General features: G+C 48.9%; 1 long non-coding RNA gene across 1 annotated transcript; it reads left to right on the top strand.

Moving 5' to 3' along the window:
• The first annotated feature begins 12469 nt into the window (after positions 1-12469).
• LOC138304454 (uncharacterized) lies at positions 12470-57935 on the top strand. Its single transcript, XR_011205575.1, has 3 exons — positions 12470-12688; positions 43287-43351; positions 56577-57935. It is a non-coding gene; the product is annotated as an uncharacterized lncRNA (long non-coding RNA).
• Positions 57936-72089: the final 14154 nt, after the last annotated feature.

Raw genomic sequence — 72089 nt, forward strand, 5'->3', positions numbered from 1 at the left:
GGAGCTCTGTGCAATCCAACTAACATTGAAAGCATTTCTTCCCTCTCTCAAGGGGAAGGTAGTATAGGTGTTCACAGACTGCACCATGGCCATGTGGTGCTACAACAAACAGGGTGGGATGGGGTTGTGGACCCTTTGTCAAGATGTCCTGCATCTCTGGATGTGGCTGAGACAGCTGGCATTTTCCTGGTGGTTCAACACCTGGCAGGTTCTCTAAACACCAGGGCAGACAAACTCAGTTGTCGATGCCTAGTGGATCACGGGTGTCCCCTCCATTTGGAGGTGGTGTAACGCTGCGCTCAGACGCAGCGTCTCTTTCTGTCCTCGCGGATGGAATGCGCTACCGATACTCAGAGCGCCGTTCCCTGCGTTTTTTGACTACACATTCTGGGAAGCATATATTTTGCTACAGGTCGCGCTACACTTACCTGTAGCCCTTTTTTCTTCTTTTTGTTGTTGGTGGTGGGTTTGTTTGGTCTTTTTTCCTGTCTCTATCCATGTTGTGTCCATCTTGTCTTCTTCGTGTTTGTGTCCCAGCGTGCTCTGTTTTTCTTTTATACTACTGTCTTTTTCCTGTACTGGTCTATGGGCTCCTCCCAATTCAAGATGGTGTTCTTTCCTTTTCCTGTGATGTCACTTCCCTTTTCTCAGTATATAAGTCAGTCAGTCTTGTTCCACCTTGCGTTGCGAACACTTCCTTCTGGTTGTGCTGTTCGCTCCTGTTCTATGTTCCTGCTTTTTGCCTGGGGAGATTTTTGCCTGTTCTTTGTTCCTGCTTTTTGCCTTGGGAGATTTTTGCCTGTTCTTTGTTTCCTGTTGTCAAGTCCTGTTTTTTCTTGTTTTTCTTCAAGAGTTCCTGTTTGAGGTTTTTTCCTCAGAGTTGGGTTTTTTTCCCTCTGGGACTCCTTCTGGAAGGTACGGTCTGCTTTGGCGTAGCCTGTCAAGCGACACCGTGGCTCCTAGAAGGGGTCGCCCTTTTCTGGGAGTATCCAGAACCTGTAGAAGACTTGGTGTATTTGCCAACCTGGTATCCAGAGGTGAGAAGTCCAGCGCAGTACGTAACAGGTGGTGCAAGGACTCTTTCAACAATGGGGAGAGCATTGGTTAGATCTGTTTGCCTCTAAAGAGAACACACAATGTCAGCTATTTTGCGTGTTGGAGTTTTGAAGGTGGCTATCACTCAGAGACGCTTTTCATCTCAAGTGGAGTTCAGGCCTCCAGTACACCTTTTTGCCCATACCACGCCTGCCCAGAGTTCTCAAGAAGATCAGGAATGACCGGGCCAAACTCATTCTTGTGGCTCTGGACTGCGCACTGAACTGAGAGTCTGGTATCCCAAGCTTCTGAAAATGAGTATAGATCTTCCAATCAGGCTGCCCCTTCAGGAGGATCTTCTGTCACAGAACCAGGGGAGGGTCCTCCACCCGAACGGCGTCTTGCATGGCGATTGAGTGGCAACAGTTGATAGCTTTTGACCTTCCTCCTGAAGTCTCTGATGTTATTCTGGCAGCAAGGCGTCCCTCTACCAATATGGTATATGCCTGCTGATTGCAGAATTTGTAAAATATTGTATAGAATTGTTTATTGACCCTCTTTCTGATATTCTTCTCTTCATTCTTAGCCCTACCCAGCAGGGCTCTGCTCTGGGCACTCCTAAGGGTTATCTGTCTGCTCTGTCCGCCTTTCTGCGGCTGCCTGACCAACCCTCTTTATTTAAGTCCCCTATTGTAAATAGGTTTCTCAAAGAGTTTGTAGATATGTTTCCTCTTATTCCCTTTATCATGCCTTAGTGAGATCTTAATTTAGTTCTCACATACCTTATGAGTGCTCCCTTTGAGCCACTGCACAACTGTCCTCTCTGGATGCTTACTATCAAGACAGCCTTTCTAGTGGCAATAACATATGTGAGCTGCTGGCTTTGTCATCCAAGTCTCCCTATTTGACTGTATTTGTAAAGCTGTGCTTTCCACTAGGGCCTCTTTTCTTCTGAAAGTGGTGACCCCATTCCATTTGAGGCAATCTGTCACAATGCCCACCTTTTACTCTTCTCCACATCCCTCTAAAGAAGAGGAGCGACTCCACCATCTGGACCTAAAAATAGCATTGTCGTTCTACCTTGACCGTATAAAAGCGTTGCGGGTGGACGACCAACTGTTCATGGGCTACATCAGAGCTAAGAAGGGTCGGGCAGTACAGAAGGAACCATTTCACACTGGGTCCTTTTCTGTATAAAGATCTGCTACCCAAGCGACCATTCCACCAGAGGAAAGGCTGTGACCACTGCATTGGAATGTGGAGTCCCATTTCTGGACATCTGCCCATCAGCAACGTGGGCAACCTTGCACACATTTGCTAAACACTACTGCCTGGACAGTCAGGTCTGCAGAGACGGGCATTTTGCCTGTTTGGTACTACAGGACTTTTTAGTCTTGGTAAATGTACCCGCAGCCTACCGCTGGGATGGTATTGCTCGGGTATCGTTTCAAAGGTAAGGAATCTGCGGCTAGAGATCTCTGTCATATGAACAAGTTGCTTGCCTTTGGTAAAGCTTTATACAGTAGAGACAATATCTTGCTGCAGATTCTTTACAGACCCACCCATGCCTCCCTGTTATGCGAACAGATTTCTAAGGTTAGCAATGATTTTCAGGGCCCAGTTTCGACACACAAATTTCAGTGCACTTCATGGCTCTGCACTCCTGTTCGGAAAGTCGGGAAAAGGGACTGACATTTGTGTGCCTGGGTGCCACCTATATAAGTGACCGTGACATCACTTTCGGCACCAGTGATGCCACGTGGAACCAAACAAAGCCACCCAATGGCATGCAGGGGTACTGCACACGCAAAAATCTTCCTGATCCAGTCTCACGCCTGGGAAATTCAAAGGTAGGGAATCTGCAGCTAGAGATTGTCTCTACCAGATAATACGTTACCTGAGGTAAGTAACTTGCTCTTTTAGTAGGTCTCAAACTCTCTTTCATCATAAATAGACATACTCAAGATTATGCACTTTGAATAGACCTTTAAAATTTACATTGAAGATAACAAGATCAAAACCCATTCCCACTGCCTGAAAACTATAAAAACAAACAGTATAGTGGCAATAACGGTGACAATCAGACTAAATAAAAGGAGAAACTACAACATTATTATGGTAATTCACTATACCTGTCCTCCAGCACCTCCCTTCCTATCTCTAGCTAAACTACTTCAGCACCTAAAGGAGTGGGAATTACTGGATGGCCTCACACATGCACACCTTAATGGAACAATAAAATGTTGTTTTCCACAGAAGGGAGCTATTATCTCTCCCCCTGTTCCTAGCTGTTATGGTGGTCAAGCAAAAGGTGATAAGGGGACAGCCAGTGTCTTTGGGGGTGAATCTAACTTCGGCGGGCGGCAGAGGCCGTCCGCCGATGTTCCCCCACCAAAATACCGCTCCGCGGTCGAAAGACCGCTGAGGGTATTTTGGGATTTGCCCTGGGCTGGCGGGCGGCCGCCAAAAGGCCGCCCGCCAGCCCAGGGCAAATCAGCCTTCCCACGAGGACGCCGGCTCAGAATTGAGCCGGTGTAGTGGGAAGGTGCGACGGGTGCAGTGGACCCGTCGCGTATTTCAGTGTCTGCATAGCAGACACTGAAATACTTTGTGGGGCCCTCTTACGGGGGCCCCAGCAGTGCCCATGCCATTGGCATGGGCACTGCTGGGGCCCCCAGGGGCCCCGCGGCACCCCCTACCGCCATCCTGTTCCTGGCGGGAGTCCCGCCAGGAACAGGATGGCGGTAGGGGGTGTCAGAATCCCCATGGCGGCGGAGCGCGCTCCGCCGCCATGGAGGATTCTGCAGGGCAGCGGGAAACCGGCGGGAGACCGCCGGTTTCCCGAATCTGACCGCGGCCGAACCGCCGCGGTCAGAATGCCCTGCGGGGCACCGCCGGTCTGTCGGCGGTGCTCCCGCCGACCCTGGCCCCGGCGGTCTCTGACCGCCGGGGTCAGAATGACCCCCTTTGTCTTCAAAAAAGATGTTTGCAGCTTCTGTGCCAAACCACGATCTTTCAGCCACGAAGTATGTCTCTAGCCCTTTCTCTCATTTTCACCAGGTTTATATTACTTTCAGGGGTCTTCTATTCAATGTTATTAAGAATAATAATCAACATGTTACCTCTTATTAAATGGTACTGAGCGCAACAATCAATATAGCCTTTTACCGACTTCCTGGCTCATCATTAATTATTGAATTACAGTTATGAACAATTGCATGAATCAACATTAAACGACAGGTAGCATTGATGAACACTTCAGCTGCATGAATAGCAATGAATTGCTCAGTTATCAACTCATACTAGAGCATAAATAAAACAAATAATTATTCAAACCAGACAAAGTTAAATGCATTATGTGTTGATAATTGTGAAATATGCAATAAAAATAAATCAAACTTTAAAATGAAATGGGTTGTTTCAAAGCAGAAAAAAGGAAAGATCTCATCAGTAGAAATTAAGGAAGCACTGACTTCTACTTCAGCTTTCGACTTCCTGATTGTGCTATACTGTTTACTTTTTATTGCCATGAACTTAATGGGTTTGCCAATGGGGGGCTGGTCCAGGACCATTGGGATCAGAAAAAGCCTGTAGCCTGTTATTTTGCAGCCTTGGACCAAGTCGTGCCTGAGCTTCTACCATGTCTCCGCTGTGTCTGTCGCTGCCCATCTTGTTGAAGCCTCTAAAAACATTGTAATGAGTTCCTTGTTGAATTTTGCTGCGCCCCGTGCTGTTGTTGCCTTTCTTCTCACCACCAAAACCCAGCAACTCTGGACATCTAGATTGACAAGCTTGTGAAGGGGTGGAAGGTGTGTAATAATAAAAATGGTCCGATGCGAAGAATCTGTTGTAGATGATTTATTCAGGAACAAGGACCCACGCCAGCATAATCCACAACCATCCGAGTCGAAAGCCTGTCGCAAACTGCCCAAGACTCGAACACTCGAGCTCGGAGTGTTTGACTACGCTGACATGGCACGAGAACAAACCAAGGTTGAATGAAAACAAATAACGAAAAGACATAAAGAGAAATGATAGAAGACTAAACAATAAGGCTTGTTACATCACCTCCCCTCCTAACAAAATGAAAGAAGAATCAATTCATCAGGTAATCACTAAATCTAGTAGGTGGTTTAATAGCATGATTGGATCTAGTGCGTACTTCCTTGCCTTCAATTCTACCAGACATAGTGACCAGATTAGACTTGTCAAATGAGATGGTTCCAGGATCTTCTGAAGTTGACGGCGTAGCATCTGAATTTGGAAACGTAGCATCTCATTCAGCGGGCACATTACTGTCACCAATGGAAAAATCAGTGGAATCTGAATTAGCTGGAAATGAAAAACTACCTCGCTCAGAATATACCTTTCCAAAAATCTCAGCTTGTTCATTAGATATCGGAACAACGCCGTTCCTATTCCACCATCCCTTTCAATCTAACATAAGATAATTTTTATTAGCTTTAATAACTTTAACTGGTAAAGAAAACTTGGAATCTCCTTTCATGACCTTATGTGTTTTTTTGATTAAGACATAGCCCTGAATATTGACATTGATCTCTTTGACTCTATTTCTGAGGTCATAGTTCTTCTTTTGTATCAATTGTTTTCTTTCCACTGTGCATCTTAACTTGTTCAAGTGTATCAAACCTTTCTCCTCCTTCTTAAACTTCCTTTTCTGTAGAAGCCACAAGGGAGTCAAATTGGTGACAGCTTCCCTTCCTCTAAGAAGTAAGAAAGGAGTTAATTCCGTGTAGAATGGGGTGTGGTATTGTAAGGAAATGGCTCCTTGTTGCAGTTACCCCCCACTTTTTGCCTGATACTGATGCTGACTTGATTGAGAAGTGTGCTGGGACCCTGCTAACCAGGCCCCAGCACCAGTGTTCTTTCACCTAAAATGTACCATTGTTTCCACAATTGGAACACCCCTGGCACACAGATAAGTCCCTTGTAAAAGGTACCAGTGGTACCAAGGGCCCTGTGACCATGGAAGGTCCCTAAGGGCTGCAGCATATGTTGTGCCACCCTAAGAGACTCCTCACCTAACACATGCACACTGCCATTGCAGATTGTGTGTGCTGGTGGGGAGAAAAAGGCAAAGTCAACATGGCATCCCCCTCAGGATGCCATGCACACAAAATACTGCCTGTGACATAGGTAAGTCACCCCTCTAGCAGGCCTTACAGCCCTAAGGCAGGGTGCACTATACCACAGGTGAGGGCATAGCTGCCTGAGCAATATGCCCCTACAGTGTCTAAGTCTATTCTTAGACATTTTAAGTACAGTTGTGGCCATATTAAGTATATGGTCTGGGAGTTTGTCAAAAACGAACTCCACAGCTCCATAATGGCTACACTGAATATTGGGAAATTTGGTATCAAACTTCTCAGAATAATAAACCCACACTGATGCCAGTGTTGGATTTATTAAAACATGCACACAGAGGGCATCTTAGAGATGCCCCCTGTATTTTACCCAATTGTTCAGTGCAGGACTGACTGGTCTCTGCCAGCCTGCTGCTGAGAGACGAGTTTCTGACCCCACGTGGTGAGGGCCTTTGTGCTCTCTGAGGACAGAAACAAAAGCCTGTTCTGGGTGGAGGTGCTTCACACCTCCCCCCTGCAGGAACTGTAACACCTAGCAGTGAGCCTCAAAGGCTCAGGCTTCGTGTTACAATGCCCCAGGGCACTCCAGATAGTGGAGATGCCCGCCCCCTGGACACAGCCCCCACTTTTGGCGGCAAGTCCAGGGGAGATAATGAGAAAAACAAGGAGTCACCCACCCGTCAGGACAGCCCCTAAGGTGTCCTGAGCTGAGGTGACCCCTGCCTTTAGAAATCCTCCATCTTTGTTTTGGAGGAGTCCCCCAATAGGAATAGGGATGATGCCCCCCTCCCCTCAGGTAGGAGGCACAAAGAGGGTGTAGCCACCCTCAAGGACAGTAGCCATTGGCTACTGCCCTCCCAGACCTAAACACCCCCCTAAATTCAGTATTTAGGGCCCCCCAGAACATAGGAAACGAAGAAGGACTGCTGACCTGAAGCCCTGCAGAGAAGACGGAGACACCAACTGCTTTGGCCCCAGCCCTACCGGCCTGTCTCCCCACTTCAAGAAAAACTGCAACATCGACGCGTCCCCAAGGGTCCAGCGACCTCTGAAGCCTCAGAGGACTACCCTGCATCTAAAAGGACCAAGAACCCCTGAGGACAGCGGCCCTGTTCCAAAGAAACTGCAACTTTGCAACAAAGAAGCAACTTTTAAAGACCACACGTTTCCCGCCGGAAGCGTGAGACTTTCCACTCTGCACCCAACGCCCCCGGCTCGACCTGCGGAAAACCAACACTACAGGGAGGATTCCCGGCGACTGCGAGCCCGTGAGTAGCCAGAGTTGACTCCCCTGATCCCCCACAGCGACGCCTGCAGAGGGAACCCAGAGGCTCCCCCTGACCGCGACTGCCTGCTTCAAAGAACCCGACGCCTCGTAAACAGACTGCACCAGCAGCCCCCAGGACCTGAAGGATCTGACATCCAGTGCAGGACCAACCTCCAGGTGGCCCTCTTCCTAGCCCAGGTGGTGGCTACCCAGAGGAGCCCCCCCTTGCCTGCCTGCATCGCTGAAGAGACCCCTGGGTCTCCCATTGAAACCTATTACGAACCCGACGCCTGTTTGCACTCTGCACCCGGCCGCCCCTATGCCGCTGAGGGTGTACTTTCTGTGCTGCCTTGTGTCCCCCCCGGTGCCCTACAAAACCCCCCTGGTCTGCCCTCCGAAGTCACGGGTACTTACCTGCTGGCAGACTAGAACTGGGGCACCCCTATCTCCATTGGAGCCTATGTGTTTTGGGCACCACTTTGATCTCTGCACCTGACCGGCCCTGAGCTGCTGGTGTGGTAACTTTGGGGTTGCCCTGAACCCCCAACGGTGGGCTACCTTGGACCTAACTTTGAACCCTGTAAGTGCTTTACTTACCTGTGAAACTAACCAATACTTACCTCCCCCAGGAACTGTTAAATTTTGCAGTGTCCAATTTTAAAATAGCTTATTGCCATTTTTGCCAAAACTGTACTTGCTATTGTGTTGATTCAAAGTTCCTAAGATACCTGAGTGAAATACCTTTCATTTAAAGTATTGTTTGTAAATCTTGAACCTGTGGTTCTTAAAATAAACTAATAAACTAAAAAAAAATATTTTTCTATATAAAAACCTATTGGCCTGAAATTGTCTTTGAGTGTGTGTTCCTCATTTATTGCCTGTGTGTGTACAACAAATGCTTAACACTTACCCTCTGATAAGCCTACTGCTCGACCACACTACCACAAAATAGAGCATTAGAATTATCTCTTTTTGCCACTATCATTCCTCTAAGAGGAACCCTTGGACTCTGTGCATGCTATTTCTTACTTTGAAATAGTATATACAGAGCCAACTTCCTACAGGTATGGTACGCCCACATTTTTTCTTGAACAAGATGTGCAACATTTACATTCATGGCAACAGCAGCCTGTATACCCTCTTTTAAAATACGGTTGGCCCTTTCCACCAAGCCATTAGATGAGGGGCTGTACAGTGCTACTTGTGAGTGCTTAATACCATATTTCTCAAGAAATGCTTCCATCTTATGGAACGTAAAATGTACCCCATTGTCAGTTATTACAGAGGTTGGTGAACCCTCTAGATGGAAGAGTCTCTCCAAAAAAACTATAACAGACTCAGAATCAGCAGATTCGACAAATGAATAATAGATCCATTTTGAGTAATAGTCAACAAGTACAATTAAGAACCTCATTTCTCGAGGTAAAATGTAGAAGTGTCCTGAAAAATCAATGGCTAAGCTGTCCCATGCTTTAGTGAGAAAGGGGACAGGATGTAAAGGTTTGGTGTTATTCTTCCAGTGTTTATCAGATACAACACAATGTTTGCAATTTTCAATAAAGTGTGTAACTTGCTCATATAAACCACGTCACCAATATGACGCTTTCAGCTTCTTCACTGTAGCTGAGATCCCTAAATGCCCAAGATGAACAATTTTCACAATTTTATGTCGAAGATTGTTAGGAGAAATGAACAAGTCACCTCTCATGCAAACATCATTAACACATGATAATTCTCCTGACACTTGTTTGAATGCTCTCAATACACTGTCTGAAGGCTTCTCAGGGGGCCAACCACTATTAATAAAATGGTTCACGCGAGATAAAACTTTGTCTGCAGACATGGCTGTTTTCCATTCATCAACAGTAATTCTGCCAACACAAGCTGAGACAGCTTCCACCAAGCCAACCACATACTCATCCTCATGACTCTTTGTTTCCCCACTTGAAAATTGTAGCGGCATACGGGACAAACAATCAGCACAAATATTCCTTCCTCCTTGTATGTATTTGACATTCAAATTGTATTCCTGTAATTTAGATAAAATCCGCACCAAACGAGCAGAAGCTTTCCCTAAGCCATTGCCGCAAAGAAGATACACTAACGGCTTGTGGTCGGTAAACACATCACATTTTCTACCCCATATGTAAGTCTTGAACTATTCCACAGCCCACTCACAAGCTAGAGCCTCTCTTTCTATAGTGCTATAATTACTCTCTGCTTCCGAAAGAGACCTAGAAGCAAACGCCACCGTGTTTTCCCTTCCATCAACCAGCTGCCCAAAGACGGCACCTAAACCTTTTAGACTAGCATCTACGGCTATGAACGACTCTCCCGAAGGTATAAAAGGTTTAATTGAAGGTGCAGATAACACAAAATCGTTCACTTTCTGGAAAGTTCCATCAATTTGTTTGTCCCACATAAACTTTTGACCCTTTTTGAGCATGGATTTCAAAGGTTGGACTATTAATGCATACCCGGGGACGAAACGTCTATAGTATTTGCACAGTCCCATAAACGAACGCAGAGCATCCTTATCTGAAGGTGCAGGAGCATTTTTGATGGCTTCCAGATAGCAATGCTTTGGTTTTATTCCGTCAGCTGAAATTGTGTGACCAAGATACTCTACCTGTTCAACCAAAACTTTGCACTTCTCTGCTTTTACCGTCATGCCATATGATTGTAATATACTAAAGACTTTGCCCAAAAGAGTAACATGCTCCTCTGGTGTAACTGTGTGACCCAAAATGTCATCTTGGAAGGCTACGACATTGTCCAAACCACTAAACAAAGTGTCCATCATTTTTTGAAATACACTGGCTGCAGAAGCCAACCTGAATGGAAGCCTGCAATACTTATATGCAACAAAAGGGGTTACAAAGGTGGTAAGCGTTTGAGACTCTTCGCTTAAAGGTATCTGATGGTATGCCGAGTGTAGGTCAATGGTAGAAAAGTACCTAGAGTTACCTATACTAGTAATTAACTCCTGTATGTGAGGAAGAGGATGGCAGTTAATTTGTATGTTTTTGTTAAGAGACCTTAAGTCCACGCATAACCTCACATCTCCTGATCTCTTCTTAGTAAGAACAATGGGTGAGACCCACTCAGAAGAGTCAGTAGGGGCGATTATACCTTCAGCAATCAATTTATCTAACAGCTCCCTCAAGTTTTGCCTGATGCTCAGGGGTACCGGTCTAACCTTGGGAACTACAGGTAATGCCCCCTTTTTTAGCTTAATACAGTGTTCAAAACCTTTAACATTACCGACATTATCCTGGAATACTTTAGGAAATTGAAGTTTTAGGTCGTGAATGACTGACTTGGAAGACAACACTGACATAACAGGGCTGCAACTTTCTGGTACATCTACGAGAACAATGGGTGCATCATGGCCGGGACATAAAATAATTACTAGTTTGGCCAAATCTCTCCAACCAATGATAGTTCTCCCATTAACAGCTACATATACTTTAGTGTGAACACGTCTCCCTAAAATTGTCAATTCTGACCAGAAAAATCCCAACAAGTCTATATCTTGATCACCAAAAGCTTTGGGATTGATGTCGGGACACTCTAACTCAGTTGATTGCGGCCATAATGTAAAATACGTTTTATCTGCTATTATGGTCACAGGACCTCCAGAATCTGCCATGACCCCTAACAGCTTCCCATCAATGCTTGCCTCACATAAGGGTCCTTTAATGCACCCCCCATTGGTGTCCGATTCGTTACGTATACCCACAGTCAGTACTACATTAGATAATCTTCCCACAGACTCTGAGACATCATCATCAGAGTCCTTAGTATATACGTTACTGATTCGCACTTTGGATACATTGTTGCTCAAACGAGGCTGAAATGTGCCCATTCTGCACATTTTTGGGAAATAACTTACTTTGCAACACTTCAAGCATTTTTTGTTCAAAGCAGGACAAGATGGGCAATTCCCAACGTGATTGTAAGACCCACATCTGTAGCAAACAGCCATGCCAATACTCTGACCAGGATTCCGCCTGCTTCTTTGGGATTTGTCACTGATAGTACAAACGGAATCCTCTTCTGACACACAGCTGACCGCCAAATGTGGATTATGGTTGGAAAGAACTTTGGAAGAGACTATAGACCTTTCAATACTCTTAGCGGTATCAATAGTCTCAACCAAAGTCGGGTTGCGGCAAGCTAAAAGGCGCTCCTGAGTTTTCTTTGAAAAGCAATAAAAGACAAATTGATCTCTGATCTCTTATATATACATTAACATTGGCACCAAAATCACATTTAGCTGCTAGTACTCGTAACATAGCAACATATTCTTCCACAGACTCATCAGCAAACTGCTTACACATGGCAAAATTGAATCTCTCTAGTAACACACTAGACTCATCCGCATACTGTCTCATCATTCTCGCTTTTCCCTCCTCAAATGCATTCCACACTACATCGTCAGAGGAGGGTGCAGGTACGAGCGGTAAATTGTCAAAACCTCGTTGACCCGCTACCCCCAAATGGTTAAACAACAATGCCATCTTCCTTGCCGGCGAGAACTCATTGGCATCAATAGCTGTGAGATCATTCTCAAAACTTCTCAGCCACTCAGACCATTTCAACTCAGGCTTCCCACTTTTCTGTAGAAAGGGCTGAGGCTGGACTACACCTTGGGGAGAAGCCATGGTGTAGGAGTAACTAACTGCACATAAAACTCAAGAATGGCAAGAATATGGGACAGGCAGTTTGCACGAGGATGACAGTTAAATGCACACTACGATAAAAATGGTCCTGAACTGTTCCGAATAAAAGTCTTACAAAATGATGAACTTGTATGAGGTACGCTATAAGATTGTAGATTGAAAGAAATCTTGGTGGTAGTATGGATAATTAACAGTTTACAAAGTCAGCTCCTAGTGCGCTCCTCTTCGTGGTGTCCCATGCAAACGATGTGAACAGTTCTTAAATTAAATATCAAAAATAGCAAGTAGTGCGCTCACCGCGATTTTTATTTATTTTTTCCTTGGAAACGTCTCTCGTAAAAATCGCCGAGAACAGTGCTGAGACGGCTTCCCTAGTTACAACTTCGACGCAGAGGAGTAACTAGGCAACAGGAACGTCAGAGGAAAGCGTCACCAGGTGCCGTGACGCTAAAGATCTCTCAGAACTGCACGCAGCACCACGGCAACAGTTATCACTTCCTGCATCGTTCCGTGACGTGTGAATCCGTTCCTGTGCGTAAGAGCGTTGTACTATAGGGCTGAAGAGAATGAAGTCTCGTGCGGATCTCCTGCAAAAGGTGAGTTACGGCGAGAGCGCGAACTCAACGGTTTACATCCAATCGACAAGTCCCTTCGCGTGAAGCGGACTTTTAGAAGGCAACAGAAAACTGTTTTTACTCAGACGGTTTTCTTGTTTTTCTCTTTCTTTTTTCCTTGAGCTGAAATTTCTGCTCCCTTACTGCTTGAAAGACGGGTTGCCGATAGTCGAGTCGGTGGGTACTTCGCCAAAAACAACACACTTGGAGAGTACACCACCGTACCCCACTTCTGGTACCATAAGATGTGAAGGGGTAGAAGGTGTGCAATAATAAAAATGGTCCGATGCGAAGAATCTGTTGTAGATGATTTATTCAGGAACAAGGACCCACTACAGCGTAATCCTCAACCATCCGAATCGAGAGCCTGTCGCAAACTGCCCCAGACTCGAACACTCAAACTCGGAGTGTTTGACTACGCTGACATGGCACGAGAACAAACCAAGGTTAAATGAAAACAAATAACGAAAAGACGTAAAGAGAAATAATAGAAAACTAAACACTAAGGCATGTTACAAAGCTATCTCAATTTTACTGCTGTGTGTTTCTAGACCACTGTCCAAACTTGACCTCGCGCGTCTCTAATACCCACCCTTGGTGGGGAAGAGCCATATGACTACTTAATCGCCATTGCCCATATTAGTAAGCCCAGTACTGAAGTAACTGACATTCCCATTCCCAAATGTGAACCAATGTGCTTTGTTGATGGATCATATCTCAGAAATGATGATTTCCTGGTTGCAGATTATGCTGTATGTATTGTATATCAAATTGTAGAAAGTTGCTGATTGTGTAATTTCAAATCTGTCTGAAGTAGCTGAACTAGTGGACACTTACTCTGATCTTTATACTGGCAAACAGAAATATTGTAACCATATACACAAACCCAGTATTTGCATGTGGTGCATAATTTTGTCCTTCTCTGAATGCAACAGGAGTTCCTGTCAATGTGTACAAAATGTACTGAATGCTCAAATGTTACAGAAACACATTACCTTAGTCCAGTGTGCTACCCACCAATACCTTCATGACAAAAGGGCAGATTTAAATCCCTCCAGTCTGGCCTTCTCCACAGGGTCCACTGCTGCCACAGGGGCATATCCAGGCTCCTCCTCCTGCAGAAAGGTACTTGGCGTCTGAGGGCCAGGTTGTACAACATGCAGCATGCCATGACTATCTGGCAGACCTTCTTAGGTGAGTAGCACAGGGATCCACCTGTCAGATGGAGGCACCGGAACCTGGCCTTCAGGAGGCCAAAGGTCCTTTCAATTAACCTTCTGGTTTGCCCATGTGCCTCATTATAACGTTCCTCTGCCCTTGTCCTGGCATTCCTCACAGGGGTCAGCAGCCATGATAGGTTTGGGTAACCAGAGTCACCTGCAAATACTGAGGGACAACATTTAGCCACACACTATCCTATATGGCCCACACCATAGGCATACACCAACACATACTGGGTGGGAACCAGGGCTCACCTATTAGCCACACCCTGTGCCTCTGTAGTTGCGCCATCATATTTGGGATGCTGCTATTCCTCAGGATAAGGGCATCATGCACCGGCCCTGGATACTTAGCATTGATGTTGGAGATGTACTGATCTGCCAAGCACACCATCTGCACATTCATGGAGTGGAAACTGTTACGATTCCTGAACACCTGTTCATTCTGGCGGGGTGGACAAATTGTCAACATCAGGGCAGTGCGCGCTCTACAGGCGACTAGAATGCAAAAACCCAGCACTCTCAAGATAACGTAATTTATGCATTGTGTTGATATACTGTTGTTTAACCTTTTGCATTGCAGAGTTTAATCCTGAAGACTTATGTTCAAGGTGCATATAAATACTGTTAATTTGCAATGTACTGCTGCAGGCTTTCAGAGTGTGTCAGGGTGTGGTCCCTTTCCAGGGCCTTCTAGAAGCTTTCCCTGTAGCATGCCTGGCTATGGTTTGTGGGCTGGGCCAAGTCTCTATATAAGGGAGCCAGACCAGCTCCACATGCTCACTATTCAGAGGTCCCGGTGCAGAGCAGCAGCAACTTCCTGAGCTCCTGTTCCAGAGGCCTACTTTGATCTTCCAGGCCTTGCCCTTTCACTTTGTCGGTGATTCTTGATCCGGGCGGTAAGACGGAGGGCGGGCTGGGCCCCCGGTCCCGTTCCCGTTCTCGAAGGTTTTCGAGTTCTGGGGCCTAATTAGCATGATAAAACAATTTTGCTCTTGTGCGTGTGAATGTGCGCTTGATGCTTTATGGCATTTACATGCTGACACTGGAATCGGCAATACGCGCAATTCTTTACTTGTGTACAAATCTTGATATTCAGTGTGCGCTACCGTTTCTTGACATTCACATGGTGGCCTTCGAATTGGCAAGACGCGCTATTCATCTCTTGTGCGTAGTTCATGATATTCAGTGTGCGCTACCATTCCTTGGCATTCACATGGTGGCCTTCGAATCGACAAGACGCGCAATTCTTTTCTTGTGTTTAATTAATGATATTCATTGTGTGTTACCATTTCATGGCATTTACATGGTGACATTCGAATTAGCAAGGCGCGCGATTAATTTCTTGTGCTTAAATCACGATGTTCATTGTGCGCTACCACTTCATGGCATTTACTTGGTGGCCTTCGAATCGGCAAGATGCGCGATTCATTTCTCGTGTCTAACTCATGTTATTCCTTGTGCACAATCATTTCATGGCATTTACAAACTTTTGTGGAAATCTGCAATGTGTGCAATTCATGTTCCGGCATTTTAAGAAAACTAAAGTGTTAGAATTCTAGATGTTATATTGTATGTGTATAATAAGTCCCTCAAGTACAGTTCATATGGTGTTATAGAAATCATTCAGATTATTTCCTGGTCCTCATGCAAAAGACTGTGCTTGAATTTGAAAGCGTAATTCTAGATGGTTCTGATGTTTCTAATCCATGTGTAACATTTCAATGAGTGGTTCATTGGAAAGTTGTATTAATCTTTCTTGATTCCCTCACAGGTATCCAGACATCTTGAGGTCTAGTTATTTAAGTCCATGCTTAAGTTATCCATGTTTCCAGTATGACAATGCTTAGAGTCATAGCCTAGTAATGATTAATATGATATAATCTTGATATTGTGTGTCTTAACCTCTTTGCTTCCTACAGGTCTCCTTCCCAGCTGTTCCCTACCTAATCCCCTTTTCCCCACTTGGACCCTCTTAGACTCTATGACATTCTAATCAGAGTATTGGAGCTGTCTTGTGGTGGACGTGTTGGGAACGTACACAGACCCGAGGATCTGGTGACTCTGACACAAATGCAATATGTGTTCCGTCAATCGGCCCAATTATATTGGGGATGTGTCCCATTGCATAAAAACCAGCCTTCACAGTGGCCAAATCCTCAACCTGGGGGAATGCAATGTAGCTGCACATGTGTTTTATCAGGGCATATTACACTCTTGTCAGCACTATTGAGAACATTGGCTGTGACATTCCTGCTGCCAAGCCCACCGTCACTTGGAATTAACCAGTTGCCACGAAATGGAGAACTGATAACACTTGCACAAGAGGGGGATTCCAGTGGGGTGAAGGATAGCAGATATCAGGTCGCGCTCCCATTGGGCACACATCTCTGTGATTGTGGCCCTGTCTAGTCTATAGGTGAGGATAATGTGCCTGTCCTCCAGTGTAGCCAAGTCCACCAGGGGTCTTTACACGGGGTATGTCTCCATCTCCTATTCATCTGCAGCGGTAGGTATCTAAGGGACAAAAGAGTGAGGAGGCTTTCACAAACTGAACAATGGAGCCACACAGTAGTCCGCAATTAGTAAACATGTAATGGGACAGTGCAATTTGTCTAGTATGTGCCTATTTATCCTGTGATGCAGCATTATTCCATAGGCCTGCCCCCCCCGAAATGGCGTCCGCCTGTCGTGTGTGTGGAGAGACAGGTGGAAGTGAGGTAATGCTGCTGACGTTGTGTGCAGTGGCAGTAGCAGGTCTGGAACCGCTGTGCAACTCCTCATTGGTTATTATTGGGCCCGATGGGGTACAGTGGCCAATGGTGATCTACACCGGCAGTGACGGTATGCACCGCCGCGGACGTGACTGCCATTTTCTATCATGTTCCTCACTTGTTTCCTGACCTTCCGTAGGAGAGGACCTACACTGCATGTGCTGCTGTGACCTGTGTCTGGAACCTACCATGGCCCGCGACTGGGGAAGGGGCCCCAGCCTTCACTTCGGAGGAGTTGGAGAAACTGGTGGATGGGGTCCCACCCTAGTATGGACTGCTGTATGGGCCACCAGACCAACAGGTGAGTACACTGTAGGCACGATGCATGTGGCATGAATGCTTGGAGTTGTGTGGGAAGGCATCGTGTCAGGGGGAGGCATGTCCTCTTGGCTGGGTACACATTGTGTGCTGGGCAATGTGTGTGCCAATGGTGATGGAAACGGGTATGGTGGCCATTTGTGTTACTGGCTAGCCTGTTTGTCTAGTGGTGTTCTCCTGTCTGTATTGCCTCTGCAGGGCAGTGCCCATCAAAAGAAGGGAATATGGCGTGCCATCGCCAAGGAGGTGCAGACCTTGGGGTCTATGGCAGGTGGAACATCCACTGTCAGAAACCGTGGGAGGACCTGAGACACTGGGCACGGAAGACCGCGGAGGCCCAACTGGGGATGGCGTCCCAATGAGGAAGGGGTGTCCGTTGGACCCTGACACCCCTGATGGCCCGCATACTAGCGGTGGCCTAACCAGAGCTGGATGGGTGCTTCAGGGCATAACAGCAGCCACAAGGGGGTGAGTACAGTGGTCATCATTGTAGCTCACTGCTGGAAGGGTGGTATCCGGGTGGTGGTTGTGTGTCAGTGGGTGCCCCTAGGCCAGGCCAGGCCAGACATAGCAGTGTAGGTTCTCTGGTGGCTTAGGGTCTGAAGGGGAAATACTGCCTACCTAGCTTGTTAGCATCCACTACTGGTCAGGGCTGCGTGGGTCCCAGGTGTGCTGCAGTTGGCGGTGTGTGCTCCTCCTCATGCCTTGGTGGCTAGCAGTATCACTGGTATTGCAATGCATAGTGCGTAGGCCTGTACCCTGTGAGTGAGGGTGCTGTGTACGCCAACTATGGTTTTGGTGCAGTCATTGACCCAGTGTATCCTTTGTTTCTCTCCCCCCTTTCTTGTTTTGTCATCCTGTCCTTCTGTGCATTAGCATCATCTGGCGGAGGAGCAGAGGCACGAGCAACAGAGGGAGCTGCATCCCACAGGACCCTGGAGGCAGAGTCCACCGATGAGTGGGACGGAGGGCGAGGGGAGCACCACGGTGGAGACTGGAGGGGCTAACACAGACTCTGATACCTCCTCCGATGGGAGCTCCCTGGTGGTGGCAGACACTTCTGTGACCACCCCAGCTAAAGGTACAGCCGCCACCCATGTTCCAGCACTGTCCTCCCAGCAGCCCCTCAGTGAGTTGCCCATGCCCGCTCACCCAGGAGGGTGGGCATCTCCTTCGCCCCAGGCACCTCAGGCCCTGCCCCAGTGAGCCCTGCTGCCCTGAGTGAGGAAGCGATTGACCTCTGAGATCAATCTCTGTAGGCCAAACAACCATTGTGAATGTCATCCAGGGGCTGTCAGCCCAGATGCAGCAATCTAATGCATTCCTGGAGGGCATTCACTGTGGATTGGCAGCCCAACAAAGATTGATCCAAGCTCTGGCCTCCTCTCTGATGGCAGCCATTGTCCCTGTTTCTACTGTCCCCCCTCCAACTTCCACTTCCCAGTCCCATTCTCCTCAACCCCAACCCATCCCAAGCACACAGGCAGACGAGCATGCACACAAGACAACACCTAAGAGTGTCACAGGCAAACACAAGACCCACACTTCATCCCACAGGCACTCACACAAACACCATCCAGTTGCAGACACAACAACATCCACTATTTCCACTGTCTCCCCCTCCTCCACCTCCACCTCCTCAACCTCCCACCCAGTTACGTCCACAATCACACTGGCATGCACTACATCATCATCCACTACCAGCATCATCACCACACCAAGCAGAACACACACCTCACTGGCAGACACCTCCACAACATCCATGCACACGTCCCCTGTGTCCTCTCCCACCATGGCTGCCCCCCCCCCTAAAGTACACAAACTCAAGCACTCAGACACCCAACAGCCATCCACCTCACAACAGCATACAACCCACGCACCTGCGCCCAAATCCAGCAGACAAACACCTCCAAAAACCACTTCCTCATCCTCCACTCCCATTAATTCTCCCTCTTCCCGTCCCAAACCCTCCTCCCCTGTCCTGCACGTATGGCCAGGGTATCAAGGACCCAGCCAAGCACCCCAGCCAAACAGTCCTCGGGTCCAGTTTCAGCAGCTCCTACTTGTGGTGGAAAGGATTCCAGGCAACAAATACTGAAGGGGAAGGAGCCTGCACCAGCCACAAAGAAGGGGAAGGAGCCTGCACCAGCCACCAAGAAGGGGCAGGAGCCTGCACCAGCCACCAAGAGGGGGAAGGAGCCTGTACCAGCCACCAAGAAGGGGAAGGAACCTGCACGAGTAGCTGTCACAGAGCCCCCACCACCAGCTGTGGTTGTGCAGCCATCAGAGACTGCAGGGGCTGAGCATGAGCCTCCCACAACCACTACCACAGTGCAGCCATCGGAGGGTGCAGGGGCTGAGCCGGAGCCTCCCACAACCACCACAGTGCAGCAATCGGACGGTGCAGGAGCTGAGTAGGAGCCTCCCACAACCATCACCACAGTGCAGCCATTGGAGGGTGCAAGGGCTAAGCAGGAGCCTCCCACAACCACCATCACAGTGCAACCATCACTGCCGGCGGACGCCATATAGTTCAGCCTTCATGGGCTGCTGTGCAGCTTGCCCCCACCAGAACCAGTGGGTATTCACCCACCTGAGAGACTGTGGCCTTGCACTCCCCAGGACAAAGCACAGGGCATGTTGCCCCCTCCAGAACCAGTGGGGAAGTAACCCACCTGAGAGACCGTGGCCTTGCACTCCCCAAGACTAAGCACAGGGCATGTTGCCCCCTCCAGAAGCAGTGGGCATGTCACCTACCTGAGAGACTGTGGCCTTGCACTCCCCAGGGCAAAGCACATGGCAAGTTGCCCCCTCCAGAACCAGTGGTCTTGTTTCCACATCTAGCTGAGGTGCCACCCCCAAGGTGCCTGCCTATTTGCCAGCTGATGCCCTCACAGTGTTCTCTCTGTATTGGTGCAGGAATCGAGTGTGGCCTTGCACTTTTCCATGTGGCCCCTGTGAGCTATTGACTGGGCAGTGTCCTATTTTTTTACATCTGTACATATCTGTAGCATTGCCACATCCACTTATGATTTTTGATGTTGATCTTATTACAATCACAGTAGTCAATTCCTGTTGTCCTTGCATTATTTGCCCGATTATCATGGACAAATTGTTTTTCTTGTGCAGCTGGTTGTGTGTATGGTGTGTGTGGGGCGTGATTTGTGCGTGTGTGTGTCACTCTCGTTTCCCCCCCCCCCCCCCTTGTGTGCTAGGTGGCTGTACTCACCGTCGTCGTCTTCGCTGGCGTTGGTGTTCGTGGTGGAGCATGACATAGAAAATCATCGGGAAAACATGCAGTTCGGGTTCCGTGGCGGCGCGGTTCTTTCCTGTGTCTCCAATGGTGAGACCTTTCACTTTTGTGATGTGTTTCCTCCAGGCTTTTACCACCCCAGAAAAGGGGGCGGATTGAAGGGCCAAAATATGGTGGGCGGTACTTTGTCTTCCGCCTGGCTGTAGGCGGCTACCGCCGTGGTGCCTGTTGTTTCCGCCCTGGTGGTCGGTGTGGTACATGTGCTGTCTTTCGGAGATATCACCACTATGATCATAATTTGGCGTTAGTTACCACCAACCTGTTGGCGGTATTACCGCCACTTTATCACCCACCGCCTGGGTCATAATGAGGACCATATTTTCTTGAAAATCATAGCAAATATAATATTAAGTGCCACCGGAGCTCACTCTTTCTAAACTGTAATTTTGCTACATCAGAAGCGCTATTTGAAATATCCAGTTGGAGGAAAGATTCACTTCCACACACACGTTTGTGTTTTAAGATCCTCTTATTAAATCCATAGTATTTGCAGAGTGGCCTCCATTTTATTCATGTTAGGTAGCAGCTGTAGGAAAGTGGCCCTTTTTGGCATGGTTACCCCCACCTTTTGTCTGATATTGATGCTGACTTGACTGAGCGTGTGCTGGGATCCTGCTAACCAGGTCCCAGCACCAGTGTTCTTTCCCTAAAACTATACCATTGTTTCTACAATTGGCACACCCCTGGCAAACAGATAAGACCCTTGTAAAAGGTACTAGTACCAAGGGCCCTGTGATCAGGGAGGGTCCCTAAGCGCTGCAGCATGTATTGTGCCACCCTAAGGGACTCCTCACCAAAAACATGCACACTGCCATTGCAGCTTGTGTGTGCTGGTGGGGAGAAAAAGTTAAAGTCAACGTGGCATCCCTCCCAGGGTGCCATGCCCATCAACCACTCCCTCTGGCATAGGTATGTCACCCCTATAGCAGGCCTTACAGTCCTAAGGCAGGGTGCACTATATCAAGGGTAAGGGCATGGCTGCATGAGCAATATCCCCTACAGTGTCTAAGTCCATTCTTAGACATTGTAAGTGCAGTGTGGCCATATTATGTACATGGGCTGGGAGTTTGTCATCACAAACTCCACAGCTCCATGAGGGCTTCACTGAAGTTTGGGAAGTTTGGTATCAGACATCTCAGCACAATAAACCCACACTGATTCTAGTATTGGATTTATTGTACAATGCACCCAGAGAGCAGAAACAAAGTCTACTCTGGGTGGAGGTGCTTCTCACCTCCCCCTGCACTAACTGTAACACCTGGCGGTGAGCCTCAAAGGCTCAGGTCTCCTGTTACAGTGCCCCAGGGCACTCCATATGGTGGAGATGCCCACCCCCTGGACAAAGCCCCACTTTTGGAAGCAAGTCCAGTGGGAAAATTAGTTAAAACAGGGAGGAGTCACCACTCTAGCTAGGACCTCCTCTAAAGTGTCCAGAGCTGAAGTGAGCCCCTCCCTGCACAGTCCTCCATCTTGGTTTGGAGGACAGGGCCCAATAGGGTTAGGAGTGTGCCCCCTCTCCCCCAACAGAGTTGGCACAGGAAGGGTGTAGCCACTTCAGGGGCAATAGCCGTTGGCTACTGTCCTCTGACCCCTGTAATGCCCCTAAATCTAGGATTTAAGGGCTCCGCTGAACATAGCTCACCAGATTCCTGGCAACCTCAGCAAGAAGAAAGAAGAAGAAAGAAGAAGGACTGCTGAACTGAGTTGGAAGAATGAAATCGCAAGCAGAAAGTGATGCAGACTGTATTATAACTGTTAGATTAATTGTGTTTTTTGTGTGTTTATAGAATGGTCAGAGGGGGAAGTTTGTGCATTTTATATTTTTGTGTATTATTAACAATGTGCAGAACATCAATCCCCTTCAAATTTACATATACACACTAACATGATGCTATTGCACTTGAAACAATTTTACTTTAATGTTTTAAAGTGTACATTTTTGGCTTATGTTAATGCTATCTTGTTTAAAATAGATGTCTTCTGCATTTTCACTGTTCATTATTTCTGCAGTACACGGTCAAGCAGAGTCATGTTTGTTTATTTCCATTTACGTTCTTGCTATCCTCGAAGAATACTTTACCGTGATGCTGCACTTTCCCAAGGCCCTAGTGCCTTTGCTTTTGTTCTTGTAATTAGTTTGTCCTGCTGTCTCCACATGACATTAGCGTAGAGTGGGCAGAATCAATATTCATGTAGTGGGACAATGCTTAGATGATAAGGCAATATGACATTTTATAAAATTGCGCTCTGATTTGCCAGAGGTATAATTCTTTTTCTCACACCATGATGAATTTGCAGAAATTGATAATTTCCTATGCAAGAAAACTGTGAAAAAAACACTTGATTCTGGGAGTGAGCCAGAGCTTTCTTGCATGTTACTAGGGATACTGCCCATTTTGTTATTGATTTTGCCACTCATTTGGGACTTAGAACATTTTTGATTTTGCACATTATTCTGTATTGCTTAACTTACTGAGAGCCTTCATGGCAATGGCTCTTTGCATTTGCATTCACAATTTCTGTACTGCTCCTTTTGAATTTTTGTAATAAATCACTTTAAACTTTACATTTCTATTCCTGCCCAAGGACTCAATTATTGAGTGCCCTTACTTAATTAACTGTCTTTTTTAATATTAATGCTATAAGGTGCATCAAAGCAAGTACAGAGTAGTTGCTTCCCCCCGGTTGTCCAAAAATGCTGGGTAACTGTTTGGAGAGGAAGCAGGAAAAATGTCTTGTTCGGGCTGACTATGAAAACTCTAGGAATAATTTGGGGAAATTTCCACTTGCCTAGCTGGCCACAGTTGAAATCTGAGGAATTACCAGGTGGAGCGAATTCTTTGCTTGCCTGACCCCTTTCCACTCTTCCGTCTCGCTGTCCACTCTGCTCATGTGTCTCTTTCTGTCTCAGCATTCCTTCCCAGCCCTTCTGTCTGACCTTTGCTTAAAAGATTGCATTTGCAATGACATCTGTTTGAATTTAGTGGATTCTTTCTTGCACTCTTGAACAGCCACAGCGTGATTCACTATAGAAACCAATTCACACAGATGTTGCTTTGCCAAACATTTAATCCAGTACCCTGGGCAACAGTCTCTGAAAGAAAGCAGCTCCTACCATTTCTTGAGCTGTGTTAGCAGCTTTATAAAACCATATTGACTTTCACGTGCATTTTTTAAATTATCAAGGATATCAGCAGTAGCTTCCACATTCTTCTTGTTGGAATAGGGCATTTTGGTCCAAACAATTTTAGTAGAACAGAGTTCATAAACAGAATTCATTAAAGCATCTCTCTCAGCAATTAAAGCAGCATTATCTTTAACTGATTGACATGAGCAGCTGGCTTCCATTACTAATGCTAGCATGGCTATATACAACAATTGCTGAACATCAGCTGATTTTGGATTGTTATATTCAAAAACAGTTTTGTAGTTCTTACCTACATTTATGTAGGTTCTCTCTTATTTTGGGGAAATGATTGGTGATGTTTATTGATGAGATGGGGACCAAGGAATATAAATGGTGACCCAGCACATTTTCTAATGGTCAGGGTGTTGTAGTAAAGTTAGAAAAACATTGGACTGAACATATTAGAGGTTACTGTGATAATCACTAACATCGTCACTTGGCTTGAAGAAGGTGCCCTTATGTAGGGTCGGGGCAAATGTTTAGAGTCTGTAGACTTTGGTCCAGCCATCAATCTCAGACTATCTCAGGTAGTAGTCAGTCTACATGCCCAAGCACCCTAAACATTAATTGTGATCAGTGGGGTAACAATTGAGGTGCACTGAAGGTGGCAAATGCAAAGTTGTTCTTACCAGTCTCTCATCTCACCCTTATCATACCACTGTCAGTCGGGCGTGGCCAGGACTCGGATCATGGTGGGCGCATGTTGATTCGGTTCCAGAGGGGCCAGCCGGAGAACTCCGGCCCAGCGCGCCAGCCCGGACCGCCCGCGCACAGGGCCAGTCTGTTGCGTGGTCGGAAAGGCAAGCGGTGCAGCAGGACCCCCGCGTCGAACCCGGGGAACGCTGCAGCCCGAGCGGGGCCGTCCGGATCGTGCAGAGGCCTGCGGCCCCTCCTCCCCTTCAAAGCCACGGCCTCGTGTTGGAAGCAGGCCGCGGCGGGAGCGGCGGGCCCGGAGGGAGCGGCCAGCGGGACACAGAGGAGACGGCCGAGCCCCGAGTTCGGACTGCGGGACCCGGCGATCCTGTGGGGGCACCGGTGGATCCGCTGAGGCCCTCCCTGAAGGGGGGCCTCACTCAAAATTGGAGAAACGGGTGCGGCCCTGCTCCCAATGGGGCCGCCCCGGGAGTGCAGACACATGCTCCGCACGAACACCCTGAGCAGCAGCAGTGAACGGCAGGCGGACCCCCCCCCCGGCGGCAACCAGCAGGAAGGTCGCTAGAAGGGTGAGTGACACCCCTTATTTCCCCCCTCGGAGGAGGCGCAAGCAGCTGTGAACCGCCGTTTTGGGGCCAGCGTGGTGGAACTGCGGACTCTCCACACATCTTGGTACATCACCGGCGATCGAGCGCACGCGTTGCGCAGGCGAGAGAGAACACCCACAAGTGCACTGGTGCCACCGGTGAAAAGGTGGGTTCATCGAGCGGGGGATCGACTGGGCCCCGACAAAGGTGCGCGCCTGACACTGACTGAAACTGCGGGCCCTACTGGCGAGGGCGGGCGAGGGGGCAGGAACGGCCAGGGGCGGCAATTACATGCGACTGGCCACGCCAGAGCCCTCCGCCCCCGAGGCTGAGCTCGACCGGCGAAGTGTCCAGGGCCCGTCCAGCGACGACCACGAACAGCACCAAGGCCGCGGAGTCCAAAACAAGGGGGCAACCTCGGAGGCAACTTTCACGACAGCGCGCGGGTCGGCTGCCGCCCCCCCCCCCCCCACCCCACAGGGATAAACCACCTGGTTGGTCCGATGCTCCCCAAGGGCCGACACAAGAGCAGAGCCATGGACCCCCCAACACCGCCCGGGGACTGCGTAGCGGACTCACTGAACCAGCCACACACCAAGGTCCAAGACACCCTAGACAAGATACTAGGGGCCATAGAGGACACAAAGTCAACACTGCAACGAGACATCAACCAAGTCGCGATTGAGGTGGGTCTCCTGAGAGCCGAACATCACAAACTGGCCGACAGAGTCAAATAGACGGAGACCACGCTGGCGGACATCACCCCAAAGCAGAAAGACATGGCAGCGGAAGTAACCTCACTGGCTGACAGAGTAGCAAGTCTTGAACAATGCGCTGAAGATGCAGAGGGGAGGAATAGAAGGAACAAGGTACGAGTGGTGGGCCTTCCCGAGGGGTCCGAAGGAGAGAACATGGTAGAATTCCTGGAGAAATGGATGAGCACGGAGGTCGCGCTGGGATGCCTGACCCCCCTACTACACGTTAGAACGTGCCCAATGCGTGCCATCGAGACCACTTGCTCCTGGCAGACCCCCCTGCGCCGTAATCGCTAAACTCCTGCACTACAAGGACAGGGATATTCTCCTACAGAAAGCCAGAGAAGCGGGCCCGTTCAAAGTAGCAAATGGAGAAGTGACACTATTCCCAGACTTCACTCTGGAGGTCCAGAACAGGCGAGCCTCATTCCTAGCGGTCAAAAGAGCATTACGAACCGAAGGGATCCAGTACTCGCTTCTATACCCTGCAAGGCTGAGAGTGATCGTAGATGGAAAGACCACTTTCTTCCAATCCCCGGAGGATGCATGGGACTGGCTCGAGAGGCGTGGATCCCAAAGGATACGTCCAGCGCGGACGGACGCTGCACCTAGGAGGAAGAGGCCCGGGGATCGCCCACGCATGGCGCCGGCGAAAACGCAGAGGGAAACAGGCAGAAGGGCTGCCCTGGAGGCGGCAGCCCGAGTGAGTGGCGAGGTGTCCTCCCGAAGGGGTTCGGAGGTGGATTCCGATGACACGATAGTGTCCTCCGCCGGGGGCTCTGGGAGCCCATCTCGGGCACCAAAGGTGACTCCGCAAACAGCCGACGAACTTGGATAGCCTGGCTGCATGACTGGGCCTGAAGTCATAACGAACTGAACGAACGAGTGGCCCCCCCAGACCTGGCCGCTTCCCCCCTGACTGTACCTCTCGCCTGCCTGGCCTGACTGGCGAGTACTATAGTCATGTGTTTGGAAAAGTTGCACCGTTGCACAGTTTTTTGGGCTACCTATAGTTCCGAAGGTGCCCTGGGGCGGGGGAGTTGGGGTTTGCAGTTCCGAGTTAAACCAACAGCATGGGTAATTGAATCTTACCACAACGTAAGAGCGGGCGCAGCAGTGGGTAGATTGAAATGCCGGGCGCACCAGTCCCCCAATTGTCAGATTCCAAGATTAAGATGGCAGATTACAATATCATAACCTGGAATGTCAGGGGGATGGGCACCCCGGCCAAAAGACATAGAATACTATCATTCCTAAAGAGAAGGGGGGTGCAGATAGCAATGCTACAAAAGACCCATCTGGCCCCGGGAGAGGGAGAGAAACTCAGGTATAGATGGAGAGGGCAGGTGTTTGCTACGGAGTACTCAGCCTACGCGAGGGGCGCAATGATATGGATCAGAGCAGGTGTCCCCCTGACAATTGAAACCACAAACATAGACAAGGAGGGCAGGTTTGTGATACTAGAAAGTAAACTGCATGGGACTCCATTAGTCTTGAGTTGCATCTACGCCCCTAACCATGATCAGGTCTCATTCATGACGAGCCTATCACGACACCTCACCCGCCAACAGGCGGGGGAGGTACTAATAGGAGGGGACTTTAACGCAGTACTGGACATAAACATGGATAGATCCACCCCACCCCTACAGGGAGCAACATCAGTTAAGATAGCACAAAGCTTGGTCAACTGGCTGGACACATGGGGATTGGTGGATGTATGGCGGGTGCATCACCCATCCGGCAGGGATTACTCGGGCCTCCACCGTGTCCACACTAGAATTAACAGGGTGGTCTGCACCCCGGGGCTAGCTCGTTGGATGACACACTCTGAATACCTCGCCCGCACAATCTCAGACCACAACCCATTATTGTTAACACTGAAAACACTACAGGATAGACCCCCCCATACCATCATGGCGGCTGGCCCCCGCGGCGCTCGAAGATCAAGCGTACAGAGAGGCGCTACGAGACTACCTGTCAGAGCACATTGAAATTAATAGAGGATCCACCCCCTCTAGGGCAGTGGAGTCGGAGACGCTCAAGGTGGGGACGAGGGTTTTTTGCCTGGGGCGGTCAGCAGGGGTGAGGAAAACACTAGAAAAGGAGCTTACTGCATTAGAGAAGGTCATACACGAGTGCGAACTAAGGCAGGGCCCTGCAGCACAAGAGGAGGAAGAATATAACCGTGCCCGCAGAGAACACTCCCAAGCCGAAGAAAAGCTTAGATGTCATAACATGCAGAAATACCTGGCATCCTTACAATCGGAGGAGGGGAGGTCGGGCAGGCTCCTGGCATGGCTGGTGCGCCCGGGCGGGAGCAGCGAACCCATCACAAGTGTAACAGACAAAGAGGGAAACCGCAGACTTAGCCCGGGCCCCATCAACGACGCATTCAGAGATTATTACATGCACCTGTATAGTAGACCTAGTAACCTGGAACCAGTGACATTTGACAATTACCTGCGGCAGACCCCACTACGGGAGCTGAGACCAGAGGACAGAGACAGCCTGGGGGGGGCGGTAACTATAGAAGAGATCAACGATGCCATAGCACAACTGGCCTCCGGGAAGACCCCCGGAACAGACGGTCTTCCCATGGACTTCTACAAAAAATACAAATCCTTGTTAGCCCCTAGCTTGGCGGAAATGTATGCGAAGGCAGTGCGGCGTGGAGAATTACCAGTCACGATGCGCGAAGCACTAGTAGTGCCACTCCCCAAGTCCACCAACAGGGAGGCCTCAGTGACCGACTTCCGCCCACTTTCAATGCTGAACAGCGACTTTCAGATCCTTAGTAAGATCTTGGCCGACCGCCTGGTCCCCCATATGCCCGCACTAATACACGCAGACCAAAACGGTTTCATTCCGGGTCGCAGCACCTCCCTGAACCTTAGGCGTCTTTTCTCTATCATGTATATGCCTCAAGAGTCGATTCCACTGACCGGGCTCCTGTTGGCGGTGGACTTTGAGAAGGCTTTCGATTCAATTAGGTGGGACTACCTGAGGTCGGTGATGATGGGGATGGGCCTGGGTGAGAACTGGGTGAGGTGGGTTGACCTACTATACTCGTCCCATGGCCCTCACATTTGTGTCACTGTGCCCCAGCTCCTTAAAGATCATTAACCACAAGTCTCACCCACACAATGCTGTAAAGTTGACCATTTGTTCAGTTTATTTACCCTTCCTACCCCCTCCTAGTCCCCCTTTTCCTCCTTCCTCTCCCTCCCCTTATTTCCGATCTTCATTCCCTATGATCTCTCCTCCAAGTTGCTAATAGGAAGGGGCTTTTTCTCCATAAATTTGTTACGTATAAAAATGACACAAAATCAATACTATAAGATCAACGGTGAGCTCGGCGCAGATGTTCAATGAGCTTAAAGCACTAGAGTTAAGACCCGACAAATGCATAAATAACACTATGGGCGCCATAGGAATATACAATGAAACACGAGTGATGTATGCTACAATTGTGACCAGTTTATATGCTCATGTATAACTAGTGCAAGTGATTACTTGAAACAGACATACAAATGTATAATAACAAAATGTTAATAAAATATATTTAAAAAAAAAAAATCATACCACTGTCAGTCATGATGCGGGTTGATCCTGCATGTGCCCCACTTGCAGGTTTTACCCATGCTGCACCACTTTTGCTTTAACCAATAGAGCACCTCCTGCATCTCTACTGTAATTGGAAAGCGCAGCACATCTAATAGGTTCTTCTGCCTGTCCTCCATTACCTGATTTAGATGAGACCAATTTGGACAAATAAGTATGGAGGAATTGGTGTCAAAGGGGCACAATCGGTTTCTATGTGGTATCTTAAGGTCCCACACCTGAGATTCATGCTGATATTTGATGGGCTCATCAGACCAATTTAGGAAAGCAACCCATTGTTGTAGAGTGGGATTGTTCTTAAGTTTTTTTAAACCTTTTTTTAAGGATAGTCAAACATTCAATATCAAAGATACCTTCTTCCACAAAGGATTTGCCCTTATCACCAATACTGTACCTGCACAAGCTCCTACCATACCGATGGTACATAACTTGGGCAGGAGTCCCTCTAGATGAGTACTTACCGAGTTTCATTTATTTGGATCACATTTTCCTTTACTACATCCACATTCACAACCAGGAAAGAATTTAGGTAGTCCGCTGCCTTGTGCCGCAGCACATCCCATGGAGGAGATGGGAGCAGAAGGCCTTACAACTCATGTTTGTTCATTTTGATTCTTGCAAACAAAGTCTGAAGCCCACTGGTTACTGCCTGTTGATACTGTGGTGGCTTAGCCATTGTACTTCTGTCAGCATCCGGACCAAAGCAACCATTGACATCCCTCCCAAGCTTCCAGTCACTCCTCTATCTCCTAATAACTGATCAGTAATCAGAAGAAGACTCACATTTCAGAATTATTTGTTTTAGACTGTATGATCTCATTGGTAAACTGATCCTCTACACAAGCTTTCTTTTCACAGAGAAAATGCTGTCTTACTTTGTGTGCCAGGGATGGTCGCGCGGAGGTCCAGTACAGCTCCACTCGTCACTTCCTGGCCAAGTGTTGACGATTCCCGGCCAACGCACCAGACTATGACAAAGAAATCTTTACAATGGATTTGAAAAGAGTTTGGAAATGTTTAATGGCAAAGGCAAAAGAAATAGTGTGCGAATTCAAAAAGTTTACTAACGAGGGGTTTCCCTGAAAACCGATGGGTACAAGTTCATCAAGTACAGGCGAAACTCAAATGTATACTCTACTAAACATGATTTTCTAGTATTGATAGTATTCAAATAATACGATTCTCACAATGAAAACAAGCGGATATTCAGCTGAGCTCTTGAGAACAAGGGGAATGACCTTCAAGAGTAACAGACGTGTAAACAGTATTCACCGGATTAAGCTTTTCTCATATTAATTGATAATACGCAGCAAACCTCAATGGGGCAGAGATTAGCACATTTTGTAGTCAGTGTTAGCATAAGGACAAAATATGGCTTACACGGGTTACAGCTATGCTAAAACAGGAAAACGTGTTTAATATATTTCACTTCTGTTTAGGATTTGTGTGGTTACAGCGCCTGTAATTATACAACTTCCTGGATCCATTAATGCAGATTTACAGCTGTTTAACTTCAATTCATGTGTTTGTTGTCAAGGGACCTCTGCTCTTCTGATTGACTTGCAGAACCAGTTGATCCTATCCATTAAAATGTGTAATGTTTTCACATTACTCGTCATTTTTTAATATTCTTTAACATTTGTAATGTTTTCACATTGATGATTCATTTTCAGTACCCGGCTTTCTACACATACTGAAAAATGATTCTGTTTGGAATGGCTGCTTGTCTGTGACAAATTTTGCATCATGGCATGTCAAATGCTAATGGACCTGTAGAACATCCATCCCACATTGGTTTCTTGCAAGTTTGGTACCTGACTCAAGGCGTTTGTGATAAAGACACTACACAAAATCATAGCAAGCTTAAATTACATTAAACATTATTTACTTTGTTTATTGTTTTGAAAAACAAGCAAAAGACGCACAGCCTCCTTGGCTATATCAGTGTGTGACCTGTTGTATGATACCTCAAGCTTGACGAAAAAAAAACATCTTACAGACAGTGGTGTTCAGAAAGAGGCAGACTGCAATGCAACAAGACACTCATTTTTGCATGCCTGTTTTTACGTACTTAACACATTAAACTAGACTTATTTGCTTTGGTTTTTTTTTCTTTCAGAAATCTGTTTATTGTTTTTTCCGCCACATCGTAACATTTTGACTTTGCATCAACATTAGTACAGCAAATATTCATAATTGCCAGTCATGTTGCGTAGTTATACTAATGAAAAGCAGATATCAAAACACACTGGCTATTGCAATCAGAGCTCTGAATGGAATTCCCAAATGTGCTCTACTAAATCTTACATACAGCAGGACACGCTCACACCGAGTGCGGATGATCCATGCAAGGAAAATTTGGGTCTCTGGTACGACATGCAGGGCAATGGATGCCGCAGTGCCCCCCTAGTACTTACGCAAAGATCAATACATTTGTACAGAGTTGTTAATGTAAGTGCTGATCTTAGAGCAAGCAACAGATAACAATAATAACGATTTCAAACAACGGAGTACTATATCTTCAAGTGGTTGACAGTTAAATAAACGTGCCCTTCATGCGTGCGGAAGCCCCTCTATGACTCATGTGCGCGCTAACATATGATGGGATCGTGTTTAAGCACCAGATGCCTGCTGCCTGTGTTGACCCCGCCTACACCTTTAAGACGAAAACAGAACTAGCGACTAGTGCTCAGGCAGGCACCACCATGCGCTCCTATTTTTGGATTGGGCACATTTCCATCACAATTACGAGTCTGATTCCTCCAAACCTGAGCCTGCTCCTGGGCTTCGCAAGTGCTCCATCACTGTCTCCCAGCTATCTTACAATGGATACCTGCGTAACCCCAGCGCATCCTCCCGTCTCAATGCCACCCCCTCCGCACCCGCCCAGATCTCAAACGATCGCTTCCAAGCCAGATCAGTTGGCGCCTCTGCAGACCTCCACCTACGAGTTATCAGCCTTCTAGCCGTTACTAAGCCCAGGTCCAAAAAGCTTGCAGCAGCCTTGTGGTGCGTGCTCCTAGGGAAGAGGCCCAGCACACAGACCTCCCATGTGAAAGGAATTGGACGTGTCATGCACTCTGACAAGCAGCCTACTACTGCTCTCCAGTAACAGTGTAAGGAGGGACAGGACTATAACATGTGAATCATATCTGCATTAATGTGGTAGCAATGGGGGCAAGCTGCATCGCAACGGGAGAAATATCTGTTAATGCGAGCTGGCGTAAGGTATGCCCTGTGAATTATATAGAACTGTATCAGGCGAAATCTGGAGTTGCGGGGTACATTAATGTGACTGGAGAGAATAGAGTTCCATTGCGCGTCTGTGAGCGGGGTAGCCGAATCATTGTCCCAAGCCGTGCGCAGTGTGGGGTACTCTAGGGTCGTGTGCATACGCAGCGCATTTGTGAACCACCTAATCAGGTGTCGTCCCTGCCCCATCACCTGTATGTATTGTACCAGCAGATGGGCCAGGGGTGCGGTCGACAGGTCTCCCCACTTAGATGATAAAGATCGCAACAGCGAATTATATAGCAGGAACTGTCCCGTGGGAAGGCCTGTTTCCCGGACCAGTACAAAGAACAAGAGCAGCCTACCATCATTTTACAGATCGCCCAACGTGCACAGCTCTGCCGCATGCCACTCGCGTAATTCAGCTTCCGACGTGACTTTGGAGCCACGAGGAGTACCCAGCAGTGCCAAGGCTGGGGCAAACGGAACAGTCTCACCCGTAAGGCCCAGAGACCTTCGGTAGCAGCTGTGGGCCACCCTAAGGAAGATCTGCCCCGGCGGCGCCGAGCGCGTGAGAGGGTGAAACAGGTGCGTCACCTGCACGAGGGACCAGGGGGCCGCAGTAGTCGCCGTATCAGTAAGATGAAGGCCTTGCTAGCCATTTGGACACCCACTGGAGCTGAGAAGCCAAGTAATAATGTTCCAGATTAGGAGCCAATAGACCACTTCTCTCCAGTGGCATGTATAACTTCCTAAGCGCAACTCTGCAGCGCACCTCGTATGAGATAAATTCTCTCAACTTGGGCTCCAGGTCCCTGAAGAAACTGGCCGGTATATAGTGGGGGAGGTTGGAAAAATAGTACAGTAAGCGTGGTAGTTCGTTTCAACAGTGCGATCGTACCCGCCACCGACAGCGGCAGTGTTTGCCAGAAAGCCATTTGGGATCTAATGGAGGACACCACCCTCTTAAGGTTCCCGTCGAATAAGTCCTCCTTATGGTTGTAAATGCGTATGCCTAAATATCTGAACGTGCGGGGCTGCCAAGGAACAGTGTTTCCAGATAGACTTATTGGCTTTGTTATGTTGATGTGTAAAGCTCACTAATCATGTGAGGGTATCGAGGCGGTTGAGCAGGTGAGTGAGTGTATGGTCCCCATGGACTAAGATATCCACCATGCAGAGAAGCCTTCAGCTTGGTTAATTTAATTTAACAGGTTGAGACAGTCTGTAGACATCCATTGATAAGGACAATCGCAAGCAATGTGGAGCATCATAGTCATGCACGGAATTAGCTGGACATTGCCTACGGTAAAAGTGGGCTACTTAGGCTGCAGCTTAGTTTGTAAAACATGTCTTCAGACGCGGACAGTGGTGCAGACCTAAAATGTGACCTTCTGTGGGACACAGCTCAAACCACCTAATACACCTTTACATCATTTAAAGGCTGGACAGTGTCAAGTATCTTGTGAATGTTTGATGATAAAATCATGGGGTTTTATCAGTAATTTCATAGTTCAATACAACGGATGGAATAGAGAGTCTTGCCTCAGGAGGCAAGTATCCAATCTGAAAATGAAGGTGTTGAATAAGTAACAAGAAATGGCAACTGTTCAGGTTGCAATTAAAGGCTTAGCACAAATGGCAAGAACACATAAATGTATACATGTAACGACATACCAAGTATGCACATAGAGAATCCTTTCACTGAACCTGTTTGTACCTCAGACGATGGCTGTATTTGTTTTCTCTAAGAAATGCAGAACACAGACATGTAAATTCACCCTTTAACTTGTCTGAAAAGCTTTGCCCACCTTTTAAATGTTTTCAAGTATAATGGACCACTAGTACCAAACAACGCCGATTTGTGTGTATACGTTTTGTAACTGAGGTTGGTTATGTACATTTGTAGGACCCTTGAATAGAGGAAGGAGTAATGTATAGTATTCGAGAAAAAAGTGCACAGCTTGCTGTGCAATTGGAAGTGTAGAGTCCATAACTAATGCAGCTCCAGTGATAGGTCATTAGGAGGTGTGGATTGAAAGCAGTCCTTTATCTGCATGCTGTTAAAAGAAGGTTTCAGCATTTTGAAGTAGTGGGTAATGTATGGTCCTCAGTAAGGACTTCTCCAACTTCCCACAAGTACTATGGTGTTTTTAATTCCTTAAATTTGCTTTATTAGTTCTTATATATTTACCCGAAATCATGTCAGTTTTGTGCACACTTCAGTTATGTGACCTTAATGATTTTTGTAAAGCAAAGTCAACAACTATACTGGTTCTTTGCGCTACAGATGTTGTTTGCGATCAGTGTTTCTCTAATGGGATGTACTTGTTGCCCTTTTTTGGAACAGTCTGTTAGAAAGCTTCTAATGACACTGTGCTGCCTGCTTTACAAAGGTTATGTTTGGCACGATGTGAACATTGTAATCCATAACTCATAAACAGCAGTGTTTGTACTGGGAAGAGACTACTTTAATAAGGTTGAACTGAGCTGGTGAATCCTTTGATCGATAAGGTAATGAGACTCAAACTGTTAACTGAAAGAGTGCACTACATGGGAACTGAAGTGTTAGTTAGAAGGGCTAGCTCTTGCCATAGAGGCGAGAATTACGTCTAGATATTTGTCAAGTAACCTGGGGAATAGTACACTTTTGGAGCCACAGGAAATCCCACAGGGCAACGATGTATTGACCCAGTAGCAAAGACTTTCATAAGGGAGTCTGTTCATCTGCTTTCTTTGTCATCGCAAGCATTTGCAATGTACTGGGTCTCGCGTTTGTTCGAGTTAGAGCTGTTTACGTTGTAAATTCCTAACTGGACTTTTCTTCCACTTAAATTGAAAATGAAAAGTAAAACAGTTGACATAAGTGAGCCAATTCAAAGTGCCACAGCCGCCATGAGCATAAGCATGAAGGAGGGACACAAAAGGAAAAAGAAGTTTGCTCGCAGTCAAACATATCGGAAATCATGCGATTATTCATGTAACAGGGTCGATGACTAAGGCGGTAACCGAACCGCCCAGAGGAGGGACAAATGTAAATGATTTACCAATAATAATAAAGGATTTTTGAGAGGCAAGCCCATGAACGAGTGATGGTCGTGTGGTGGGCGAGGTTAAAAGCCCACAGATAGATTACAACAGGTCAGAGCTCTTGTGCGCTCAACCTAAAAAGCATGTCTTGGCATTCCAGCACTAACGTGTAATTGGCAGCTGAGCTGGGATGGGTACAAACGTCTCAGCTTAGATTCAAGAAAAGGAGATCCTTTTTCAGTGGGATAGCCTGTGACAGTTGAGTGAGGCCTACTGGTGGTAAGATCTTTAAAGGCAAAACAGTGTCAACATTGAGTACTAACTGACAGTAATTGGGTCCTTGGTGTCAAACAAGACCAGTCCAATGCCCTCAACATCAAATGGTACAATACGGATGTGATTTATTGGAAGGAAAAACAGCAGCGGCATAACAGTTTATATGCCGGGTGTTAGATCTCAGTCTCCTTTTCCTACAAGTGAAGAATCATTAACAATGGCTCATTTGGTAGAAAGTGCCTCTACAGACACGTCCTAGGAGCCTGCCAAGTTCCCAGCCTGGCTCTGGGCAGACGTCTTAGCAGTCTTCCAGCAGCACCATGATCAGCATCTCCTCACCAATTTTACGCATCTCTAAAGTTTAATCGGACATCTGACTATGCACTCATCTTTATCTTCCAGGATTTCTTCCCACTTCAGACGAAGCATCTATCAGAAAGAGTAGCTTTTTCACCAGTGAGAAGTAGGCATTGAAAGCAATAGCTCCACCAAAACGATGTAAAGGGGCTCCCTCTGTAACAGCAATGAAGAAACAACACTAACATGACGACAGCGGAGAATTGCAAAGAGCTACCAAGAAAAGGTTCTTAGGAGAAATAAAGCTTAGAAGGTGTTTAAGTGTTGGGAGATCATTGCACAGTAAGAGGAACACACTAACTACCAGACTGACAGACACTGCTGTGCATGGTGAGAGTGTGCAGCATTTGGGGTCATTAAAGTGGTAGAGTGAATAGTCACTGAATAGCATTATTAGTTTTTCGCTTTTTAATTTTCAGTCAAATGTACTTCACAACTGTTTAACAAGTTTTTGTTTAAAAAGACAAACATTGCCTAAATGAGCCATATATTGTTACTTTAGTTTAGGCAGAGTCAGTCACAAGAGGTAGTAGTTTAACCTGGGACTCAATTTGCACCAACGGTGCCATCCTTTTAGAGGCACCACCCTTACATGTGCCCATCATCCTAACACTGAATACAGCTGCACTGTGTGCAACGTAGTCATCTCTGCCCCCCTCCCGCCCCCACCGTATCTGGCATTTCCAGATCCATCAGGCTCTATCCCTTCTCGACATCCACAAGAAACTGAACCCCATATCTTCAAGAAACTCCTCCTCTCAGTGTATATAATTATCTGCCAAGCGGCCGTGCCTCAGCCCTACCTACTGCCCATACGCCCAACACAGTTGACATGTTACTGAATCTGTCATTGCCCTTTTAGGGGACAGCTGCTCCTGTTATCTGAGCTACCCAAAACTCCCTAACCCGCCTTTCAGAAGTGCTGCCTTTCCCCCTGATCTCCCATCAGATGATGCCCTAGCTTCTCTGCCATCCTGATTGGGTATAATGCAGTTGAGTAGTTTATATACAGAACCAATCCAAGTGCAGATGGCAGAGTGGCTCAGGCAGTGTGCCCAGTGGTGGTCCAAAGGGAATCAGAAGCACGCAGAGGATCCTTTCACTGAAACTATGTGTATCTCAGACGATGGCTGACTGCTTTCTCTAAGAAATGCAGAATTTTCAATCCACAAATAAAAGAGTTAGACAGGTGCTCACTGTTTTTTATCATTGTCCTCCGAGCATCGTATGATTTGTGTAAAACTCATACGACGTTACTCTCAGTAGAGCACACACCTAAATGTACTCACTTTTGTATTAAAAGATTCACTTCTTTAATTCTGAAAGCAGTGCCTCAAAAAGAACTTCTAGTTTATTCTGTTCTAACCAAAGGACTTCTTGAATCACATCTTTCTATCAACAAACAGTCATTCTGACCGCATATATTTATTAAATGGGTGTTTCGCTGGGAAATCCATTAAGATGTGAGGCACTAGACCCTAAAGAAACGCAAAATCAAATCTCGGACTAATCTCGAAAATCTCGAAATAACTGCTGCATTGTGAACCCTGTATAGTAAGATGTAAGTGTCAGCATCTCTGAAAATATTTTTATAACAAATATTGATTTATTATTTTTACTATGTTTAAAATATATTCAAATATGCAGGGTTTTTGCAAACAAAGGTACTCCCCCATATTCCTCCTTTAGGGCTAGCAACACATTTCTGTCTAAATTAGATAAATGAGCCAGGCGAAAAATGTCTAGTTACATTTTGCTAGGTGCCAATAGTTACTTTAAATTCGGTATACAAATTTCTTAGTAACTTTTGACATATTGAGCTAGAAATACTCTTTTCTCATGGAATATTCTTGGGTACTGGCGCGTGGTGGGTGGATTTTCTGTTTCCAACATACTTCATGGCAGTTAAAACCACTAGTCTGCTAAAGGTGTGCTTTAGATGAGCACACCTCTGGGACAGGCGCAGACAGGAGTCACCTATCTTGTTTCATTTACTGCTCTATGTTTACTGAGGTGAATATCCTGTATCTTGTCAGATACTGTTGCGCATTGACACAGATTCCTCTCTAAGCTACAGCGGAAGAACTTATACGCCCCCTGGTTTGAAAGTCTATTCGGCTTCCAATCAAATTTTAATGCAGAGTTCCAAAAACTCCAACCGGCTTTCTCTCAAAGCACTGCTCTTCAATTTTTCCTCAGTAGGGCAGAATAAAATTGTCTTGATAACATAATGCGTGACTCTGCATAAGGTATTTTGTCTATAGAAGTGTGCATAAACACCAACCTATTACAAAAAAATCAAGTGCTTTTATTGTCTCTTAGGACAATCCTAAAGCCAAGTATAACACATCCCTCAAGTTTGAGGGAGGACTTTGTTTTCAGCATACTTCGTGGCATCTGCAGTTCTGTTATCCATATCAGGTGCTCCACAAGAGTGCTTTATCCTTTCAAACCTGTTTTGGGTGTGCCTTTCACTGGTATAGAGGAGCCCAATGCTTCTCTGTCTTTTATAGACCTTTTGATCGACTTTCTAACACATCAAGGTGTAAACTAATATTGTTCTTAGGCATATTACTGTTTGGCTGTACCAACCTTTGCTTCCCTACCCCAAGTTTTCCTTGACAATATAGCCTCATTTAAATATAATTTGTTGGTCAGTAGTGCTACCCATTTGTTGAAATTCTGTCCATTTGATAGGTCTGTTGATCTCTGAAGAACCCTCCTTTCCATGTGATCTGGACTGGGCACTATAGTATTCCATTTAAGAAATTGTTTTCCCCAGATAGTCTGAGATAACTTTATTAACAGAGGTCTGTCTGCGAACCAGGTGGATTTTTCCTGCCGCTTTCCTGGTGTCTTCATGCCTCAAACTAGGTACCACTGGTGCATTGGACAATCCTTCACGTTTATTAGGATTCCCTTTCAAAACCGTATCAACTTTGCTAGTAATGTGCTAAACGATCATGAAACAAAATCACACCTGACCTGTGATTTCATACTACTTAAACTCGAACTTCTAGACAAAGGCTACCCAAAGATAATCATTACTAGAGCAATGGAAAAGGCTTGGCTCTGCCCGAGGGAACGTTTACTGCCACCCAGCCAAAGGGAGGTATCTCTTGAGAGAATAGTGATGTTGAGTACCTTCTCACTAGCAAGAAATCAAGTGAAAAAATCATCACCAGACTCTGGCATCTAGTACAAGGCACATGTAAGGAGGTCCCCCTATTTGCATGCAAGAGGAACAAGAATGTTGGCGATTACATTGTAAGAGCACATAAAGCCACTCACAAAAAAGGTGACAAAAGAACCATATGCGGCCTTCCAGAAGATTTAGGCCACTATAAATACAGTGGATGTACAGTTTGTAGATTTACTTCTAATACTAAGAGACAAATGACAGTTTTTAACTTATGCTCTTTCTCCAACCGTTGTATTTGTAACGTTGTATACATAATCTCATGTCTATGTATGAAATTGTATGTGGGGCAAATGACACAAATGGTGCAACAAGATATTGCTCAACACAGAAGCAGAATTAAATGCAAATTGGAAGGGGCATCGGTGGTATGACACTTCATGGAATGCGGACATACCAAGGATGAAATTTATAGGCAGGTTGCAGATGTGGTTTCCTTGGACAGCAGAGGAGGCAACATCCTTTGACCGTTGGATGAACAAGAGTGTAAATGGATGGACCTGCTTGACAGTACCCAGACTGGCCTGAATGACATCTACGATGTGCGGTATCTTTTATTACTAAAGCAAAGAATTACTGTTCTGTGAATACTATATCCGGTGCATAAAATAAAAAAACACCTCTGTGGACCCTCTACCCTTAAATCCAGCGGCGGCTGCATGTAAGCAGCATCAGGATTGGTCTGAGCTGTAGTCACTGCTGCTCTGACACAGCCATAGGGTCTGTGCTGTTTCTGAGAACCCTAAGTGCACATGTATGTTTGGGCGGCCTCAGGCGGGTGGCCAAGCACACATCTGCACTTAGGTGCACTCTCCCCCTCGTACCTCCCGTGGCTCAGCCCTGCTCCTCCCCACACTGCTGTGCCAGAAGCACAAACATAAAACAATAGAAAACTAGCATTTTATTTTTCTGCTTCTGGCTCAGCCAGTGGGGTGATGCTTCTTCGCCATGGCGAAGGAGCCATCCCTGCAAATCAGCAGCAGTCATGCCACTGCTAAAAGCCCTATTTGGACCTTTCTCTTGCTGCTACCGTCTGTCCCATATCACTTCTAGTGTACCAAACAAATCCTCTAGAAAAGTCAGTCACTAATCAAAAGTAGCAGTTCATGGACCAAAAGATGCTGACCACTCTTCAGATTTTCTTGTGTCCTAGTAGGAGCATTGAAAGAGTTAATCATACTGGTAGTTGCCGACATGAGAACTGGGTTGGATGGTATCGGTGTTGGAAGCTAATCTTGATGTTTGTCAGCTGTGCAGCGTGTAAATACTTCTTAAGTTTAATAATGACAATAAAATGTAAAATTTAAAACACAAGTACTTACCATACAATAGCAACTTGTAATATTTAAGACCTGTTAATGCTATGCTAATGCCAGCTGAATTCTACTACTAGTCATTTGTTCTTTCTGCCCTCTTTCATCTACTTTACTGTTTTTAATGTTTGTTTTTGTCAAGGACTGAACCCTTAGAATGTTGTCTTTTTTTGCCTGAAGGAAAGGCCAACGTCTCCCAGTAGCCACGGTGCCACCCTGTACTGGAAAAGGGCAGAAAAAGTCTCCTTGGAAATATTGGCTGTTCTTGATTGAAGATTATGAAGGCTCGAGGAGTTGATAAGCAAGGTAGCAACACTACTGTCATGGTTGCCAGGACGCACTTGCGCTGGGCACATAAGCAGGGCAGTGAACCTGAAAGATTCATCTGTCGCGGTGGACACAGTGTAGTTTTTCTGTTTCCTCGACTGTGTCAATTGAGGGCTCCGCCCACCTTGAAAGTCGGCGTCCAGGTGCAGTCCACATAAAGCCACTTTCGGAGGCCAAGCCTTCTATTAAGATACTTACGAGAATAATTACCATGCTGTTCAGATTTGTGTTTTCGTCGTCTGGATTTTCTTGTCTTGCTGTCAGTCTGATCCAATGTTTGGGCAGTTGTTTGGAGTTCCCGCTTCATGGCTGGTTGCTATCCTCACAGTGAGCTCTGCAATAGTTATTTTCCTAAGGCAGCTTTACCGCTCGAACGGAGGTCTTTGGAGACCTTTAACAGAGAATTAGAAACATTTACCACCGTAGATCTGTAGGTACTAGTTGGTGAGATGCATGCTTAACGTTTCTAAGGAAATAGACTCACAATAATGACTAAGTTGACTAAGTCTTGCTCTATCGCCATACTTTGAAACTTCGGAAGTCCCCCCATCCAGTTTCACTCTCCCCTGAGTAATAGCACAGTGCAAATTTGTTGGTCTGCAATCTTGCCGAACAATCAGGTGGCATGGGGAACTCAGCTTCTTGAATCACATCTTGTTCCCACTGGATTACACTACTTGTGGAGTAAAACTGGTGAACAGGTGAGTGCCAAACATTAAAACTACACTAAGTCAGGGTTGAGAAAGAGCCCAACATATAGGGTTCTAAGCAAGGAACTCTAATAAGGAATACTGCTGCATTAAAATTGAGCAAACATCACGGGCACAAAACATCAATGAGGGTGATGAAGTGTTGTGACATTTTTATCTGACCTAAGCTTCCTTGCATATAGTCTAGGCAGGAAGTGACATCACAGGCAAAAAGACCGGAACCATCTTGAATTGGAAATCCAACTTCCAACACTAGAGAAGCAACCATTTTGGATAGGAATGGGTTTAAGACTATACCTACTTCTTCAGTAGAAAAGTGTTTCCAATAAATTTTAGGCATAAGAAGAAACTTACATTTGACTTTCTTCTTTACCTTCATGCTCCAGTGCATTGCCAGCTGATTTGCCAATAGATCAGCTTTCTCATCTATTTTTGACATTCTGAGAGCCAGTTCCTTTTCACTTTCTCAATCATTTTCACTTTCTTAATTGCTTGTTATTCTTCTTTTCTGATGTTGTGGAATCAGGACTATCTATTTGCCTGCCTCCATGCCAGTGGCGGCTAGTAATTTTAGGAGGGGGGTTGAACAGGACACACACATACACACACACACACACATCCATTCACAACACTCATTACTAAATATTCAAACATACTAGCACATGCAGCAAACATTATTTAAAAAAACACACACTTACCTGCAGCCCAGCCTCATAGGTCCCAGGAGGGTTGGGACTGCTGCCTTACCTTTGGTCAGCCAACGAGGGAAGGCAGCAGCCCCAACCTCGTCATAGTGTGATGGGGTCAGTGAGACTGTTGACCCCTGCACTCTGTGATGATGTGTCACTGATTGACACTCGGCCCTGGGCGCTTCAGGGCTTAAAACTGAAACATCCAGGTCGGAGTCAATGTGTGACACTGTCCCTCATCACCGAGGGGAAGGGCCTTGAGGACCTTTGCTGAGCCGAGGAGGTCACGCCCACAGGAGCTGTGACCTGCTCAGTCAAGCAAAGTTCAGCTCAGGCAGCCAGGAGCCTGCACAAATAACACATGCCTAGCTCCTGCCTGCCTGACCTGAACATGAGGAGTGTCTGTCAGGCTGACCTTTTCTCAGCCTGACAGACACTCTACTTGAGGGCCAAATGGAGAATGGGCGTGTCCCAAAGGATGGGCCACGGCTACTCCATGCCTTCGCACTGCGGTGGTTGCTGCTCATCTTGTCAAAGTGTCTGAAAATATTGTTCTGGTTGAACTCTCACTAATGTTGTTCCTCATGCTGTAGTTGAATTGTCATTGATTACTTGTGTCCAGCATCTGTCAATGTATCTAGATTGTAATATTGGAAATATATTTGATTTGTGACTCTCATATTACCTTGTTATGAAGCCATGTGCTAAACCCAGCTTAATTGTCCAATACGGCTCTGGATGGAACGCCTCATGATTAACTCCTCACCACTGCCCATCTCACAAAACTCTGCACAGATCTCATTGATGCACCTCTGCCTGTGATATAGAATGACATGTTTATGTTTCTTGCCTAAGGAATGATGAAAGAAATCTTGCTGCAGGCTATACTGTATGCACCATATTTAAAATATTTGCAAGTTCATTTTTACTGCATGTATATTTTGTCCAAGCTGCTGCACTACATTTGTTTAGTTGTGCTTTTGTTTCAGTCACACAAAGGTTATTTCTTTCATAAACAGGTACTCCTATAAAGGATGGATTCTATGTGTAATGATTGCTTGATGCTTTGAAACTCCCAACTGAGGTAAGATTTATTAAGTTTGTTTCATACCAATCTACTCAAGATGAAGGGCATGATTCACAAATGTAACTTACACTATTAAGTAAGTTTACACATTTGAATAAGTTTACTACTTTTCGGTATGCACAAATTGCACTTTTGTAGTAACTTACACTATTTTAGTAAATCCAGCAATATACATGGCCAGTCACTGGGACTGCAACTTGCTCTCATAGACAAAAATGGAGACGGGGACTTACACCAAAGGTGTCAATTACAACAAAAGTGTAATTTGTGAGTACCAAAAAGTAGTAAACTCACTAAAAAGCGTAAGTTACTACAAAAGTTGAGTTTGTGAATAGCAATTTGTAGTAAGGTTTATAGCACTACTTTAGTACTACAACACATAATACAAAGTGCATTTTGTGAATCAGGCCCATAGTGTCTGGGGGGGATGCTTTTGCTCATATTGCTTTTAAAAATGCTGGAAAACTCTTGAAAAAAAAGACAGAGGGTGGGAGTTTCTCATCCCCACGGAGCAGTAGGGCAAGAATAAAGAGGAAGAAAGCAGAATTGGGAGGGAATCCTGGCACAGTAGTTGGAAAATACTAAAAACTTAGGGCCTGATTTAGATCTTGGCAGTGGAAATACACACAGACATGACGGATATCCCGTCCGCTGTGTTATGATCCCAATATCTTGTATGGGGATCGTAATACGGCAGACGGGATATCCGGCACGTTTGTGACGGAGTATTCCCTCACCCAAAATCTAATTCAGGCCCATACTGTTTTAATATCAGTAACCTCGGCATCAATCTAAGCTCATGGTCACACCAGTCAAATGTCACTGATAGGAAGATTCAAGCACTGGTGGCTCCATTGGCTGGAACAGACTGACACTCCTTATTAGCTTTCAGAAAACAGCAAGCTGATAGTGGCTACGTCAAAAACTGGATTTGTTCTCCAACTGTCATTTGGAGGATGACCTGATGCACCTACGATTCTGTAATCTTACCATTTGGAAATTCAATCTTGAAGGCCTGGAATTTCTGCTGCAGCTCATGTAAGGACAAAATGAAATTTTGCAACCGCTGAAGGACAGATCTATTGTTTTAGTTGCCATAAGAGTTACTGCTTCTCTTTGTGGTAGTCTGCCTTCATTTGCAATAATTGTACTCGCAGTACGAACCCCCACACGTTTTCAGGAGGTGAAGCACTGTGGTGGACACACTTTCCCTTCAATGTTGGTGCATACCTATGTATTCTTGTTCATGCTCCCCTTGATAGATTTTCAAGGTGTTCAACTTCATTCAATATTTCTACATATAGACCGGGGAAGATCTGGTGCAGTATTTGAAAGCCTCAAATTGTCATATTGAATTACCTTGATTTTTTGGGGGGTTCCAAGGTTAGTTCACCACTCTCTGCACAGCATATTGCGCTCTCTTTTTAGTAGCCTACATTTTTGGCAGTTACTTCCTTTAACTGGCTTACCATCACTGGCATCATGTGGTCATGTTAATGCATGTAGGTCCTTTAGCATGTTCATTAACAATAATTTACCTCCGGTTTGAATGGCCAGCACCACACCATCTACCTTTATGCTGTCCTAAGGAGTTGCTCAGATGAAGGCTGTCTAGGTGAAAAAACCTGAGCCTCTCCTTTGGACACCTTTTGTTTGCTTTCTTTCAGCAGCATAGTTCCTGTACCCAGTTACCGCCAGCTACACTCAGTTCCAGGACATTTTACTGAGAACAGTCATCAGCGCACTTTTGGTGGGAATGCCTGTCCCGCACCCACACCAAACCCTAACTCATACTCTAACCACCCAGAGGCCTTCCCTCCACTCTGCATAGCAACCTCCCCAAGGGCCATATCTCAACCTGGCCCTATGAACTCTTGCCTTAAAAAGTTCCTTTGGATAAGAAGCAGCATGGTCTCAAGCGAATTGTGCTGTTTCCTAAAAGGTGCATTTGCAGACATGCGTGTGAGCTGAAGAAATCCCACTGCAGGCTCAAATCGTGGTCAGCCACTGAGTAGGGAATGTAGATGTTTGTGGATATTTGTCTAGGAATACTACTGACTAAGGCAGTTCTTGGCCTTTTTACTTCTACGGACCCCCACTTAATCATTATTTGAACACAGGTATCCCTACTGAATGTTCTCGTGATGGGCAATAGATAGAGCCAAGGTTCTCCATATTCATGGAAGAGGCCTTGCACCACCTCTGGGTGTAATTGTCACTCATGATCCGCTAGGCACAGAGGGCTGAGTTCATCCACCCTGGCTTTCAAAGACCCCACCAGGCGGTTCGCCACCAGGAAAATTCCCTAGTGGTCCAGCCATTTCCAGGGGCTCAGAGCCTAATGGCACAGGGTCTCAGACCCCACCTTGCCTTTTTAATGCAATATCACATGGTGGAGATGTTACCTGTGAGCAACTCAATCAGTCTCCGTTCGATAGATGGAAGGAATGCTTTCAGCACCAAGCAGATGACCCCCTAGTTCCAGAAGGTTGATGCAGAGCAGGGACTCCACGGAGACCTGATTCCTCTGATTTTCACCTCTCCCCGATGGGCACCCCAACCTAGAAGCGAGGTATCAGTCACCTCTGTCAGTTCTAGGTGGTGTAGAGAGAGGGTTCTGTTGCTGACCCAATCACGTTTCAGCAACCACCACTGCAGGCCTTCACAGTTTCCTCCAAAATATTAATGTGGTCAGAGAAGTCCCCTTGATGTTGGACCCAGTGGGGCTTCAGATCCCACTGCAGAGCTTGCATATCTCATCTGGTATAATCAACCAGCAGGATGGAGAAGGCCATCAGCCCCTTTAGCCTCAGAGTCAATCTCACTAAAAGCCAGGATCAAGGCTGAAAGACTGTGATCATAGCCTGAATGTCCTTGACTGTCTTTCAGAGTAGGAAAGGCACAAAACTTAACCATGTCCAGAATAGCTCAGATGAAAGACAGCATCAGAGAAGGAGTCAGTCAGGTGTGACTTTGGCATTTTGATAGTGAACCCCAAAGATGGCAGGATTTGCAGGAGGTCGTCATAGTCTGGAGGTGGCTGACGACTGCCTGAGATGAACCTGCCCTCAACAGCCAGTCATCAAGGTTGAAGACTAGCAGGCCTGTCCTCATAAGGTAAACTGCAAACACCACCATCATTTTTGTGAACACCCAAGGGGCACTGGAGAGACTAAAGGAGAGCACAGCAAACTGAAAATGCTGCTGTTTCCCCACAAACTGCAAGTAGCGCTGACTGGCCAGCTGGATGGGTATATAGAAATAGATGTCCTGCCAACCCCACGCCACCATCCATTCTCCAGGGTCGAGGGCAGACAAGACCACGGCTAAGGTTAGCAATTTGAATTTCTCCTTCCAGAGGAAGGCATTGTGATGGCTGAGGTCTAAAATAGGACACAGGCCTCAATCTTTACAGGGCATCAGAAAGCAGCGGGAATAACAATCATGACCTACTCCTGGTGCATGCACCTCTCAGTAGGCCTTTCGACCAAAATGACTTGCACTTCCTGATGCAAAATGGAGAGATGGTCCTCAGTCAGTCTGGGGAGACAGTGGGAGGAACTGTGGAAAAGAAAGGAACGGTAAACCGTAGTCCATGTGAACAAACTGTAGAATCCACCTGTCTGAAGTTATTTTCTTCCAATCTTGGTAGAATAGGTCAATTCTGCATCCAACCTGTTGGCTGTGGTCCTGTAAGACCACATTAAAGAGATTTGTCAAGTCGGGCTGCAGGGGTAACGGTAGACTGAGAGGCCCCTTGGGCTTGGCAATGGAGGGCAACTCAGTCTCAACAGCATAACGGCCAGAACAAGGTGTGGCCAAGCCCACAACAAGGTGTCCGTTAGTGCCTTCTTAAATGGAGGAAGGGGCTTAGAAGTTGTTTGCCCCGGTTAGAGGACTTCTGTCAGTACATTAGTCGTAACTTCCAAAGTGGGAGGCTGGAGATCAAGTACATTGGCCACCCTACAAATCATCATGGTGTAGGAAGTGGATTCCTGTGTGGCTGGCCCAGAGGGGTGAGAGGTGCCCTGCTTCTGGGAAAGTATCAAGACCACTAGCTTACAGGAAGCTTGCAGGAGTTCCCAAGGTGTCGCTCAGTCAGAAATGCATTCCGCCTCGGGTGGAGCGCTGGACACTCGTATGCCTTTCTGCTGGTGCCACTTCAGCCAGTTCTCAAGAAGATCAGGACCAACCGGGCCCAGGTCATCCTACTGGCTCCAGATTGGTCACAGAGAGTATAGTATCCAGAAATCCTGGGCATGATCATATGTCCTCCGACAGATTGGAGTGAGGTGGATTGGATTAGAGTTGGGTAGATTGGATAGGCGTGGGGTGGATTGTAGTTGGTGAAATGGATTGGTGTGGAATGGATTGGAGTGGGTGGATTAATGTGGTTTGCAGTGGGGTGGATTAGAGTGAGGTGGATTAAGGTAGACTGAATTGGTCTAGAGTAGGGTGTATTATGGTGGATTGGATTGGCATGTGATGGATTGGAGTGGTGTTGGTGGATTGGAGTGGATTGGATTGGAGTGGGCTGGGTTAAATTGAATTGTGCTGGGTTGGAATGGAGTGGGCTGGGTTGGATTTTAATGGGGTGAGGTGGATTGAACTGGACTGGGTTGGATTGGTGAGGGGGATTGGACTGGAATGTTTTGGAATGGGCTAGTGTTAGTTCGATTGGACTGGAGTAGAATAGATTGGGATGAACTGGAGTAGAGTGGATTGGGTTGAGGTAGACTGGATTTTGTGGAGTTGGCTGGAAGGCAGTGGGGTGGGTTGGATTGGAGTGGGGTGGATTATAGTGGGTGGATTTGAGTGGGGCAGATTGGAGTGGGTCAGACTGGTTTGGATTGGAGTGGAGTAGAACTTAGTAAGGCAGATTGTTTTTGGAGTGGGCAGATTGTTTTGGGCTGGAGTGGAGCAGATTGTTTTGGACTGGAGTGGGGCAGATTATTTTGGATTCGGGTGATGTGGACTGGATTTAGGTGATGAGGATTGGATTGGAGAGGGATAGATTGGATTGGGATGGATTTGTGTTGAAAGGGATTGGTGTGGGTTGGATTGGATTGGTGTGGGGTGGATAGGATTCAAATGGCGTTGATTGTGGTGGATTAGAGTTGGGTGAATTGGGATGGAGTTGGGTGGATTGGGGTGAAGTGGCTTGTAGTGGGGCAGATTGGAATAGGGCAGATTGTTTTGAATTGGAGTGTGGCAGATTGGAGTGGTACAGTTTGGTTTGGATTGAAATGGGGCAGATTATTTTGGATTGGAGTGGGTCTGATTCTTTTGGATTGGAGTGGAGCAGACTGTTTTGGGTTGGAGTGGGGCAGATTGTTGGGGATTGGAGTGGGGCAGATTGGAGTGGGGTAGATTGTTTTGGATTGAAGTAGGGCAGATTGTTTTGGATTGGAGTGAGGGAGATTGGAGTGGGGCAGACTGCTTTGGATTGGAATGGGGCAGACTGGAGTGGAGAAGATTGTCCTGGATTGAAGTGGGGAAGATTGTTTTGGATTGGGGTGGGGCAAATTGTTGTGGATTGGAGGAGAACAGATTGTTTTGGATTGGAGTGGGACAACTGTTTTGAACTGGAGTGGGGCAGAATGAAGTGGTGCAAATTGTTTTGTATTTAAGTGGGGTAGATTGTTTTGGATTGGAGTGCGGCAAATTGGAGTGGGGCAAATTGGTGTGGCAGAGTTCGGAGCAGGGCAGATTGTTTTGGATTGGAATGGGGTGGGTTGTGGTGGATTGGCTTGGAGTGGAGTGGGGGATTGGATTTTGGGAGGTGGATTGAGTTGGAGTGAGGTAGAATGGATTGGAGTGGGGTAGATTCAATTGGTGTAGGGTGGCCTGGATTGAAATCGGTTGGATTGTGGTGAATTGGGATGAAGTGGGGTGGATTACATTGGTAAATGGGGAGGATTGTTTTGAACTAGAAGGTGGCAGATTGGAGTGGGGCAGATTGTTTTGGAGTGGAGCAGAAAGCTTTAGATTGTAGTGGGGCTGATTGTTTTGAATTGGAGTGGGGCAGATTGTTTTGGAGTGGTGCAGATTGGAGTGGGACAGATTTGATGGGTGGATTGGAGTGGGGCGGACTGGAGTGGAGCAGATTGGAGTGGATTGGAGTGGAACAGGTTGGAGTGGGACAGACTGGAGTGGGGCAGATTGTTTTGAATTGGAGTGCAGCGGATTCTTTTTGCTTGGAGTAGGGCAGACTGTTTTGGATTGGAGTGGGGCAGATTGGATTTGAGTGGAACAACTTGTTTGGATTGGAGTGGGGTGGATTGTTTTTTTATTGGAGTTGGGCAAATATTTTTGGATTGGGTTGGGGCAGATGGTTTTGGATTGGAGTGGGCAGATTGTAGTGGGGCAAATTGTTTCTGATTGGAGTTGTGAAGATTGGACTGGGGCATACTGTTTTGGACTGGAATGGTGCAGATTGTGTTGGATTGGAGTGGGACAGGTTGGAGTAGAGGCAGATTGTTTTGAATCGGAGAGGGGCAAATTGTTTTTGATTGGAGTAGGGACAGACTGTTCTGGGTTGGAATGGGGCAGAAGACTTGGCAACCTAAAATAAAAGAGTTAACTATAGAAATAAAACTTTGCAGTTTTGTTTGTCCTGATGGCCACATTTCTGCCAGTCACACGCCTTCTGTTTGCAGGGCACTAGAAGTTAAAAAGAACAAAATAGAACCTCAATCACGTCAGGAGCAGCGGATGGGCACTGATTAAGTTGAATCAATCAGTACTTGGTCCCTGCTCTACATATAGGAATGGAAATGATAATATGCCTTCAATGACCAATTATGAGGCTGTAAGAAAGAGTTCCACGCAACCCAACAACTGATAAACAACATGCGGGCCCCAAGCCCTTCTTTGTTTACCACAGTGTCTTTCAAGTAGACGAATGCACTAGCGCAAGCTATTGCAGGCTCGACCCTAAAAAAGGACCAATGGCGGTTACATCATTTCCTAAGCACTAACATGCTTTATGTTGTTTTGGGAAGCACACAAAAGGTCTTTCACAACCACCTGCCTAACAAACGAGACCTAAATCGCCCCCACCCCCAACCAAGAAGTCCCCAGAACTATGGGAAGAACTTGCAATACCTATAAAAGCCCACCAGAGGGGAGCCTTTATCCAGGCTACAAGCCCCATGTGTTTATTCTGGCAATACTTCGCTGACTTTCCGTGCCACTAAGATGTTTCCATTGTGTATGTTATGGTGTTTTATGATATTCTGACATGCGTGACTTTGTGGAGATCACTTTTTACAACACATAGAGCTTCCACATGGCAGAGTCAGAGAAGCAGGCTTATATTCCAAACCAACAGGAACAATTTAATATGTGGTTCTTTGATCGCGCCATCATAGCGCATTTATTCCATGTGTCCATGTGCGTGGAGCTTCATGCAGGCCAGGTTCTGTTTTGAGGGATGGATTGTCTATGTTTTTCTGTATCTTTGTGTCTGTCTCAGTGTCGAGGCATCCCCATGCCAGTGTCGCCTGGTGGCTCTGTCTCTCCTAGTATTACCTAAAGTCTGGGATTCTCAGTATCTCTTCCGACTAACGTCTTCCAGTATTTCTATATGTCTTTGGCGGTCCTTGTCTCCCTCTGCCCGTGCCTTTATGACTTTCCACAGTGTTTTTCCGATTCCACCCTTGTCCGTGCCTCCATGTGTTTGCCCTAGCCATATCAGTTTGTATCTACATGTCCCTACGTCTGTATTGGGCAAATGTCCCCCTCAGTCTCCGACATCAGTGTCTCCCCTCGTCTTCGTGTGTGTTCCCGTTCCCCAATTGTTGTATCCTCTTATGCCCCTCATATTCCCTTGTGTTTCCCTAACACAACCAAGGAGATCTCGGAGCCCCCACAGACTTTGCTCAGACAGGCATATTCTGTCACTGTGTTGATCATCAGTGTCTGTGGAAACATTCCAAACAGGAAATCAAACCTTCAATTCTCATGACTACCCCCATGTATGTAGTGTATATAGTACCAGTTTGATTTAAGGTATAAGTAAAAGTATGTATATGTAAAGTATATTTGTTGAAATCTATATACTAACACTAACTGATTATCTGCACTTGAATAACTGAACACAAAGCTCTGGCTTTTGGTGTTAATAGGAAGAGAGAAGGATGTAGCTAAACAGTCTCTGCACGACCTGGACTCAAGACCTGGCTTCCTCACTTCAACAAACTGATCCACAGCCTACAGAGGTGCTTCATTATGTATCATTTTCCTTAAGCATCTAGTCTGAGATCATTTAGAAGTAGTTTAGAAGAGGATCTGCGCTCTACAAAAACCCATGTATGGTTAACATAAAACAATTTAGTTTCACAGTGACAACAATATAGACTATTAACAGAGAACATAACTAACAGACACATTTTGGGTAACTCTCCGAAACTTTGTCAGGGTATAGGGTAGTGTTGAATGCTTGATGTTTAAAACATATATTACTTTCAATCGATGTCACTCAATTTAGTGATATAACTGTATGTACTCGAGACACTCATAAATGTTGAAAATACTTTTTTTTCATGTTAAAGTCTTTATCATATTTTTATGACAATTGTGGTCTATTTAAATGTTGGATGGTTCGACTTGCGATTTAGCCATTTAGAGCCATCTAGATCGCTGACTCGTCTCTCCTCAAGGCTGTCCATGACCCCCATGGAAATGTAGGGCCCTGGACTCCCTTACACAATGAGTAAATCCACCAGTATGATGTGTATTATTTGTGAAGCACCCGTTCATCCCTAGTGGCGTTTTGGGGCTGAATAACAGGTGTTTATTGTTAACCAACTCAGTAGTATTCATCTTATCAACCCCGGAAGGATAAAAGACTGAGTGGAGCCGCTGTGATTTCAACCTGGCCCATGAGGCCAAACACAGATTTCCAGAGGACCTGCATTAGTAAATTATATCATTCTACCAAGCACAGGATGAATAAAATATACAACTTACTCAGACTCTCCATATCTATCTTCCAAGTAGGCAACAATGTAATGGGCGAGGCTTGTCGTCTTATTATATGAAAATAACATGATTCTGTTGTTGAAGAATGTAGCAAAGGATTGGGCAAAATTATACAAACCTTTGGAGAAAAATCAGGCCTCACGTCAAACTGATCTAAGGCATGTGTGGCTATGGATTTGCCAGTCAGGCTGCAACAACTAATAGTCAGGAATTTCACAAGGGAACAGCACACATTCTGGTACTTAGGGAGATGAGTATATCACTCGGAGGATTATCTAAAAGCTGGGACATCACGGGAAGTGATGGATTTTGGAAGACACTACAACTGTAAGTCATGGGCTGAATAAAATTGGCTAAAATGGTTATGTTCCATAGACTCTTATTATTTTGTTAATATTCTGGGATGGATACCAAAAAAGTGGTTTGGGGGACTAGGTACACTATTAAAAAAAATCAACCTGAGGAAAAGACAGGCCTAAGGTATCTGTGAGGTCTTACAGTTGTCAGTCCTAAAGGGGAGCCCCAGGGCTTCTGTCATTGAATTATATTACTTAGTGGCCCAGATACAAGTGGTGGAGAATGGAAAACGGCTTAAAGTAGTTTGGAGGTATACCAAGAAAAGAGAGACCTGGTAGCAGGAATTATGGGAGGCAAATATACAATGCAACATTAACCTAGGTTGCTTAAAATAGCAGTGTGGAAAAGAAGCACAAGACTGATATCACAAGCACCAACCATATCACTGGTGGATCACCCTAGTACACAGGGATACTTTACTGCCAGAAAAATGGCATCCTTGACCAAGGTGGGCTTGAATATCGCAGATGAGTGTTAGGAGGTGGGCGAGCTGAAGACCCAAGAGACTCTAAAGTGTATAGCTTACCAGCCAACCAATTCTTGACATATGGTGCTGTTACAAGAACACCGTGAAATAAGTGGGTCACTAATTCGTCTGAACCGCAAACATATGGTTTTGCTGCTCCTATTAAAAAAAGGGAATGGCTCCGACTGATTCCTGGTTCTGTAGGGCTATTATGATTATGACAGGCTGCGAGTTACTAAGCTTAAAGATCACATGGGAGAGAAATCTGGGAAGAGGATTACATGATTGACAATGGAACAGAACACTCAAATGCACACAAAGTGACAAGAGACTCTAAACTTCAATATATAAAAATCGACTGCTGCCACACAACCTACTTGATAACTCATAGGATCAATAAAAACGCAAGCACTGGCACTTTAAAATGCCCTAGGTGCAACAACCATAGTGCAGAATTCTTCTATGTGATCTGTAATTGCCCTATTATCAGCTACTTCTGGTTAAAGATCACAGAAACCCTGGGTAGGACACTGGATAGTACAGGCTTGCTTACAATTGAAAGCTGTCTACTGTTGTGTAGCCATTTTAGAAATAGCTCCATGCACGTTAGTTTGACACATTAGGCCGCTGTGCACTTTAACCTAGATATATTTTATTCGGCTTCGCATTGTTATTTTTACAATAACCAGTTTTACAGTCTTGTTTTATTTTCATCTATCTAACTGTTTTTGCTTAGTTCAGCACTGTCTTCTCAAACAAGACATTCTTAATCACTCTGTGCTTCATTCAAGGCTACAGTTTGGTACATTGCCGGTGAACATGGTAGAAGTTTAGTCTCCAACATTAGTAGAAAATACACATCCTTATGTAGGGACATCAGTTGTGTTATTATAAAAACACTTCCTAGTCCCATTACACGTTAGAGGGAGATTCCAGCCAGGGAACCACAACTGTATGCTGATTGCTAAATGCTTCGTTACAGATGCTAACGCAGACTACAGGCCTTTGCTCAGGTGTGAGGGTTGATGTCCTCCCGGGGGAACCTGAAGGGCAGAATTAGAGCTTAACATGCTGTGCTCAGATTATGACTTAGGTAGGAAGTAGTCCATAAATCCTAGTGACAACATGATAGCGTTATTCTTATGCTTCACTCTTCTTGTCACCATTTTAATACTGTCATTTTGTGTCGTCCTGGTTATTGCAGCTCACGCTTTGCTATCTAAGATGCAGTCATTTTATTAAACATTTCATTGAAACATGTACTGCTTCTGTCTGTCATTTATATATGAGAATTTATATATGAGACTGTATTGTGAATGAGAGAACCGGGTGTGACCTGAGTGACCACGACTTCCCTGAGAAGCCTAATATGTCATGCGCTTGGCTGCCCAATCATCCCTATCTTCTGGTAGGGATGAGGCACTGCTAGTTAGCCGGAGCAAAACCCGGATTTAGAGTGACAGGTGTCACCCAGTGTGGGTTGGACTCAGTCTCCCACACTGTGGATGATCTTGCTGCTCAAGATCCAGTAGTCTCATTAGAAAAATGAGAGCCTACGCAACACTACTAGGCCTTTTATGCCCCAAAAAGAAGAAGGCAAGTAATAGGTTCCTCAAGATAGCGACCATTTTAGCTAAAGGGCGATAGCGACACAGTGGAAAGCCACAACTGCCCTTTAAGAAATAAATGGAAGTAGGGTTTCGAACGATGGACCAAAAATGAGACCATAGCCCTACATGTAGAACATTCGTGGGACGAGTCCTGTCTGCTGTATTTGAACAACGAAGTTAATAATAGAGGGAATAATATGCATTTACGATATTAACTTGAGAATTTGTACTTCTCCAAGTGGGGAACTGCTTTGTCCCAAGAAAGCAATAAATGACAATGGGATAAACCTCAGAACCTGGGTATCAAACTGTACAATGGTTTTGTCGGTTGGGATTATGTAGAGAATCAATAAGATTAGTTGCACAAACGCTCATCTAATCAACACAATCTGAAATAAATTAAACTCAAAATCATGTAGTCCTAGACTAAGCAATTATTGAATAAAAGCTATGTAGCATGTTTCATGACAATACATCATTGAATCTAAAAATCAAGTGCTCCATAAGAGCAAAGTGAAAAGGTGCCCATTCAGTGGATCAAAACATTACTGGGCAGATACGTAAAACCCACCAGTTGCAGATTCTTTCATTAAGCCTGCATGTTTACAGAAAGAATTCCATCGTCCTAAGATGGGGCCCACTGAAGTAACATAATATTAGGATACCTAATATAACATAAAGTGCTGATTAGGAAGCATTGCAATGCTGAAAGGGGAGATAGGGGTTTGGGGTCCTTAGGAATGCAGCAGTTCAGGTTATGTTTATATGCTGTTAAAAATAATGAATCTAGACAAAAATAATACAAGCCAACTCCCAGACTATGCTCAAGTCAAATGAACATTAAAGTGTTTGCAATGATTATCCTCTGCAGCAAAAGGATAGGATGGACTTGATACATGATGTAATTTGTGATATATAATAATGATTCTCTGCAAAGAAAAGTCAATCAAACAGATTATTACATGACAGTTTAATGGGCTATGAGAAAACTGGCATACCAACCATTAGTATCAATAATCTTACTGCCAGCCAACAGACCCAACTCTCTAACATAGCCAAACAATATCTAGATGCAGTGCAACAAACATACCACCTAAAATAAATTAGGTATCTCAGCCCAATTGAAAATGGTACATGTTTGTGAAGTGTCTCTTGTCACTTTCTGTCACCGAAATGAGAGGAAAAAGTGTTTTTTTGGTCAAATTTTGAGGTTTGCAAAGGATACTGGGTAACAGAACCTGTTCAGAGCCCCACAAGTCACCCCATCTTGGATTCCCATAGGTGTCTAGTTTTCAAAAATGCGCTAGTTTGCTAGGTTTCCCCAGGTGCCGGTTGAGCTAGAGGCCAAAATCCACAGGTAGGCAGGCCCTTTGTAAAAAACACGTCTGTTTTCTGTGAAAAAATGTGATGTGTCCACGTTGTGTTTTGGGCCATTTCCTTTCGTGGGCACTAGGCCTACCCACACAAGTGAGGTACCATTTTTATCGGGAGACTTGGGGGAACGCTGGATGGAAGGAAATGTGTGGCTCCTCTCAGATTCCAGAACTTTTTGTCACCAAAATGAGAGGAAAAAGTGTTTTTTTTGGTCAAATTTTGAGGTTTGCAAAGGATTCTGGGTAACACTCCAAATTGACAAAGCAGATATCACCTTCGTCCCTGACTTCACTCTTCTTGTACAGAGGCTTTGCTGTAGTTTTCTAGAGATCAAGACTCTCAGAGATCAGGATCTCAAATACTCCCTGTTGTTTCCAGCACAGTTATGAGTGGTGGCCAACGGCAAAACACTTTTTTTTTCCCTTTCCAGAAGCTCTGGGATTGGCTGGAGGGATGGCAGGGAGTCGTGAGATGAGACACCATGAACAAACTAAGAAATCTTGAGGGGATGGCCCTGTACCGGATTGTCACAGGATTCCAGAGGAGAGAACACAGGGAAATGCCACTCCGTCAGCCCAGACAACCGTCCTACCCATCAGGAGCAGACTCAGGAAGCACCTAAAGACTGGTTTGAACCTGCAGACTGAGACCACAGGAACAGTGATAATTCTAAGCACATTAAATAGATGTTCTATATTATCCATTTTGACTGCTCACTCATGGCTTTGCTGAAACAATGAGGCAGCAGAACACTGACCATTATCTTGGTAAAGTCATTCCTGTTTTGGGGATTGAGTAGGGGCCAATGGGTGCTTGCCACGTTTCCCTACTAGTTCTATGTTTTGTTTGGGTTACAGGCACTCTGTACAGTTGGGGTGGTGGGTAGTTCTAAGTCCGCATTGCAGGGAGGCAGGGTGGAGGGACTTGTTTCATACCAGTGGTTACTTGTTTTTAATTATTGTTTACACTAAGGCAAGGTACATTCTAATGTGCACAAATTCAAAGGTATACTGCTCCTACACGTCTGCTGAGTGGGGCCCCCCTACAGTCAGTCAAGCACCTGATTACGCCCAACACAGGCTGAATATTTCTTATCATGGCCACACAAGTGAACACAGTAACACTACGTATTCTCTCCTGGAATGTCAATGGCCTTGGAGATAGAGTCAAGTGGGGTGTGGTCCTTCAATACATAAAAAGACATTTCCCAGATGTGGTCCTCCTACAGGAGACCTCCTGGGCAATGCATGTCGCACACTTGACTGGTGGGGATACAAAAGGATTGTGCATGCAGGTTGTACCACTATCTCTAGAGGAGTGGGTATCCTGGTGAGGAAATTGCTCCCACTATGTGTACAACAGGTGGAGCCCGACACACAGGAACAATATGTGGCTCTCTCGGGACACTGGGAGGGTGTACCCACCAATATACTTTCAATATATATCCCACCACGCCTGCACGACTCCAAGCTCCCAGTTCTGTCCACTTTACTGCGTAATCTCTCAGAAGGAGAACTGATATTGGTGGGGGCTTCAACGCGACAATAAGCAATAACATTGACCACCATCCCCCCAAATACACAAATCCAGTCCACCTTCCATTTGCTGGTTTCCTTACAGCCCAAGGCCTTAAGGATGTGTGGAGTACCCTCAATTCCACTTCAGACCATTTCACATTTCACTCCAGAGTACACAGCAGTCTCTCCCGTAATGACTACTTCATTACACCGGCTCAACAGCTTACAGAGGTGCGAGAGGTCTATCACCTGGCCAGGGACATTTCATATCATTTCCCCCTGTGGATGGTCTACGGCTCGGGCGAGAAGCAACAGCTCAAGCTCATTATCTTGAATCCATGGTACCTTAAGATACCGAAAGTCAGAGAAGCAATGGTGGAGGCGACAGGGCACTACTTCACGGACAATGATTCCGCGCTGTGGGACGCCTACAAAGCAGTGATCAAGAGGGTGGGTCTCTCCTTGAAGAGAGGAAAAAAGGCTCAAATTAGAGACACTCCAAAGGGAGGTACTGGCTCTCAAAGCTGGCATATTGGGGCAAGAATAATCAGATACCACTCCCACTCTAGCCCTTAAACAGCAAGAATATCATGGCTTTGCAAAGGGGGCACTAAAGCCCACTACAAGGCGGTACAGCATTGCCTCTATGAAACTGGTACAAAACACAGAAACTCTTGACCTGGTTGGTCAGAAGAGAGATAGCAAAAAGATGGGTGGAGGGAAGGAAAACTGAATCAGTGACAGGGAGGGCATTGCTGAGGCCTTCACACTATATTATGCTAGACTCTACTCCCAAGGGGTTACTGCTATGCAGGAGGAATCTGCAGCCCTTTCGATAGATGTCCCCCTCCCGATCTTACCCACAGAAGACAAAGTCCCTGGAAAAGGAGATATCAGAGGATGATATTGTGGGAGCAATCGGGGATTTGAAATCTGGCAAGACTTTAGGCCCCAACAGGATCCCGATACAATTGTGCAAATTAACAGCTACTAGAATTGCCTCTCACTTGAAAAAGATGTACACCCCTCTGTGGAGCACTACACATTGTCCCTTCACCTATTGCAACTTATTTACTTGCTGCCAGGGACAGTAGACCCACTGCAATGGGTCCCAGTAGAACGCGGCTTCCTGAATAGCCCGCAGGGACGCTAAAATCTGGGCTGCTCACCCGGTGGTACAACCCACTGTGAAATCCTGGCAACGTGCCCATCGCCTATTTGATGTGGACATACACCTCCACGAGCAGGCACCACTCTGGGGCAACATCAGGCTTTGCATATGAAGCCAGACGCTGGACTGGAAGGAATGGCGTGACGCAGACATTACGTACCTGGGACAGATCGTTACTGCCGGGTGCCTCAAAGCTTTCACCGCCTGGAGGCAGAATTCGGACTTCCCTCCTGTCAAGCCTGGATATATATACAACTACAGCACTGTCTCAATCAATGTCTGGGGCCTCGCCCGTGGTGCCTGTCGCCCTCTCCGGTGTTATTGTATTTGTGCGTATGGGATCCCTGCCGTGGGATTGATGTTGGGTCTACATGCGCTCTTGATACGTCATCTCTTTTCCCTCCCCCTCTTAAACATGCTCAGCATCTCCTGGCAAGCAAAACTTAAAACCGAATTTGACGCGGATGAATGGGCGGAACTCCTAGAGGCCCGTGATCGTGGAGACAGGGAGGCAAGCATGAAATTCTGCTTGTTCAAAACACTCCATGATTGGTACTGGACACCAGCTAAACTGAGAGCGGCAGGTCTCTTAACCCATGCACAGTGCTGGTACTGTCCTGCCGCCCACTGTGATCTGGTACAGGTAATCTGTGACTGCCCCTCAATCACCCCTTACTGGGAGGTGGTCCCATTCTCATGCGCCCTGATCTTCTTACACAAGACCGGGAAAATACCTACGCTGACCTGCCCACAAGCCCGCTTACTTCACACTGCACTCGCTATGGTGAAACTTTGCGTCCTGCACCACTGGTGCTCCCTGACTCCCCCTACCCATGACGAATGGCTCAGAGCAATGTACCAGACAGCAACGTTTGAACGCACCATTTATAATTTACAGGACAATGTAGATACATTTCTAGTCACTTGGGCGCCATTCCTACAGCAGACTAGGGACTGAGTAAGACTGCATACTGTTGCCTGGTGGTTCTTACCTCTACCTCCGTTGGCCCGCTTCCCACATGTCCTGGCCATACCCACCCCCATTATACACCCCTCCCCGGCTGGCATCCACTATCCCCCCTCCCTTCTCTCTCCTATTTCTCCTCTCACCTCTTTCCTCTCCTCACCCTCCCTTCCCTCCTCCTCTGTCCTCCCTTCTCTTTCATTGCCCAGTCCAACCGGTCTTTCCCCTACGTTCATGTCACTGTTAATGTGTTATAAGGTAACCAGATACTCCTCAAGCCCTCGATTGGTCCCACTACTCTCTCGCCACTACCATTGCTCACAGGACCCCACTAGTGTCCAGCAGGCATACTCTACTCTTCCCCCATCCAGGTTTCTGCCCGCATCCTGTTGACACACTGCGCCCTTTCCACGTACACCTCTGTAACTTTCGGTACAGACACTACCTCTTCCCTACAATTAGGATACCCATATGGATACCCACATGGTATGCCCATCCCTTCCCCTTAATGCGTTGGGAGCTACACTTTTTTGCCCCATAATCTACCCTGCATCCACTAGCAAGTAACCCCTTCCCCAGATTAGGCTACTCCCTGCTGCGTCCTCCCAGACATGGGCTCCTACCAGTCGTACACGATGTGTCCCTGTACTTCCAGGTCCTGTGCCTTGACTCTGTATTCATGACTTGTGTCTTTACTTTAATGTATTGGATATGCCTTTTCTACTGAGTCTGTTTGTGTTATATGCTTAATAAAGAATTGTGAAATGCAGAAAGCTAAACACAAGCACCACTCCCACCAGATCAATGGCTGGCCTCAATAGCGTTCATTCACATAGATGGGAAACCGAAGAATGACTGAAGTTCCTATCGGCCCATATCTCTCCTAAATGTCGAGGCGAGATACTGGCTACTTATCCCAGTAATCCATAAACTAATCCACCTGGAGCAATCTGGCTTCATGACAGCCGTAATACTGCACTTAATCTATATAAACTGCACGGTGTCCTTAGCCAAGTCGATACAATACAAGAAGACACAGAAGTCCTATGAATCGATGCCTGCATGGCCTTCAACATTGTGGACTGGCCATACCTATTTGCGGTACAGGAGAGACTGGGTTTTGGTCCCTGATTTATAGCCTGGGGGCGCCTTCTGTACGCATCCAAACTGGCTCAAGTGGTGGTAAACTGAACTAGATCCAGGTCATTTACCCTTAGACTTTGCACCCTACAGGGATGCCTGCACTCTTCTCTGCTCTTTTCCCTGGTTCTGGAGCCTCTAGCAGCCTGGGTGAGACTGGATCCACTGGTCCAAGGTCTCCACTGGACTGCACTGTGGGTGGACAGACTATCACTCTATGCTTATGACATTTGAATCTATCTGGCAAACCCTCCCACACACTAGACCAGATAATGCACTTAGTGACCCAATTTGGACAGTATTCTGAATACACAATTAACTGGACACAATCCACCATCTACGTCCTTAAAGGGGAGAGACCCCAGCTGCCTCATGATTGTGCAGCAGAAATAGTGACTATGGGATTCCATGGTGCTAGGCACCCTGGGGGTCTCTCCCCGGATTCAATAAATAGGACCTCAACGGTATCTTAAAAGTAGGGGACTTCTGGGCGCAGGGCCAGGTTCTCTCCCTCCCGGACCGACAGGAAGAATTTGCATTGGCATCCTCCAGGTATTTCCATTACTTTCAGGTGTGCCATGCCTCCAGTTCACCATTCCTAAGGGTATAGACCTACATGAATCCTCCCTCCTGGAGAGTAGATTACTGAATATCTGCATAAGAAAGCCATTTCCCTTATGTAGGAAGTTGGCTCTATATATACTATCTCAAAGTGAGAGATAGTGTGCACAGAGTCCAAGGGTTCCCCTTAGAGGTTGATAGTGGCAAAATTAGATAATACTAATGCTCCATTTTGTGGTAGTGTGGTCGAGCAATAGGCTTATCAGAGGGTAGTGTTAAGCATTTGTTGTACACACACAGGCAATAAATGAGGAACACACACTCAAAGACTTAACTCCAGGCCAATAGTTTTTATATAGAAAAATATATTTTCTTAATTTATTTTAGAACTACAAGATTCAAGATTTGAGGTAAGTACATAAAATGCAAGGTACTACACACAGTTTTAGTTAAAATGGCAAAAAGCTATTTTAAAAGTCGACACTGCAAAAATCAACAGTTCCTGGGGGAGGTAAGTGTGGTTAGGTTTTGCAGGTACGTAAAGCACTTACACAGTCAGTCTCCTGGGCATAGGCAGCCCACCGTAGGGGGTTCAAGGCAACCCCAAAGTCACTGCACCAGCAACACAGGGCCGGTCAGGTGCAGAGGTCAAAGGAGGGCCCAAAACATATAGGCGCCTATTGAGAACACAGGTGCTCCAGTTCCGGTCTGCTGGCAGGTAAGCACCTGCGTCCTCGGGGAGCAGACCAGGGGGGTATTGTAGAGCACTGGGGGGGCACAAACAGGCACACAAAAGACACCCTCAGCGGCACAGGGGCGGCTGGGTGCATTGTGCAAAGTAGGCGCTGGGTTTGCTATTGAGAGCAATGGAGGGACCCGGGGGTCACTTAGGCATTGCAGGCAGGGCACAGGGTGGGCCAGCCACCGACTGGGCTAGGATGAGGGCCGCCTGCTGGTCACTCCTGCACTGGAAGGTGGTTCCTTTTGGTCCTGGGGGCTGCGGGTGCAGTGCTTGGTCCATGCGTCGGGTTCCTTGTTACCAAGCAGTTGTAGTCATGGGGAGCCTATGGATCCTCTCTGCAGGGGTGTCAACTCAGGGTACTCACGTCGCCTGGGAGTCCTCTCTGCGGTGTTAGTTCTCTGGAGCTCGAGCTGGGGGCATCGGGTGCAGAGTGAGAAGTCTCCAGCTTCCGGCGGGAAGGGAGAGTTCTTTCAAATTTGCTTTAAAGTTGCAAAGATGTTGCAGCTTTTGAACAGTGCCGCTGTTCTCAGGGGTTTCTTGGTCCTTCAGGTTCAGGGCAGTCCTCTGAGTTCTCAGAGGTCGCTGGTCCCTGTTGGATGCGTCGCTGTGCAGGTTCTTTGAGTCTGGAGACAAGCTGGTGGGCTAGGGCCAAGTCAGCTGTCGTCTCCATTGTCTCTGTGGGGCTTTCAGGTCAGCAGTCCTTCTTCTTTGTGTAGGTTGCAGGAATCTGATTTCCTAGGTTCAGGGTTGTCCCTAAATACTAAATTTAGGGGCATGTTTAGGTCTGGGGGGCAATAGCCAATGGCTACTGTCCTGGAGGGTGGCTACACCCTCTTTGTGCCTCCTCCCTGAGGGGAGGGGGGCACATCTCTATTCCTATTGGAGGAATCCTCCAATCTCAAGTTGGAGGATTTCTAAAGGCAGGAGTCACTTCAGCTCAGGGCACCTTAGGGGCTGTACTATCTGGTGGGTGGCTCCTCCTTTTTTTCTCATTATCCTCTCCTGTCTTGCCGCCAAAAGTGGGGGCAGTGGCCAGAGGGGCAGGCATCTCCACTAGCTGGGATGTGCTGGGGTGCTGTAACAAAAGGCATGAGCCTTTGAGGTTCACCGCCAGGTGTTACTGTTCCTGCAGGGTGAGGTGAGAAGTACCTCCACCCAGTACAGGCTTTGTTCCTGGCCACAGAGTGACAAAGGCACTCTCCCCATGTGGCCAGAAATTCGTCTGGTTGTGGCAGGCTGGCAGAAACTGGTCAGCCTAGCACTAGGAGTCGGACTGATATTCAGGGGGCATCTCTAAGATGCCCTCTGGGTGTATTTTACAATAAATCCCAAACTGGCATCAGTGTGCATTTATTGTGCTGAGAAGTTTGATACCAAACTTCCCAGATTTCAGTGTAGCCATTATAGAACTGTGGAACTGTGTACTTACAATGTCTAAGGTTGTGCTTGGACACTGTAGGGACATAGGGGGTGATTCTAACCCTGGCGGTCGGTGATAAAGCGGCGGCCAAACCGCCAACAGGCCGGCGGTCCAAAAAATGGAATTCTGACCCTGGCGGGAACCGCCAACACAGCCCGCCACTTTAACACTCCGACCGCCACGGCGGGACCGACAAACAGCGCGGCGGTCACCGCCAACAGCCAGGCGGCAGACAATGTACCGCCCACACTATCATGACCCACCAATCCGCCACCTTTTCCGGGGCCGGAGCCCCGCCGATAAAAACACGGCGGAAACAGACTACGAATGTGAAAACGCTCACCTCTACGCACTCCACGAGTATGGAGGACAGCATGGAACCCGAATTGAACATCATACCTGCTCTCGTCTACCTGCTCATCTACCACGAGTACGAACTCCGGCGCAGACGTCAACGGTGAGTACAGCACCTACGACACACGGGAGGGGGGAGGACGAAAGGTTACGGGCACACACATATGCAACCCCCCCCCCAATATGTACACACCAATGCAGAGCAACAAGTCACAGTGACACCAACCAAACCCCCGTAAAAAATGCAATGACATGTCAAAATTGTCAATAAATATTTATGTCCAAAATAGCCTCCGATAAGTATTGGTCAACTAGCCAGAATATTTACATTTATAAAGTCAATATACACAGCAGTGGACAACTGCAGAAATCAGTCCTGCACATATTACGTAGTAACGATTTGTCCGTGGGCCAAAGTGTAGCAACACAAGGGCAAAGCCCACACACGAGACCTGAGTCCTTTGGAGAGAACACTGCAGGGGCATCTGATGACAAAACTACAGGCACCTCAGGGGGAAGGGAAGGGGGGGCACCTCAGCCACATGAGTCCACGACGCAAGACCCACGAAGGGGCCACCATGCCCACTGCCATATCCCGGGGAGTGCTTGACAGGAAGGGCCCAGCGGAGCGGTGCTTGAGACGGCGGGGCCCAGCGGAGCGGTGCTTGAGACGGCGGGGCCCAGCGGAGCGGTGCTTGACAGGAAGGGCCCAGCGGAGTGGTGCTTGAGACGGCGGGGCCCAGCGGAGCGGTGCTTGACAGGAAGGGCCCAGCGGAGCGGTGCTTGAGACGGCGGGGCCCAGCGGAGCGGTGCTTGAGACGGCGGGGCCCAGCGGAGCGGTGCTTGACAGGAAGGGCCCAGCGGAGCGGTGCTTGACAGGAGGGGCCCAGCGGAGCGGTGCTTGAGACGGCGGGGCCCAGCGGAGCGGTGCTTGACAGGAAGGGCCCAGCGGAGCGGTGCTTGAGACGGCGGGGCCCAGCGGAGCGGTGCTTGAGACGGCGGGGCCCAGCGGAGCGGTGCTTGACAGGAGGGGCCCAGCGGAGCGGTGCTTGACAGGAGGGGCCCAGCGGAGCGGTGCTTGAGACGGCGGGGCCCAGCGGAGCGGTGCCTGAGACGGCGGGGCCCAGCGGAGCGGTGCTTGAGACGGCGGGGCCCAGCGGAGCGGTGCTTGAGACGGCGGGGCCCAGCGGAGCGGTGCTTGAGACGGCGGGGCCCAGCGGAGCGGTGCTTGAGACGGCGGGGCCCAGCGGAGCGGTGCTTGACAGGAAGGGCCCAGCGGAGCGGTGCTTGACAGGAGGGGCCCAGCGGAGCGGTGCTTGACAGGAGGGGCCCAGCGGAGCGGTGCTTGAGACGGCGGGGCCCAGCGGAGCGGTGCTTGAGACGGCGGGGCCCAGCGGAGCGGTGCTTGAGACGGCGGGGCCCAGCGGAGCGGTGCTTGAGACGGCGGGGCCCAGCGGAGCGGTGCTTGACAGGAGGGGCCCAGCGGAGCGGTGCTTGAGACGGCGGGGCCCAGCGGAGCGGTGCTTGAGACGGCTGGGCCCAGCGGAGCGGTGCTTGACAGGAGGGGCCCAGCGGAGCGGTGCTTGAGACGGCGGGGCCCAGCGGAGCGGTGCTTGACAGGAGGGGCCCAGCGGAGCGGTGCTTGAGACGGCGGGGCCCAGCGGAGCGGTGCTTGAGACGGCGGGGCCCAGCGGAGCGGTGCTTGACAGGAGGGGCCCAGCGGAGCGGTGCTTGACAGGAGGGGCCCAGCGGAGCAGTGCTTGAGACGGCGGGGCCCAGCGGAGCGGTGCTTGACAGGAAGGGCCCAGCGGAGCGGTGCTTGAGATGGCGGGGCCCAGCGGAGCGGTGCTTGAGACGGCGGGGCCCAGCGGAGCAGTGCTTGACAGGAGGGGCCCAGCGGAGCGGTGCTTGAGACCGCGGGGCCCAGCGGAGCGGTGCTTGACAGGAAGGGCCCAGCGGAGCGGTGCTTGAGACGGCGGGGCCCAGCGGAGCGGTGCTTGACAGGAAGGGCCCAGCGGAGCGGTGCTTGAGATGGCGGGGCCCAGCGGAGCGGTGCTTGAGACGGCGGGGCCCAGCGGAGCGGTGCTTGACAGGAAGGGCCCAGCGGAGCGGTGCTTGACAGGAGGGGCCCAGCGGAGCGGTGCTTGAGACGGTGGGGCCCAGCGGAGTGGTGCTTGACAGGAAGGGCCCAGCGGAGCGGTGCTTGAGACGGCGGGGCCCAGCGGAGCGGTGCTTGACAGGAGGGACCCAGCGGAGCGGTGCTTGAGACGGCGGGGCCCAGCGGAGCGGTGCCTGAGACGGCGGGGCCCAGCGGAGCGGTGCTTGACAGGAAGGGCCCAGCGGAGCGGTGCTTGACAGGAAGGGCCCAGCGGCGGTGCTTGAGACGGCGGGGCCCAGCGGGGCCCAGCGGAGCGGTGCTTGAGACGGCGGGACCCAGCGGAGCGGTGCTTGACAGGAAGGGCCCAGCGGCGGTGCTTGAGACGGCGGGGCCCAGCGGAGCGGTGCTTGAGACGGCGGGGCCCAGCGGAGCGGTGCTTGACAGGAGGGGCCCAGCGGAGCGGTGCTTGACAGGAGGGGCCCAGCGGAGCGGTGCTTGAGACGGCGGGGCCCAGCGGAGCGGTGCTTGAGACGGCGGGGCCCAGCGGAGCGGTGCTTGAGACGGCGGGGCCCAGCGGAGCGGTGCTTGAGACGGCGGGGCCCAGCGGAGCGGTGCTTGAGACGGCGGGGCCCAGCGGAGCGGTGCTTGACAGGAAGTGCCCAGCGGAGCGGTGCTTGACAGGAGGGGCCCAGCGGAGCGGTGCTTGACAGGAGGGGCCCAGCGGAGCGGTGCTTGAGACGGCGGGGCCCAGCGGAGCGGTGCTTGAGACGGCGGGGCCCAGCGGAGCGGTGCTTGACAGGAGGGGCCCAGCGGAGCGGTGCTTGAGACGGCGGGGCCCAGCGGAGCGGTGCTTGAGACGGCGGGGCCCAGCGGAGCGGTGCTTGACAGGAGGGGCCCAGCGGAGCGGTGCTTGACAGGAGGGGCCCAGCGGAGCGGTGCTTGAGACGGCGGGGCCCAGCGGAGCGGTGCTTGACAGCAAGGGCCCAGCGGAGCGGTGCTTGAGACGGCGGGGCCCAGCGGAGCGGTGCTTGAGACGGCGGGGCCCAGCGGAGCGGTGCTTGAGACGGCGGGGCCCAGCGGAGCGGTGCTTGACAGGAGGGGCCCAGCGGAGCGGTGCTTGAGACGGCGGGGCCCAGCGGAGCGGTGCCTGAGACGGCGGGGCCCAGCGGAGCGGTGCTTGACAGGAAGGGCCCAGCGGAGCGGTGCTTGAGACGGCGGGGCCCAGCGGAGCGGTGCTTGAGACGGCGGGGCCCAGCGGAGCGGTGCTTGAGACGGCGGGGCCCAGCAGAGCGGTGCTTGAGACGGCGGGCCCAGCGGAGCGGTGCTTGACAGGAGGGGCCCAGCGGAGCGGTGCTTGAGACGGCGGGGCCCAGCGGAGCGGTGCCTGAGACGGCGGGGCCCAGCGGAGCGGTGCTTGAGACGGCGGGGCCCAGCGGAGCGGTGCTTGACAGGAAGGGCCCAGCGGCGGTGCTTGAGACGGCGGGGCCCAGCGGAGCGGTGCTTGAGACGGCGGGGCCCAGCGGAGCGGTGCTTGAGACGGCGGGGCCCAGCGGAGCGGTGCTTGACAGGAGGGGCCCAGCGGAGCGGTGCTTGAGACGGCGGGGCCCAGCGGAGCGGTGCTTGACAGGAAGGGCCCAGCGGAGCGGTGCTTGAGACGGCGGGGCCCAGCGGAGCGGTGCTTGAGACGGCGGGGCCCAGCGGAGCGGTGCTTGACAGGAGGGGCCCAGCGGAGCGGTGCTTGAGACGGCGGGGCCCAGCGGAGCGGTGCCTGAGACGGCGGGGCCCAGCGGAGCGGTGCTTGACAGGAAGGGCCCAGCGAAGCGGTGCTTGAGACGGCGGGGCCCAGCGGAGCGGTGCTTGAGACGGCGGGGCCCAGCGGAGCGGTGCTTGAGACGGCGGGGCCCAGCGGAGCGGTGCTTGACAGGAGGGGCCCAGCGGAGCGGTGCTTGAGACGGCGGGGCCCAGCGGAGCGGTGCCTGAGACGGCGGGGCCCAGCGGAGCGGTGCTTGAGACGGCGGGGCCCAGCGGAGCGGTGCTTGACAGGAAGGGCCCAGCGGCGGTGCTTGAGACGGCGGGGCCCAGCGGAGCGGTGCTTGAGACGGCGGGGCCCAGCGGAGCGGTGCTTGAGACGGCGGGGCCCAGCGGAGCGGTGCTTGACAGGAGGGGCCCAGCGGAGCGGTGCTTGAGACGGCGGGGCCCAGCGGAGCGGTGCTTGAGACGGCGGGGCCCAGCGGAGCGGTGCTTGACAGGAGGGGCCCAGCGGAGCGGTGCTTGAGACGGCGGGGCCCAGCAGAGCGGTGCTTGAGACAGCGGGGCCCAGCGGAGCAGTGCTTGACAGGAAGGGCCCAGCGGAGCGGTGCTTGACAGGAGGGGCCCAGCGGAGCGGTGCTTGACAGGAGGGGCCCAGCGGAGCGGTGCTTGAGACGGCGGGGCCCAGCGGAGCGGTGCTTGAGACGGCGGGCCCAGCGGAGCGGTGCTTGACAGGAGGGGCCCAGCGGAGCGGTGCTTGAGACGGCGGGGCCCAGCGGAGCGGTGCTTGAGACGGCGGGGCCCAGCGGAGCGGTGCTTGACAGGAGGGGCCCAGCGGAGCGGTGCTTGATAGGAGGGGCCCAGCGGAGCGGTGCTTGAGACGGCGGGGCCCAGCGGAGCGGTGCTTGACAGGAAGGGCCCAGCGGAGCGGTGCTTGATAGGAGGGGCCCAGCGGAGCGGTGCTTGAGACGGCGGGGCCCAGCGGAGCGGTGCTTGACAGGAGGGGCCCAGCGGAGCGGTGCTTGAGACGGCGGGGCCCAGCGGAGCGGTGCCTGAGACGGCGGGGACCAGCGGAGCGGTGCTTGAGACGGCGGGGCCCAGCGGAGCGGTGCTTGACAGGAAGGGCCCAGCGGAGCAGTGCTTGAGACGGCGGGGCCCAGCGGAGCGGTGCTTGAGACGGCGGGGCCCAGCGGAGCGGTGCTTGACAGGAAGGGCCCAGCGGAGCGGTGCTTGACAGGAGGGGCCCAGCGGAGCGGTGCTTGACAGGAGGGGCCCAGCGGAGCGGTGCTTGAGACGGCGGGGCCCAGCGGAGCGGTGCTTGACAGGAAGGGCCCAGCGGAGCGGTGCTTGAGACGGCGGGGCCCAGCGGAGCGGTGCTTGAGACGGCGGGGCCCAGCGGAGCGGTGCTTGACAGGAGGGGCCCAGCGGAGCGGTGCTTGAGACGGCGGGGCCCTGTTCAGCGGTGCTCTTCTGCACGGCGGGGCCCTGTTCAGCGGTGCTCTTCTGCACGGCGGGGCCCTGTTCAGCGGTGCTCTTCTGCACGGCAGGGCCCTGTTCAGCGGTGCCTGTCTTCACGGCGGGGCCCTGTTCAGCGGTGCCTGTCTTCACGGCGGGGCCCTGTTCAGCGGTGCCTGTCTTCACGGCGGGGCCCTGTTCAGCGGTGCTCTTCTGCACGGCGGGGCCCTCTTCAGCGGTGCCTGTCTTCACGGCGGGGCCCTGTTCAGCGGTGCCTGTCTTCACGGCGGGGCCCTGTTCAGCGGTGCTCTTCTGCACGGCGGGGCCCTCTTCAGCGGTGCCTGTCTTCACGGCGGGGCCCTGTTCAGCGGTGCCTGTCTTCACGGCGGGGCCCTGTTCAGCGGTGCTCTTCTGCACGGCGGGCCCTCTTCAGCGGTGCTCTTCTGCACGGCGGTGCCCTGTTCAGCGGTCCTCTTCCAGGAAGTCTAGGGAGCCAGACCTGGGCTGGACACCCTGATCACTCACCCTCCGAATGTGCAGTGGCAGGCCCCTTCGGGGACGGAGTCCTGGGCCCTTTGCTGTCGTCCCTTGCAGGCGGGATGGGGCTTGCGGGGCCCTCCAGCTCTGCGCTCCTGATGGATGACCTCTCCGCCCTGCTGCCCTTTCGCTCCTTAGATGGGGCTCTCGAGCCCTTGCCTCCCCTGGCTGTTGTGGCAGGTGAAGTGGCCGTTGTTGGCTCCTTGGGGGCAGCCGTCTCAGTCCTCTCACGGCGGCCTTTCACTTTACGTGTCCTCTTGCCTGGGGGTGGGCTGGATGTCCCCTTGCTGCTCAGTGAAGTGTCACTGCCGCCAAAGGGTGGACTCCAGAAGCCATGCACCACTTGGACCCTCGATGCTGGGCTGGTGGTGGCTGAGGTGCTCTTGGGACTCTTAACCGATGGAGGGGGTGGGTCAGGGGAGGGAAAGAGGTTAAGATTAGAGAGGTAACATTTCTTAGGACCAAGGTAAAGGGTAGGAGTAGTGGTGATGGAAGTGGAGGAAGAGGATGTGGTTGTAGGAGAGTCAGGTGTGCTGTCTTTGGGTGCAGGTGACTGAGGCGTAGGCTGTCGTGAGGTGGTTGGCTGTTGTTTGGGTGTCTGCCTGCGTTTATGTGTCTTGGAAGAGGGGGTGACAGACACAGTGGGAGAGGACACAGGGGACGTGTAGATGGCAGTGGGGGTGGTGACTGCATGTGTGAGGACTGTAGTGGAGGGTGTGCTGGTGATGGAAGCACTGGCTGATGGTGGTGTGCATGCAGGTGTGAGTGTAGACGTCACAGGGAGGGAGGAGGGAGACGAGGAGGAGGGGGACACAGAGGTGGTAGTGACTGTTGGAATGTCTGCATCTGGGTGTTGCTGGGGTGAATGCTTGTGTGTCCTGTGGTGCTTGTGTCTGGATGATCTGGCCTTGGGTGTTGAGGTGTGTGCAGGCTGGTCTGATGGTGTGGATGGGATAGGCTGAGGGACAGGAGACAGAGAAAGGGTGGAGGCAGTTAGAAGAGGGAGGCTGGAGACAGGGACAATGGCTGCCGTCAGTGCTGAGGCCAGAGCAGTGAACGATTGTTGATGGGCAGCCTGACCCGAATGAATGCCCTCCAGGTAGGCATTGCTCCGATGCACCTCCCTTTCCACCCCATGGATGGCATTCAAAAGGGTAGTCTGCCCAACAATGAGCGTCCTCACGAGGTCAATGTGCTCTGCACTGAGGGCAGCAGGGGTAACTGGGGCAGGGGCTGAGGTTGCCTGGGGCGAAGGAGACGCCCGCCTTCCTGGGCGAGCGGGCACGGAGCGAAGGCTGAGGGGCTGCTGGGAGGGCGGAGCTGGAGCGCTGGGTGGCGGCTGTACCTGTGGAGGCGGGGGGCCCGGATGTTCCCCAGCAGTGACTCGGCGGTCTTTCGGGTTCCGCGGCGGATGTCCTCCCACCTTTTGCGGCAGTGGGTGCCCCGTCTGGTGTAGACCCCCAGGGCCCGGACTTCCTTGGCGATGGCACGCCAAATGTCGATTTTCTGATGGGCGCTCACCTGTTAGACATGTACAGGGTGGGAAAGAGAAAACGTGAATTTTCGGCATGTTTGGAGTACATGCCCCCCCTCCCCAACCTTGCCATGTGGCCCATTCTCTCATCTGTCGTGCGTTGCAGTCCTCATTTTCTCCCCACCCCAACAACTTACATCCACCCCACTCCACACAGCCATAACCCATTCAATGTGCACTCAGTGTACTCACCTGTTGGTCTGGAGGACCGTAGAGTAGCGCATACTGGGGGAGGACCCCATCCACTAGTTTCTCCAACTCTTCAGACGTGAAGGCAGGGGCCCTTTCCCCAGTCGCAGCAGCCATTGTCACTTCCAGACCGAGGTCACAGCAGCACTTGCAGTATAGGTCCTCTCCTGTGGATGATCAGGTATCGAGTGATTAGGCAGATAGAAAATGGCGGTCACGGCCGCGGCGGTGCGTACCGCGACCGCCGGTGCACATCGTCATTGGCTCCTGAATCCCATGGGGTTCAATGTTAACCAATGCGGGTTCGTATAGCGGTCTTCGACCGCCTACCGCCACGGTGTGCCACGCCAGCGCATTGACCTCACATCCCATTGTCCCACTTCACCGGTCAGGCAGCCGCCATTTCAAGGGCCCACATGGCTTAATTTCAACTGCGTCACACAGGCCTAGGCCTTGCATTGCCACACATCCAAACATAGCCATCCGTACCTTTTTGTGTACTGTGCATGCAG

Source organism: Pleurodeles waltl, chromosome 7 (assembly GCF_031143425.1).
Source record: "Pleurodeles waltl isolate 20211129_DDA chromosome 7, aPleWal1.hap1.20221129, whole genome shotgun sequence".
NCBI lineage: Eukaryota > Metazoa > Chordata > Amphibia > Caudata > Salamandridae > Pleurodeles > Pleurodeles waltl.